This window comes from Euphorbia lathyris, chromosome 5, assembly GCF_963576675.1.
Source record: "Euphorbia lathyris chromosome 5, ddEupLath1.1, whole genome shotgun sequence".
In the NCBI taxonomy this organism is placed as follows: domain Eukaryota; kingdom Viridiplantae; phylum Streptophyta; class Magnoliopsida; order Malpighiales; family Euphorbiaceae; genus Euphorbia; species Euphorbia lathyris.
The window spans coordinates 6,205,555-6,277,643 of record NC_088914.1 but is presented as its reverse complement, the minus strand read 5'-3'; the positions used below and the strand labels follow the sequence as shown (position 1 = coordinate 6,277,643).

Sequence of the window (72,089 nt, the reverse complement as noted above, 5' to 3'; positions counted from 1 at the left end):
TGCAAGTATCTAAGGATTCTTTTTACAGCAATGTAATAAGATTCCTTAGGGTTAGATTGATATCTAGCACAGTAGCATACTGAGAACTGAATGTCCGGTCTACTGGTTGTTAAGTAAAGTAGAGAGCCTATCATACCTCGATATAATTTGCTGTCTACTGACTTACCATTCTCGTCAGCGCAGAGGACAGTGTCAATGCCCATAGGAGTGGATATTGGCTTGCAATTCTCCAAGTCATATTTCTTTAATATCTCCTTGGCATATTTGGCTTGACTGATGAAGATGCCATTCTTTCCTTATTTAATTTGAAGACCGATGAAGAAGTTGAGTTCTCCCATCATGGACATTTCAAACTCAGTCTGCATTTGTTTGCTAAACTCCTTGCACATTGATTCGTTAGTTGCACCAAATATTATATCATCAACATAAATTTGGGCCAGCAGGGTATCTTTACCCTTTCTCTTAATGAATAAGGTTGTATCAGCTTTGCCCCTGACGTAATTTCTAGTCAGCAAGAAACTGGTCAGCCTCTCATACCAAGCACGTGGTGCTTGCTTGAGGCCGTACAGAGCCTTTTTGAGTTTGTAAACATGGTTTGGGAACTTAGGGTCCTCAAAACCTGGAGGTTGATTTACATAAACCTCCTCGTTTATAACTCCATTAAGAAATGCACTTTTGACATCCATTTGGAATAATTTAAAGTTCATGTAAGATGCATATGCACATAGAATTCTAATTGCCTCTAGCCTTGCCACTGGGGCAAAGGTCTCACCGTAGTCAATACCTTCTTGCTGACTGTAGCCCTGAGCTACAAGCCTTGCTTTGTTCCTGACTACGTTTCCTTGTTCATCCATCTTGTTCCTGAAGACCCATCTTGTTCCGATGGTCTTTTGACTCTTTGGATGAGGTACTAGCTCCCATACATCGTTTCTTCTGAATTGATCGAGCTCCTCTTGCATTGCGTTCATCCAGAATTCATCGTACTCAGCTTCAGCGAAATTCTTCGGTTCTTGTACTGAGACGAAGGCAACATTGCTGAGGTACTTCCTGAGTTGATTCCTCGTCATCAGGGTATTCCCAGCAGAATCAAGGATCGCACTCTCTGAGTGCCCTCTTGGGATCCTTATCTCTTTAGGTAGATTTATGTCTTGTGCTGTTTCTGTTTCAACAATCTCTGCAAAAGTAGATGGGTCAGTAAAAGTAATCTTAGGTTCACTCTTACTCTTGGTCAGCCTTTTCGTGAATGACTCAGTAGCTGGTTCTTGGTCAGCGGTGGTTACTGAGTGTGGATCATCTTCGGTCAGCGGCTGGTATCTACCTGCAGGGTCAGTTTCGTCGAACTCTACATGTACTGACTCTTCTAAAATTTGAGTTCGCTTATTAAAAACTCTGTATGCTTTGCTGTTTGTTGAGTAGCCCAAAAAGATAGCCTCATCAGCTTTTGAATCAAACTTTGCTAAGCTATCTTTGGTATTTAAAATAAAACATCTACAGCCAAAGGCACGAAAGTATCCAATATTGGGCTTTCGTCCTTTCCAAAGTTCATAGGGGGTTTTCTTTAATATAGGTCTAACTAGAGCCCTATTAAGAATATAGCATGTTGTGTTAACAGCCTCTCCCCAAAAATACTTTGGAAGCCTATGCTCATCCAGCATTGTCCTGGCTATTTCAACCAGAGTTCTGTTCTTCCTTTCTACAACCCCATTTTGCTGAGGTGTTCTAGGAGCAGAAAAATTGTGGTCAATACCGCTAGCTTCACAGAATTCAACAAACTTTTGGTTTTTGAATTCTCCACCGTTATCACTACGGATGTGAGCTAATTTTAGGTCTTTTTCATTTTCAATTTTTCTAACCAAATTTGAAAATGTCTCAAAGGTCTCATCCTTGCTGGTCAGCAGGATAACCCACGTATACCGAGAGAAGTCATCTACAATGACCAAGGAAAATCTTCTTCCACCCAGACTCAGCGGCTGGACTGGACCGAAGAGATCCAAGTGTAGTAACTCTAACGGACGTTTAGTTGAGACGATATTTTTGCTATGAAAAGATTGTTTGGTTTGTTTTCCAGCTTGGCAAGCGTGGCATAATTGATCTTTTTGAAATTTAAGTTCAGGCAGTCCCTCAACCAATTGCTTTCTTGCTAGTTTGGCCAGGAGGTCCATGCTTACATGACCAAGTCTCATGTGCCATAGCCAGGAATTTTCTTCCTTTGATACTAAGCACACAGTTTTTGAAAACTTTTTCTCTAAGTCTAGCATAAAGACATTATCTATCCGAGGGGCAGTTAAAATTAACTCATTTGTTTTACCCTCGTATATTTTACATCCAGTAGCATCAAATATAACTTTTCTCCCATTATCACATAGCTGAGCTACGCTGAGTAAGTTATATTTGAGTCCGCTGACTAGGGAGACAGATTCAATAGTAGGATTACCTCCGATGGTTCCTGACCCTACTATCTTACCCTTCTTGTTGTCTCCAAAACTTACGCTTCCTCCTCGTTTATGCTCAAACGTGATGAACTGAGTTTCATCACCCGTCATATGCCTTGAGCATGCGCTGTCAATATACCACATCTTTGACTTCTCGGCACATCTCAGGCTTACCTGCATTGTAACTAGTTACTTTTAGGTACCCAATTCTTTTTGGGTCCTGGCTTGTTAGGTGCAACAGGTATAGCATCATATTTTATTTTATGGCGACATACATGGACAGTATGGCCATTCTTTCCACAGAAGTCACAGCTGACCTTCTATTTAGGATTTTTTACTGACTTGTCAGCACCCTAGTGCTGAGCGTGCTAGCACACCTTAGTGGTGTGTCCTAACTTCCCACAAAAGTCACACTGGACTTTTTGCTGGGGTTTCCATCTCTGCTGAGTACCTTGGTACTGAGTTCTCAGAGGAATGTTATTTTTATTAGGAACCTTTAGTTGGTTCTGGATGGTTGTGACGTCCTTCCTCAGTTTCTTTGAAACTGACTGGACTTCAGAGACAGACTCATGTATGATTTTCATATTATCATGCAGAGTTGAATTGTCCTGAAGAAGGAATCTGAGGTCACTCAGTTTGACCTCTTCCACTTCGTCACAGCGCCTGCTGAGTGCTCTAATTTTCTTATTACACTTCTTGACAAGTGTATAGAGATCACTCAGGGCATTAACCATATCATTTCTGAGCTAGGGAAGAGAAATTACCTCATCTTCGTTTCTGATAGATCAGCATGCTCAGAGACGCATGGCTCAGCAAGTTCGTCAGCCATGAAGCATATCTTCGCTGACTCGGTGGCCTCAGTTTCTGTAGATGAAGACTCATCGTTGTCACTCCAAGTAGCCACCATTGCTTTCTTCCCAATTTTCTTGTCTTTCCTCAGCGTGGGGCAGTTTGACTTAATATGGCCAGTCTGATGGCACTCAAAGCATGTAATGGGCTTTGAGCTGTCCTTTCTGTATTTGCTGTCACTTGAGTCAGCCTTATACTTATGAAACTTTCTGTAAGGCTTTTTAGAGTATTTGTCACTTTTCCTGAATAGCCTTTTCATCTTCCTTGTGAACATAGCCATCTCCTCATCGTCAGTTGAACTCCCGTCAGTGGAGTCAGCTTTCATGACAAGTGACTTCTGCTTCTTGTCTTCAGATTTTTCCTTCACCTCAAAGTTTTTCATGGATATCTCATGGGCCAGCAATGAACCGATGAGTTCGTCATATTTGTAGGTGGTTAAATCCTGAGCTTCCTCAACTGCTGTCTTCTTTGCTTGCCAGTCTTTAGGAAGACTCCTGAGAATCTTTTTGACTTGTTCTTCCTCAGTGAAGATTTTCCCAAGTCTCTTGAGCTCATTAATGATGTTGGTAAACCTTGCATTCATGTCTGAAATGCCCTCATCATTGTTCATCTCGAACAGCTCGTACAGTCTCATCTGCTGATTCACCTTGGACTCTTTTACTTTATTTGTTCCCTCGTAGGTGACTTCCAGCTTTCTCCAGATCTCTTATGCCGACTCACAACCTGAGATTTTATTATATTCTGCAGTATCGAGCGCACAGTGAAGCATATTGATAGCCGAAGCATGGTTTTGGAGCTTCTTAAGATCATCCTCTGTCCATTTGTCCTCAGCTTTTACAACTGTTTGGCCAGCCACAACCTCGACAGGTACAAATGGGCCTTGGACTATAGATAGCCAGGCACTCATGTTTGTAGCCTGAATGAAGTTTTTCATCTTATTCTTCCAGAAGGTATAGTTTGACCCGAAGAATAGGGGAGGCCTAGTAATGGACAGCCCCTCAGGTAGTATTTGAGTTGTTTGGTTTCCAGGGAGAAACCGAGTGTTGTTTTCGCCCATGGTAGGGATCAGCTCAAGGTTGTTAGACCTTTTAGAGTGAGCTTTTAAGCTCTGATACCACTTGTTGGTCCCTTGTAAGGTTGCAAGTATAGTTCCAAGGGGGGGGGGGGGGTTAGGAACTATTTAAACTTTTTTCGCAATTAGGGCAGACTTCTTTTTCTAAAGAAAAAGGTTTGAACAGCGGCGCTGAGTAAACAACAAGATGCTGGCTTAGTCAACATGTGACTAGGTCAGTTTCTTAGCTTGGGTCAGGAGATAGCACTTAGAGTCTATTCCTGAGCTCAGATGTTCAACGCGCACAACTCAACTTGACCTCTTTACTTGGTCAGTTTTTGGTTATTTTAAACAAGCAATATAAATAAGGAGTTAAAGGTAAGAAATACTTCACTCAGCAGATTTATCCAGGTTCGGCTTCTTCTAAGCCTACGTCCTGTCCCCGGAACACGTTCCGAGATTTCAAATCCTCTACTAAGCTCTTTAAAGGTAGAGCCTCAAACCTTTTACAATATCAGCAACTGAGTATGACAAGAGTACCTTCCTCTATACTTCTACTCAATCCTAATCTCTCGCTGAGTACTAAAATCGAGTACTCAGCCTCTCCTTTCTATCTCTAGAAATGATAAGTGTTTTGTCCTATACAAAGATTTGCTAAGACACTTTAGACGATTGAAACAATCACTCTAGACTTTTACACAGATATAAGAAATGTAGTGTAAGAATTTGCTTTGCTTCTTTGCTTGCAGAACTTGTAGAAATTTGGTCAGTGTAACTGCTTGATCAAGTTCTGTGTAGAATGAAGCTTGTGATGGCACTATTTATAGAGACGTCTGGGCATCGGTCATTTCGAATTTCGAAATAACCGTTGGAGGGAAACGGCTATATGTCGTTGTCATCCTGACTTGCTCAGAGCTCTCGGCCAATCAGAATGGTGTATCTTCTGTCCTCGGTCAGCTCAGCAGATGGTCTCTCCTTTTATGGTAAGGTCAACTGGACAGCATACTGTGTCGTCTGAACTTTGCCAAAAGAAGAAAAACTTTGTCTGGAAGTTTTCCTTTGCCAGCTGCTGTCTTGTACATTTATCGAGACCACTCAGCAGCTTCATCTTGAAGTTGTTCCCGAAGGTCTTCTAGATCCTTCTCATGCTGAGTTGCGTTCTGTTTAGAACGGCAACGTTTTGACAAACGCGGGCCGAGTGTACTGAGTTGTTTGACTTGGGCCTTGGCTTCCGTAATGGGCTTGGGCCATTTAATCCTTATGTCTTATAACAGTTTTAACTCAACATTGAACAAACACATTAGTAGCATAAATCAAAGCATTTAAACTTAGTGTGTTTAGAATATGTATTTTAAGTTATACTTAAACAATTTTGTCAAATCAAAATTATGTGGAAAGGTGTTTCAACAAAAGTGAAGTGAAAAGCTAACAATAATATCAAAAGGTAGAAAGCTCGTCTTGTTGTTAAAGGTTATAGGCAATAGGAAAGGATAGAATTGGAGGAGACCTTCTCGCGTGTTGTAAGGAGTTTATGGCCTTAAATAGTCTTCTAGACAATGGTATATTCGATTTCATAATCAAATAATCTCGAATGACTTTGAGTTGCTTGAAGAAGACCATTGCGTCTACATGAAATGCTTCAGTAGATTGTCATTCTGTCATTATATGTTGATGACATCTTGATGGCATGAAATGTAATTGGATTTGTGAACCATATCAAAGCTTGGCTCACTTCAAGTTTTGAGATAAAAGATATGGGCGCAACCACATATATTCTTGGAGTTAAGATTTCAAGAGATCGTTTAAAGAACAGGTTGGCTCTATCTCAAAAGACCTATTTCAACAAGGTCATCGATTGATTCGGTATGCACGCTTTCAAGCCTGATGATTAAGGACATCACCCTCAGTATCGATGTGTCCATAAACACAAGAAAAGAAAGAATGAATGAAAACTGTTCCTTATTATGTTAGTGTGGTTGATAGTCTAATGGATGTTATGTTGTGTACGAGACCTGATATCATTCACGCTGTTGGTATGGTAGGAAGATATCAGTCCAATCAGGGACAATCACATTGGGCAGCTGTCGATTGATTCGGTATGCACGCTTTCAAGCCTGATGATTAAGGACATCACCCTCAGTATCGATGTGTCCATAAACACAAGAAAAGAAAGAAAGAATGAAAACTGTTCCTTATTATGTTAGTGTGGTTGATAGTCTAATGGATGTTATGTTGTGTACGAGACCTGATATCATTCACGTTGTTGGTATGGTAGGAAGATATGAGTCCAATCAGGGACAATCACATTGGGCAGCTGTTAAAATGATATTAAGGTATCTTAAGGCAACTATAAATTATTCTCCATACTATCAAGGAAAAGATCTCAATCTAATAGGATACACAATTGGTGATTGGGTATGAGACTTGGACGAGAGAAATTCCACGTTAGGCTGCATATTCTTGCTTGGGAATGGCGCCATCTTATGGAGTAGCAAGAAAAATACGTGTGTAGCTTTATCCACTATGGAATTCGAGTATGTATCATACTAATTAGCAGTTTTATAGGCAATTTAATTGAATAGGTTCCTAAATCATCTAAATGTTACTACCTCTAATACTCCAGTCGTAGTTAATAGTGATAGTTAATCTGCTATTACTTTCGCTAAGGATCAGAGATACCATAGCAAGACAACACATATAAAGATTAAGTACAACTTTTTGTCAGGGACTTAATTGCATGCAAAGAAGTTAGTATGAAGTATATGTCGACTGATGACATGGTTGCAGATCCCCTTCCAAACCTGTTAAGAGAAATTTTTATATTAAATATGTTAGATCCTAATGATTGCGTAAAATCTATTCATAGTTTTGTTTTTTCATGTATTTTCTGAGTATGATTTATTAATAAAGGTTTCATGAAATTTTTGGGCGCGAATATGTTTTTATTAATTTCCACTGTTATATGTTACAATGCACGTCAGATAGAAAATTAGCTCGCTCACACGAGCATTTACCATTATTTTGTCACATGGTGACAAATAGAAGAATGAGCATGTTTTGAATAATTTGATAGCATGTTTAATAATAGAAGTCGCCTTGCATAAGCTATGAAAGAAATTTCATCATGGTGCAAGATGATGACATATACTGCATGTGTATCAAAAAAATTAAGGGTAAACTGAAAGACAAGTTTGAGACAACTTAAAGCTTTCTGTCTATATAGCTGGAAGTAGTCACTATATATAGTGAACTAAAGTTAAATGTCTTAGTACATCTGAACCTATGTTTATATATGGTGTTAAGATGAGAGACATTCTCTTTTTTCAAAGAAAGAATTGAACATAACACATGTTTCATATCATGTGTGCTTTAGCGAGTATATCTTGAGAGATTGTATATCTTCAATGAGTATACATCGTTAGAGATTGTATCATGAGAGAATATATATCTTCAACGAGTATACATCATTTGAGTTCTCAATTGTATGCCGGATGCACAAACTATTTACGAGTATGAATAAGATAGAGTAATGAACTATATTTCCATTACTTGCGAAGGAAATGTAGGAATAAATGTAGTAAACGGGTCTGGCCCATTTACCAATCCATTTATAGCCCACTTGTAATAACCTGGTCTGTTAGGATTAGGGTTAGACCTTTAGGTTTAGTCTAGCTATAAATAGATAAATATGGAGGTTAAACCTGACACTCTAATACACAAGAGGCTCATAACACAATATACAATGAATACTGCACAAGACAATTCACTCTCCATACACCTATAGCCCCCACCCCTCTCTATTTCTCAGTGTACGTTCTTAATTCGTGAAACAAAGGTGACAACTCTTGTGGTGTAGTAGTCTCCTAGATCGGTGATACGGTATCAATATTATCTTTTTCCGCTGCTATTCAACAAATCTGCGCTATAAGAAGTAAGTCTAAATATGTTATTTGTTTATTGATTGTTCTGGTTCATTACCCCGTCCCTTTAAGATTAGAGATAATACAAACATATTGTATTAAAGCCTTCAAGAATATTCTAAGAGACTACCAAACTAGAAATGTGAGGTTTATTATTAAAGTGAAGTGAAGTCCAATCAATGTGAAGTAAAGTCAATATTTCCCATCACTAGATAAAATTGCTCACGTGCAATGTTCCTACAAGATAAAGACAATTTGGACTAACAGGCAGCATTATACTAACTTATAATTTTCCCCTTTTCAACACCTTTCAATCAATAATAATAAAAAAGAAAAAGTAAAATATTATCAAGAGCTATGGCTGAGTATCGTTTTCGAGATCTTTAAACATACTGAATATCTCAATAAAAACATTTACCATCGTTGATTTTTTTATAGGGCGGAACTGAATTTTACTATACTACAAGAAAATTGGTTTTTAACAACTGAATTTTCAAATTTCTAATATTACTAAAAATCAGATTGAATATCAAAAAAACAAATCAAAACCGAATTAAATCGTTAACTTTTTCTTTTGAACCAAACCCAAATATATAGAACCGTACTCACCCCTGTCAAAAACATACTAAAGAGATTACATGACTTAAAATAGGGTTGTTAATATATAACGCTAAAGATAATATATACATTTGGCATAACTTGTTTAACATTATTATTATTATTATTATTATTATTATTACATTTACAAAAGAATATAAATTATATAATACGATTATGGTCATCAGGGACCACGTGAAGGCAACTGTATGATTCTATTACCATTTTTACTTTTTATAGGAAAAATTATAAAAGTGGGTCAAATGAGATATCCATTTACATATTTAGAGCAATTACCCAATCCCATTACCTATCTAGATTATTTATTTTTGACTTTTCCAAAATATCTTTCATATATATAACACTTAGAAATTTCTTACTCTTTCTTTTTTCTCTCTTCCGTTTTACTTCGCATTTTTCGCAAACCGCGAACCCTGCAAATGTAATACTACTTAAGAACATGAAATTTACTTCGCATTTTTCGCAATCTGTGAAGGTAATACTACTTCGCAGAATGACTTTTTTCGCAGTTTTTGTAAAATGCGAAGTAAAAATCATGTTCTTAAGTAGTATTATCTTCGCAGGCTTCGCAGTTTGCAAAAAATACGAAATGGTATATAACATTAATATCATAACAACAAGAATGCAACATGAAAATCATAACATTATCAAAATTTATAACAAGATTGCAACAATAATTATAACATTAAAATCATAACATTATCAAAATTTATAACAAGATTGCAACAATAATTCAAACTCTAAACCTTAAACCCCATGAATTTGCTTCCAGAACAGAATGAGTAGCAAAATATTCTGGAAGCACACTTTCTCCCAAGTATGCTTTCAGGACATTTGGGAGAGTGTGCTTCCAAAACATTTGTTAAGAAGTTCAGAAGCAAAAGGAAGTTCAGGAGCAGAAGGAACTAGAACATTGTAGTGCTTCCAGGCTTTATAGAAGCAAGAAAAATCGGCAGCTTCATACATAATTAATGGCCTTTGGAATGATAATGGTGATTTGTCTTTTCTTTTCAAAAGTAAGAAAAATCGGCTGGTTCACCATCTTCATCACATCCCAATCACCCCTCATTGTTATTGATGTCTGTATATTCAAGATAAACGGATCACTGTGATTGATGCTTTTGTATTCAACATTCACAAAAAAAATTAAGTAATTTTAGGGAAATAATGAAAAAACACTTCGCAGAGAGAATTTGTGAAGTCTGCGAAGCAAAAGACACTTGAAAATGATGATTTGAACTTTGTAAAATAAGTTTGCGTCACATTTTACGAAGTCTGCGAAGCAAAATTCACCTGGAAAACGATGATTTTGCTTCGCAGAAAGCGATTTTGCGAAGCCTGCGAAGAGAAAAACAAGTTGGAAAAGAATGGTTTTGCTTCGCAAATTCACTTTCTGCGAAGCAAAATCATCATTTTTCAAGTGATTTTATGTTCGCAGACTTCATAAAATGTGACAAAAACTCATTTTGCGAAGTAATTTCTGGAAAAAGATGAAGATGAAACGGTAGATACTTATCTTATTTCCGCATTTTTCCATTGAAATCGACAATAAACATATGATAAACGAAGAAGAACGTCGAATAACGATGCCTTCGATTCGCACAATAAGAAAGAAACCAAGAGAACATGAAACATGAAGATGAAGAACCATGCCTTCACAAAAACAGAGAGACAAAGAGAGGAAGAAGAGATAGGATGATGAAGAAAATGGAGGTGATTCACACAATATAAAGGAAAGGGGCGATGAAAAGATAGACACCAAAGGAAGATGAAACCGATAGAAGGAAGGGAGGAAGATGAAAGATTTGGAGTATTTTGGAAAAATCACAAGTAAATAGTCTAGATAGATAATTGATTGGATAATTGGTCTAAATATGTAAATGAGTCTCCAATTTGATTCAGTTTTGTAATTTCCTCTTATTATAATGAGCTGTAAAGTTGCGGATTATAATTGTTGTTAACTAATTGATAAATAATGTTATGAGTTGTTCTTATTAGGATATAAAAAAATTATTTCTGTTTTTTTTTCAGGTTGTCCGACTATACAATTTATACGAAAAATCTCAAAAATAAAAAGAACCCAATTTCTTACTAGATTTGAAAAAAGAAACTACAATCAATTTTGTGAAATTAGTTTAATTGGAGAAACAAAATGTTCAATTAAGGTTTGTTTGAGTACTTAAAAATTTCAAATTGTTTAAATAATAAATCTCGAATTTGAGTTTTAATATACGCAAAAAAAATTAATTGATAAAAAATCCAATTAATGAGTATTTGAAAATCTCCAAACGAATAATCAAATAACTTATATAAAAAAAACAAAAACAAAATGCTAAAATGCAATAAATCAGAATACTGAAAGGGAATTATCTAAAAATAATGAAATAAATTTGTAAAAAAAATTAAAAAGAAAAACATAATTTTGAGGAGATTAAAACGTATTGAGTCTATTTTTAGGATTGGTACTGGACCTTTTTCTCTTCATGATTTCTACTATTTATAAGTTGGAAGAAAAAACAAAACAAACAAAATGAATATCATAATTAAGTACGAAATTACAACTAAATCATATCACCAAACTTAATTTTTAATATATCATTATTCTTTATATATTATGATTTTACACCATAATTTAAAAAAAATTTAAACTTCAATTCATAAATCATAAACCCTAGAAAATATATTCTAGACTTCTAATTTATAAATTCCAATCTTTATAATATATTAAAAGTACTGATTTTACTAGTTTGACATAATCCAAAATTATGACTTGATATAGCTATAAATAGTTTTTAAAAGATGAATTTCTGTGTAATTTTCTCCAAAATTTTAGGGTTTGTGAAGTTTGCAGTTACAAAATTTGTCTACAAATTCAGAGTTGATATATAAAGTAGTTTATAAAGCCAATCTTTTTAATTCTTTTAAATCGCTCCATTTTAGATTAAATAGTCACTACAACAATTTTTTACGAAATATCTGTATAATTCCTTTATCATGTTTCACATATTGATGTACAACCTTCATTTTTCAAACAAAACTTCACAAATCTTGTGGTGATCTCGCACTAAAGTGTACAATAGATAAAAAATGACTGGTCAATCCTAATTAACTCAACACATCATCAAATTTGAAAGTACGGAATTGTTTGACAAACTACAAAATTTATTTTTATATATTTCCTTTATAAGTTGCGTTCCAAGTGCTTCGAAGATGATGTTGGCTAGTTAAATGGGAATGACAATTCTACCGTTTTTGAGTATTTGCTTTTCATAATTCTATTTTAAGAAATTTACATATAAATTTCTTTTTGAAAAACTATCTACACTTATATCAAATCATAATTTTCAATTATATCAAACTAATAAAATCATTATTTTTAATATATTTTAAAAATTAGAGTTTATAAATTAGAGGTCTAGAATATATTGTCTGGGGTTTAGAATTTATGAATTTGAATTTAGAATTTTTAAATTAGAATGTAAAAATAGAATTTATTTATTATATAAAAAATAATGATATATTCAGAATTAAGTTTGATAATTCTATTTAGTTGTAATTTTATATTTAATTATGATTAAAATCTGTAGGAAGCCCTTCAATTTTTCTCGAATAAGTATAGATACCCGGCCCATTGTGATACAGGCTTAGGCTTAGGTAAACTGAATGGACACCTGGATCCATGAACAAATATACCCATAATTGATATAAAGGAAGGGTCAAATACATGAATATCATAATTAAGTATAAAATTATAACTAAGTCATATCACCAAACTTAATTCTTAATATGTCATTATTTTCTATATATTATGATTTTACACTATAATTTTAAAAATCTAGACTCCAGTTGATAAATCATAAACACTAGAAAATAGATTTTTGACTTTTAATTTATAAATTCTAATTCTTAAAATATATTAAAAGTACTGATTTTATTAGTTTGACATAATAAAAAATTATGATTTGACATAGTTGTAAATAGTTTTCAGAAGATGAATTTCTGTGTAATTTTCCCTATAAAGGAATGACAATATTGCACACAATCCAATTACACTATACCTAATTTAGTGTTTGAATTTAACGTTGTGCTATTTTTGTGTTGGCACGAAATTAAGACAGAATTTTTTTAATACGATTAAGCTTAACTTGTTTACTAAAAATAACACAAAATATACAAGTATTTAAAATTATTATCGCATTCTTTCATGTTTTTCTATGTCACCTTAATTAATAAAAGTAATATAAAATTACAATTATTATCGCAAACACAAACCCAAACTTCTCATATTTGTACATATCATCTTTAGTAAAACATTACTGTCTCAAAACACATACTAGTCTTTAATTCATGGTTGTTCCACAACAATAACAAACTAGGGATATTTAGAATAGTGTCTTCATACACTTGAAGTTTTAATGTTCAAACCACACGGTAGACAAACATGAGCAAATCGAAGACTATTAAATTGATTTACACAACGAAATAAACAAAATAGGTTATTGCCTTTATTTAGTTAATAAAATGTCAAAACACGTTAAACGTCTAGATGTCATTTATAATTTATTGATAACCTTAACATGTTAATTCAAAAGTGACAAACTATTAATGTAGGTACATAGTAAAATTAGAAATAACTCGAAAATATAATACGAAATCAATACTAATCTGATTATAACACAATTTTTTTTTTTTTTTTTTGAGTTGGATTAGAGTTAGACTCATTTGACACTAACTTATAATTAACACAATTTGAACACGACACGAAACCGATAATTGCCACCTAACAATGACTTTCTAACCACATTAACATTTAAATACATTATTTAGATTTAAAATATATATATATATGAACATCGTTCTTCATCTGCTTAGGGTGTAAAGTGCAAATTTACAGGACTATTTGATCAACCCCTGATGTATTAAGCTCAAATGATAAAACCAGAGATCTTTCTTACTCCACCTCGAGTGGGAATCTTGGTCAAGCCTTTTGTGTTTAATTATTATATCAGAAAAATCATATTTCTTGCAGATTTTTTCATGGTATTATCCTCAAAATTTGATCATATTATAAGTTAATTTCCTTGTTCATCCTCTATACACAATTGTTTTTAACAAAACCAGACCTTAACTTTTCAACTTGAGCCAAAAGAATGGAGTCCTGATCACAAGCTTTTTCCAGTAATTCAAACCTTTTCTCGATATCGCTGGTCCGGGAAGACCGAGTTTCTCCGTGTACTGATGCAGATGGCTTATAGTATTGTATGAGTTCCAACATCATTCCCTGTTTAATGGAAAGAATAAAAATATGTAAAATATAAGAAATGATGAATTTTAAAATCAAAATGTACTGAATATATTCTTGATCATAAATTCTAACATGCTATCAAATTCTAACATGCAATAAACTGAAGTGTCCGATTAAATAGTAAAGCTGACTAAAAAAAACCCGATTAAAACGGTAACCGAACTGAAACCATGTCCACCCTTATTGGACTAGTTAACCGAACCGTGCCCACCCCTATGACTAATAGCAACTTCTCATTAAAGTCTCCATATTCTTTCCTGTTATTTGCTTCTTCCTTTTTCCGTCCGTTGTGTATCTATGTATCTACAAAGTCTTTCTACTTTTTTGTTGTTTATTTCTTGGGTAAATTACACCCATGGTTGCTGAATTTTACTCATTTTTACTGTATAACCACTAAACTTCGAAGCGTAACTTAAAAAGTCACCAACTTTAACCAACGCTTCAAAATGACCGTTAACCTCAAAATGGAAATTTTCAAAAAATAAAGTTCTTTAGAGCAACATCTACCATGAACTATACTTTTTATTTTCCAAAAATCACCATTTATGGAGCTTTCATCAATTCTTGGAAGAATTAAAGTTGCTTAGAATATCATCCATTCTTGGAATTCTTTATTTTGAGGTCATCATCGGTCATTTTGAGGTATTGATTGAAGTTTAGAGGTTATACCGTGAAAATAAGTAAAGTTCAGTGGCCATGGATGTAATTTACCCTTTATTTCTTTCTTATATGGTTGTTTATTCTAGACACTAGATGTGTCTACTCTACCGGTGAAGATTAAAAGCAAAAAGCATGATTAGGCCCCTGATCTTTCATTTTTTGGTTCATTAAGTCCTTGATCTTTTATTTAGATACATTAAGCCCCTGATCATTTATTTTTGGTCTCATTAAGCCCTTGATGACCAAATTAGTAAGTTGTGAACATCTAATTCGGTTAAAAATACGTTATTAACTTCATCTGTATTTGAAATTATTAAAAAAAATATATTTTTTACAGTTTTAATTAAGGTTTTTACAGCTTTCCTATAATGACATTACACATCCAAAATTGCTTTCAAACAGTGAAAAAATACAAATTTCAAATGCAGGTGCAATGAATAACAGTCTGTTAACCGAATTAGATGTTCACAACTTACTAATTTGGTTATCAAGGGGCTTAATGAACCAAAAAATGAAAGATCAGGAGCCTAATCATGCTTTTTGCCAAGATTAAATCCATGTGAGATATAGGCGCCATGACACAACTCTCATAACCACGCAGGCACGCCTTAGCGACAATGCCCGCCTTCAAATCAAATGTCCCAAAGTACAAATACTGGCTTAAATTGACAAATTTTGCCAAGTACAGAGGACAAATTTTATCTTTTGCCATGTAGGGTTTTGAGGTTTCTTCTAGTGTAAAGTTGAAATAGAACACAGCAAGGTCGAACCCATAAAAGTCCTATAGAAAAGAAATGAAGTGATTGAATCAAGATCAGACTAATTTGCTTCATTCATTAATATTTCCCTATAGTTTTCACTTCACTTGGGTGGAGAATCAAGTGAAAATGAAAACAATCAATGTTGGTGCTTCCATATGCCATTTTCCCGCCTTCTAATTGAAAAGAACACAGACCACTAGAGTTAAATGTCTTGTGCAGAGTATAGCCGGGGCCGGATTTATAGGGGGTTATGGGGTCCCCCGACTTGGGGAGAAATAAAGAAAAACTGTAATTTTCCTAAATGTAAAATTTCCATTGGTAATTAAAGTTTATTTATAATTTCTAATGGATTAGGGACTGAATCGGCGACGGAAATAGCTCACTCAGGCTCAGGCAGCCCGGAGATTGGCCCCCCTGCTCCGGAGGAACTCTGAGAAGGGTATTGCCTCCGCCGGAAATTACACAAGTCATGATCAAAATAAAATCATTTTGGAGATGGTGGGGATGCTAGGGGGACATGGCGTGTCCGATTAATAGGTTTATAAAGAGTCTAACACATCATCATTTTGGTGAGAATTTTATCGAACTTCTGACGGGCACAGTTTTAGTGAAATCTGATCTGACGGAAACAGTTTTAGTGAAGTCTGATCGAAGTACAGATGTTTTAGTGATCATGGTGAAACAATCCCCTAAATCCGGGAACTGACTGCTTTAAAACCTAGACAGTTTCGCTATCAAACCAATATAAGAAGCCTAGCAGAGAAGTTGTATACCTCATGTTTTTGCTGCTTCTGAGAAAAGTCCCGCAGAAGAGATTTTACAAGCTTATTTCGGACTGATATCTTATCCTGAGGATTGACAAGGAAAATGAATGAAGAAAGGTGGTGTAAAACCAGAGTGTACGCCATTGTTCGTCGAGCTGCAGCTCTGTCAAGTGCGCCAGAAACCCAAGACTTCACATAAGCTTCCAAAATACCTTCATCATCCTGCAGAGGAGAAAATGTTCTATAAATAAAAAGGATCTTTCCATAGTTGAAGAACATTAAAATATGCAGTAGCTGCACCTAAAAACCTTTATAAACAGAAATCAAACAAAAAATGAAGTTGATTACTGTTAGGAATTAGATCGGTTGTTGATTATAATAAGCTTTGATATACGGAACAGGAAATTACACATGCAGTCACAAGAACAAAACATCTACGTGGTTCGGCTATTTTTGCCTACATCCACAGACGAGGAACACAGGCAAGGAGCGTATAGCAAGTTGATACAAAAGTAAGAAAATCGCATCCTTTTATCTAAATCTCATGAGACCCGATTACACCCAAAGCTCTCATATATGTATATCTCAAGAGCACAAGCTTCAAAAACTTTCAGCATAAATAAATAAGCAAACAACTCTTGCTTATACAGACCTAAAAGTATATTCCTTTTCATAGTAGGATTCACTTAAAGATGAAGTTTCCAATTCCTATAATAATTAGGAAAACCAAACCAAATAGAATTCTAGATATACCTTAACAATTATGTAAAGGAACCATTTGAAACTAAAGCTTAAGCCGATAGTTAAAGGCCCAATTCATATTATTAATATTAAACACATCCCTGCACGCAATTGCCCACTGGTCTTGAAGCGTGTACAACACAACCCCATCTTACCATGTGTTGAAATTAAATCAACAAATGGGGTTTCCAAGAATCAAACCCTCACTTGGTCTAAGAGGCTCTTATACCATATCATTAACCGTTTGAACTAAAAGCTTAATAAAGGCCCAATTCGTATTAATATTTACAAATTACAAATAGAAGCATCATAACTATGGAGATTAACTTTATGTCCAAATAGGAGTTGGAAAAAACCCCAGAATGATCACTTTCTCTTCATGTCATTTCTTTTAACAGTTATAACCTTCATCAAATTCCAAAAGAAGAAAGCTAATATTTGATCCCCGTACTTAGCACATTTTGTCATTTTAGTCCCCGTATTTCAATTTTAGCCTGTTGGGCCGCTGTACTTTAGTTTTTCCTAAAATTTGGCCCTTAGACAAACAGTTCCAAGCAATATATTACAGAAATGGAGATAATATTTTGACCATGTGATAAATTATTAACAGAACGGTATATCAAAAGGAAATTATTAGGCTTAATACATCTTTTAGCCCCCTTACTTGTCCAAAAAAGTTGAAAAAGTTCTATTGACCCCTTGAACTTGCTTGAAGTGACTCGTTGACTCTCAGAAAGGTACCTATTAGCCCCTGAACTTTCTTAAAGTGATCTATTGGCCCCTTAATCTTGCTTAAAGCATACACATTTCAATTTTTCCAAAATCTCTTCTTACTCCGCCACATGGATTTTAGGGGGTTAATATGTCACTTAAACAAGTGCAGGGGGTAAATAGGACATTTTTAAAGTATAGGGAAACAGATGACTTTTTTAGACAAGTACAGGGGGCCAGAGATGTATTAGGCCAAATTATTATAGTGGTCAATGGTTAGATATTCTGGCCAAATTAAAGTGCAGGGCCGAAGTGATAAATTGTAGAAGTGTCAAAACGGGTTGTCGTGTCATAATCGTATTATTATGATCTATATACTCCAGAGGATTATATATGTTATAAATGCAGTAAAAATGATAATCATGTCAAACAGGTTGTCTCTTGACAGCCCTATTATATTGTGCCAAGCACGGAGACTAAATTTTATCTTTTGCCAATTCGACAAAGACAAGGACCTGCTTAGAGCAAAGAGCTATCCAAACTATATGCAATGTGCAATCCAAGGAATTACTTCGCACTGCAAATTACGTAAAAATTTATTATAAAGGGATTAAATATGCTGTGAAAGTACCTCAATAGGTTCAAGATACCCTTCTGCCTCAGCAATGCATTTATCTAGTGGTGGCAGAATTTCAAGAACATAAGCATTAGATAGTGCCTTCCAGGCAGAAAGTCTCACAGCTGCTTCAGTGCAACGGTGTAAGTACATCGAAACTTGACGACCGAAAATCATATCACCATAAGATACAGAAGAAAATTCCTCCACAAGTGTCTCAATAAATGTAGAATAACTCTCATGAATCTCTGATTGAAACCTCAAGCACTCCAAACTAGTTTTCTTCTCAACTTCGGATAATAAGTTTACGCTTCCATCCGATGAGTGAGTAGCACTGTTAGTAAATCTTGCTTCATCAAGAAGCTGACCATAGACATCTTGTAAAGCTTCATAAAGATCTCTGCTCTTGCTATCATCAAGCACATCCATTCCAGCAACTAATATCACTGATAAAGAATGCAGTTTCCGAACCACAGGTACATTCTTGATGGGAGAGTGGAAATCAGTAGATAGGAAAATGGACATAGCTTCCATAGCTAGTAAAAGGAAAAGTGCACCTGTAATTTCCACAACTTCATGTTTATCATGAGAGAGAACTGTGATTGGACTCAGAAACCAATGCATGGGAAGTGGCAATCTCTGGTGAGCCCATTCTTGTGTCAAAGACATGAGGTTACGAGCTTGTCTTGTCGTGTTTGAGGCATCGGAGTCCTCGTGTATAGTGTCCAGACCAACACTGCCCTTCTTAAAACTTTTGTTCCCACGAGAACTGTTTTCATCTGTGGGTTTCGATTTCTTCTTGATAGACAACCATCTATGTTTAAAGTGAGAGGCTAATATCTCACCGAAGAACGAATAGTCATCTATTTTATGTTCCCAACTGAAAGGTTTTGCTCTCTTATTAGATTGGAGATATTGTTGAACACATAAGTTAAGACAGTTAAGAACCGGAACTTGAAACAATATATCCAGAGCTTTTTCCATCGTAACCCTATCCCTAGGCCCCATAATTAAGCATGCTTGTAAGACAGAATTAACCCTGTGCAGAGCAGTGACCATCTCCTCATCAGTTGTTATTCCTGTGCCGGATATCACCTGTAATATTTCAAGCAAGTAAACTAATAATGCAGCATCTGCTTGAGCTAGCAAAGCAGTTATCGACCAAAATCCACCACCAGAGGCGCCCCATCCAAGCCCCACGCCTGGAGCAGGTCCTCCTCTACTGAAAGTCTCAATGGTTTGTATAACGGACCACTCTGATCCCATCAACTTCATAAAAACATCAAGCACGCACGTCCATTCAACCCGACATCTTTTAAGTAACCCATCCTCAAGTATATTCCCTTCTCTTGAGACTTCATACTGAGCGGCAGATATGCTATTCTTAGCCATGCTGATCAAGTTATCAGTTGAAGTTATAAGATAAAGAAACCCATGAAGACAAGATACAGAAGCTAATGATGATTCATCTGTACTTTGCTGTCTCAAACAAATCAGTTCCCCGACAAAGGTGCTATCTGCATCGAGATCTTCTTGTTCTTCTGCACTATTTACATTCAGATACTGATTTTCAATAATTGCAAGTCCAATCTTAGGAACAAACTCTGGAAGCCATGGAACAAGCCTGCAACTTCCTTGGGAACTCGAAGTTTCCTCTGGGTTTACTCTTTCAAGCAATGCAGCAAGAAGATGCATGACGGCTGAAAAAACCCACAACAATGCAATACCAGACGAACCATGGAAAACAGCGTCATTTCTCATTCCTCTTTTCCTCGTAAAGTATTTCGAAACATAATGATCCTTTCTTAAAGCTAACCACTTTAAAGATATATCAACTAATGGAGGAACAAAACTCCAAGACCATGTTTCCAGCCCATCACCAGCAGAATCCAAGACTTTATTGTTTGAATTCTTTTGTGAATAGAAAGTCGGGAGTTTTCTAGCCAACGCCTCCAAGACACAATATGCCTCCCGAGAAACCGAAAGGAATTCACTAAGAACGTTGTTCTCCTGGAGTTTCTCAAATGTAGGTGGATTCAACCACAGGCACAAGGCAGGGAAGATGTCTGAAAAGTACGATATACAGAAACCGTAACTGATACAGACCCTCCAGAGACGTAGTTGTTCAACCATCAAAGCAGACAAAAGTTTACAATTTTCTTCCCCTGACTTTACCCAGTGGTCAAGGGAGGAAGTATAACGAAAGAGATCTCGGGTCATAGCCAGAAAGGATCCATTCTGTATGAACTCCTGACAGTTCTTCTTTTCAGATTGAGCCAACACCTGTTTCACACCAAAAAAGAAAAATGATATAATGGCCGGGTAAATTGCACTTACAGTCACTGAAATCTGAGGTCTGTTTCACAAAAGTCACCGAACTTTATGTTCTTTCAAAAAAATCGCTGAACTTTATATCTGATTTCAATAAAGTCATTCCTAGCCAATCTGTGTACAAAAAGTAGTCACGATGTTGAGGTGACACTTACACAGTTGACTATATGCCAACTAAGTGCCACAATGGACATGGATGTGATTTTGTTAAAAACAAAATTGTGGCTAAGGATGTGCCACATGGCTGACATGTTTCTGCCCCATCAACCATAAAGTCAGACATGTCCAACATGACGCTTAGTTGGCATATAGTTAACCGGCTTCTGTGTCATGTCTACGTTCAAATGAGTTTTTGTACACAAATTGGCTGCAATAACTTTATTGAAATCAAATGTGAAATTCAGTGATTTTATTGAAAGAAAATGAAGTTCTGTGACCTTTGTAAAACAGGCCTCAAACTCAAATTATTTTCGGTGTATTTTATCATATAGCGGTCCTTGGAAGAGCTAGAGTGAATAAGCAACTAGGAAAAATAATGGTACACAGCTTTCTAGAAACATATACAAAATGCTAACCTTCAAAAGCGTAACAGATCTTATCTTCGACAAATGAATTCCAGCGGTGTCTCCTGCAGTGAATTTGTGGACAATGATATCTACAAGTCCAGGGAACTTCATGACTGCATTTGCACATGTTGGCGAATGCCTTGCTATAGCAACAAGTATAGAAATTATGCACTCCTCCAAAGCTGCATTAGGGCCACCCTGAAACCATACAGGCAAACACATTGGAAAACTATGAATGTAAACGCCGCAAGCTCAAACTAGGGATTCTTCTTGGAAGTAAGCCAGATGATCATGCCAAGCAATTAAACAAAACCAAGGAAATTGTGTCATTTTATTTCTCAAATAGATGTTTCTTTTCTTTATAAGATCAGCACTACCATTTTCTAAAATGCCCATGCTTCACCCTTCTCCTGCCTTAAACAGAGGAAAGAAGAACATATCCACAGAATAGCTCCTAGAGATGTTTTATGATCCATATCAATAAAAATATGTTGGTAGCATCCAGCCAAAAATAATATTCAAAGATGGAAAACAACGGTGAATTATACATTTAGGCATAGTGATTACACAAAAAATTTGTCTAAGTATTTTACAACTATTTGTGAAACAAGAAATGACAGTGCTATATGTCCACTTGTCCGGGTTAAATCATTTATGAACTCATGTAGTTATCCATGTTTTCGCGCCTAGATATCAGTTTTCTTGCTTAGCACCCAGTGCCCATATGGTGTTTACAACAAGGAATATTTTGATCTTTTTGAACTCACACTTTCCAATCTAGTTGCTACTGTTCTCATGTGAGTAATTCAATCGCACCTAGAGAAACAAAGAGCATGTTTATCCAAAATAAACTATGTATTTCAGTTTCACAAATCTCAAAAGTTATTCAGCAATTACAAGAAATTCCCCTAGGCTCAGAGCTCATGTAAACTAATCTAAATATCATGTCAAGTCAATATATTCATGCTTACCTCCAACAGATAATGCATCCTATAAAGGATTCCCATCCTAACTAAACCAGCAGCAAAATCTTGACCCGCAAGAACAATGTCATCCTGAATGGTATTTGTTCCTTCAGTCTCATCATCAATGACATCCCCAGCAAAAGTTAAAATATTAGAAGGTTTAGCATTGTACTTCCAAAAGCCACCATGAAGGAAACCATCATCCATCTCTGGCTTGCTCCGGAATACAGGACCAGTGAAGATATCCATCTCATATAATGATATTTTCTAGAAGCACCACATATCAGACAAAAGTCAACTACTGCAGAGGTACAAGGAAAATGAATTCTTAAAAACAAAATTTACCTCTGAGATATCAAAGAAATTATCATTCAACTCACAACTTAGTGTGCTCTGTATCACTTTTGCACAAGCTAAAATAACTGAACTATGGTTATCATCAAGACACATCCTACAAATCAACAATATAGATATTTAATTGCATCATCGCGTTGCAAATAGAGAATTCAAGGAAAAAACGGAAAGGTCCAGATGATGCAGTCATGACCAAAAGGCCATGGCAATCAGCAAACAGATGCATTTGGATGAAGCTTCACCTCAATGATAGAACAAGCTCGGGTTCTGGCCCAAGAGCATAAGCCCAAATCGCCTCCCAATCATTGAACTTGTTAGGTAGATTAGAACTTTTCACACAACATCCAACTTGGTTTTGTTGAATGTTCCACATAGCTTTATCTAGCACAGATGCCAGCAGATGCAATGCAAGAACTCTTTGCCCTGGAATCTGCAACAAATAAAACTAATACATAAGGCTACGCGACAAGCATATAACTGAAGTAAATGTATTAACAAGAGAAAGCATCAATCTTCAAACACAATTAGTAGGCATACAAAAAGTGGTAACCATGTCATTACAACTCTTGTTTACTTAATTAAACGTCACAAAAATTTAATGAATATACCTTTCAATGAACAGAAAGAAACCAATAAAAATTTACTTTCACGTCAACTAATTGAGTAACAAGGTTTGATCTTAACTAACCACACTTCTAGTGAGTTGTACAGCTTCTTTGATTGTGTAACCAACTGAAGCAGGGTCCCCGTCTGTTCGTAAAAAGTCGCGCTCAGAAACATGTATACCACCTGGCAAGCAGAAAAGGTTACTCAAATTGATAGCAAGGTGTTTCTTCACCTCTAGGGTAACAAGACAGCATCCAAAGGCATATTTTATTAAGATTCACAGCTTTCACTCAAAAATTCAAAATGCAATAAGAAATTTGACAATGCTGCATTTGTTTTGAGACTAATGTTACAAATTAGAAAAAAAAAAATATCATGAAATCAGAATCTCACTTTGAAGCAAACACAAACTAAATTCTTCTTTCTTACAAAACATATCAAAATCTAAACAAAACACAGTTATAGTAACATTGTGTCCTGAAAGCCAACATATAGCAGGATTGTTCCCCTGCATACAGAAATGTGGAAATGAAAAAAAATCTTACTTCTAAACTGCTTATCAAGCAGTGTTCATTCAATAGATATGAGCCTAATTAAGCTCCAAATTTTCAGCAATCTCAATAGATCATTTAAGCTCCAAATTTTCAGCAGTGTTCATTCATAATGTACAAGACTATTTTTCTCATTAAGTTCTCCGACATCACCTAGAGTTTTAGCATCTATAAATATAAAAACTTAATCTAGTATATAAAATTGCATGATGATTTATGAATCCCATTCACTTCAAACAACTAGCTGCAGTGGTTAACAAGTAAGTTCCTGTTACACCTAGATACAAATATACACAAATAATTGGCCAGCAAAGATTAAATCACCAAAATGCTAAATGTTAGAATTACGTTTGTCCATATGAGATATATATGCACACACACACAAAGAAGGCCAGAAGCTATTACAGAACAGAGAGAAATTCTAAGAATTACCAATCTCTGCATCATCAGTGATAATATTCCCCTCCAAAGAAAATCTCAATCTCCTAACAGCCTCTACCCTTGCACTCCAACTATTCCACAAATTTCCACCACCTGGGCAGAAATACTGCCCAGAATCTTCATTCGGTCCACTCTTTGAATCTGTGGCAGTCTTTGCTATCATGTCGCAGTCTTCACTGCCTAAATGTGATGAAACATTTGACTTCTTGACTGATTGATTCTCACTAGTGGGACTGGCATATAGTTCACCATTGGTAACTGTTCCTGAACTTGAGAAATTTTGCTGCTTTGGTTTTTTCTGGCCGCGTAATTTTAGTAAATTTAGCAATGCAGGATTCATCTTCTCCATTATTTCAGACTGTGCTTCTGCTATCTCTTCAGATGACATACTATTTAGCCGTGCACGATTTTCAGCATCAATCTCACTCTCCAGAGACATGGAAGCTTGTCTATTGTCAAAGTTGTTTAAGTTTGAACTAGAAACCTTAGTTGAAAACTCCTGCTCTCTCTTACTCATCAGCTCTGTTAATGCAGGATCCATCTTGTCAACTTTCTCAAGGTTTACTTTTGCAACACCATTATGATCCTGAACATAGACTTGATGAGAGTCGTGCATTTCAATATCATCAGCTGAAGTAAAAGAAAGAGAATCCTTATCGCTTGGTACGCTATTCCTCACTTTAGTTATTGGCATAACAGAACTTAAACTTCGTTTGTCCAATTCCATTGAAGTCTTATCATCTTCATCTAAATTGTCAGCAGCTACTTCACCTTTCTGTTGTTTTCCTGTCTTCTTCAATCTCTGCCTATTTCTTTCCATCTTATCAGTCTCCAACAGATTATCACTAGGGATGAACTCTCTCCACTGTCTCAGATTCATGTCCCTTTTCTGCTTCCTCTGCACTGGATTTGCAAAAGCTGATATTGGGTTAAAATCAGTTGGATCAGTATCTTCATGATCCCCGTCATCAGAAGCATTTTTTACGCTCACTGGACTCCAGTGCTGCAAAACACAATCAGGAACCAATTCAGCAAATTAAGTCATCAAGAGTCTATCAATCAGGCACAATTATGAAGTGAAGCTTGCTGTTACTCTTAGCAACTTAACATATCAACAACAACAAAAACATGAAGCATTTGCTTTAGTGAAAGCCATTGAAGAACATACCAACACGAAATCAATTAAAGGTATCAAAACAGGTCATCACGTCATAATAGTGTTATTTGACATGATTTTATATGATATAAAGGCAACAAAGATGATAATCGTGTTAAAGCCAGTTATGTAAATAGTGTTAGAAATTGACAGTACTAAAATCAATGACTCCACAAACTACTATTTTCCTGAACAACCAAACAACTGAAACAATGGAGGCTCCAATACACATAAAACATAGTGCTAAAAGTTAGAACTTGACCTTGTTATCAAAATTCATGACAGTAAATAGAGAACATAGAGTAGCTTACAGGGCCATGGGAACGATGACGAGCCACAGGGAAAGGTAAAACGGTGACTTTGGGCGGAAGAAGCTTGCTATTTGGATTTCCCGAATTTCCTATTTCGACAATGCTACCAATTAAGCGGGAAGAATCCTCTCCAGTAATTTGCAGGGAATTGGCTCCAAAGACCTTTTGGACTGAAGCGGAACTAGTATTTTCCTTATTCTTCTTCTCCATTTGATGGTCAGTTTATAAGAGAAGAAGCTCCAAGTTTGCTGAAGTCGGAGAATGGAAGAGAAAGGAAAACAGAAAGAGAAGATTCTTGTATGAACAAACGATGCAGCCCAAAAGGTCCTACGAGGCTTGGGAATGAAGGGGAGCTACATGAATAGAAGAGGACGGCAACTGCGAGTGGCGGCCGGATAGAAGGAGTCGACGGACGGTGACCGGAGGAGGGCTGCTGCTGCAAGTGGTGGGGAGAAAGGAAGCCAAAGAGGAAAGAAATAGAGCGGAGCAGGAGGAAAAGAGCGGGTGCTGTTTCAATAACCCCAAATGTGTGTTTTAATTTGGGGGGACTCCATAGGTATACTTTGGTTAAGTTATATACTATCACACCAAAAACGTATAATCTTTTGGTAACCTATACAATTAATTATTATGTCACGCGAATAATTTCATCTTCATAAAAAACCAATGTGCTACCGAAATGTGAAATACGATAAAAGTTGTACACTATATTTTTATATATTATTATTATTATGGGAAATTCAACTTGAATTTAAATTGAAATAGGGTTTACATGGTTATGAATACAAAAGTAAAAAACAAAAACATAGGGAATTCTTGTTTGAAGCTTTCCATTTAACGGAGCGAGTTCAGACAAATGGCTAATTGATGAGCCCGGTTATTTGTGTTACGTCTATCGAGTGTGTATTTGAATCTATCTAAACAATGGTGGATCCAGAAAAGAGGGACAGTCGCCCTTTTATCGTCTAATTCTCGTAGGTCCGATATTGTTAAAACAACATTTGCCCTTTTATTGTGTGTTTTTTTTAGCTCTTGGACTTGCTTAAAGTAATATATCAGTCACCTGATTTTGTTCAAAGTGACCTCTTGATCCTTTAAATTTGTCAATAATAATCTATTGTCACTTGAACGTGGTTAAAATGACATAGTTTTTTAGATACTTTGTAAAAAATATCAGTAAGAGTCTCATCCCTTCTCGGACATTTCTGAATCCGTCTCTATAAACCTTCGGTCTTTTAGGTAATGTCCTTGACCATTGACCCTAGCCAATTAGGATGATCGTCTTTGTTGTTGACAAGTGAGATGGCTTCTTGTGAGTTTGAGGCTACCATTAGCAAGAAGTACGCTTCCTTTCGACCAAATTAACACTGAGGATGATGTCATGAAGCTTTGCATATGTGGCCGAAAGAAAGACCTGATGATCTTTGGCAATGAAACCGAAGGAGCTGATATTTTCTGTTGGCTGGAAAAAGGGGTCACAATTTATCTTGACTAACTCTAGTGGTGGTGGGTGCCAACGTCCTATTGAAGTTGTTGTTATTGTCCTCTGCTCCGATGTTTCACTCAAGAGTCCTCTGGAAATTGTATTAGATGTTTCTTTGTATATTTTTAAAAGTCTTATGATTGCTAAGGAGGCTCTCATCGGTTACTTTCCATGGGCCAGTTTATTTATTTCCATCCATAAAACTCAGATTATACCCATGAATTTCTTTATTTCTTGCTTGGATAAGAGGACATCCACTTGCTCGGTCCAGTCCCTTATTGAGGCCACACTAACCTTGTAAACTTTTGTGTTAAGCTCCAACTGCTTCCAATATTTATTCGGCATTTGACATTCCCTAAACATGTGGAGCATGATTTCTTATTGCTGACCACACATCCAGAGCCATGTCTTACTTCTATGTCCATGCATGGTAACACATTATTACATGCACACCAAGATAAATGGGGTTGTTACATGCCCCTTCACCTCTGTTGAGCATATTAGGGAGTAGAACATCGGTGTGGCCTAAGATTTCCTTGGGATGGTTTTAATTAAGGAGTAGACCATTGACCAATTCCTAGTATATTATGTAAGCAAGGTCCTACTTGATGTCGAAACACGATACTCGAAGTTGGAGAAAATGGCTTACGAAGTTATGGTCGCTGCTCAAAAGTTGCAAAATCACTTTCAAGGACACTCTATCGTTGTGAGAACAAACACCCCACTAGAAAAAACTTGCAAAGATCAAAGCAATCTCGAAAAATGTCTGAATGGGCGCTCAAGTTAACAAAGTCACTTCATCTACACGAGCATCTTTTTGCAAAGCAGTATTTTCATTTTTCCTAGCTTCAACCTCTATCTTCTTCGCTCCCTCGGTAACTTTATTGGCAACAACTAAGTCTTTCTCCAAGACTTCTACTTGGGCAAAGGTCTCTTTAGTAGCCTCAATCTATATGATGCTCCAGCTCAGCTTCATTCTTTAAATAAACATCGACCATATTTTTGAGCTATTAATAGACTTCAGATGTGGCAGATAAGTTCTATATTTACAAAAATTACAAGAAGAGAGCGGATATAAAGAACAAAAAAACAAAACGTAAAGTTCGAAAAATCACCTTCATAGAACGAGACACGGTTAGATCGAGCAAAACCCCGAAGAGATTTACTCTAAAAAAATCTCCTAAAGGAATAAAACCATACAGGTCAATCCTCATTTATAATGAGATTGTTAAGGGCGACACGTGCTCAATATATATGCTCCCACAAATGAAATTTAAAAGATATAAAAAAATGGGAATCAACAATCATAGAAAGCAAATCATACTCAAAATATTGATAGAGGTAGAAGAAATGTTTTTATAACGATACGATCTTAATTATTAACATTGTTTCATCCGCTTCGGTCAAATATACAGGAACAAACTTCTTATTTTCTTTCTCTTTAGCAAGCTTGGTCTTCTTGAGCATCGACTCAAAAGAATATGAATCCTCTACCATTTCCTTCTTCCCTTTCTTTTTGCATACAAGATCAACAAAAGGAGTAGTAAAAATCTTTATGCCCTTTACAATCTTTTGCTTCTTGAGGCGACATCCTCAGCTACAGAAGCAGTATCAGTCTCAAGGACTAAACTTTGCACTATAGGATCACCCCCATCAATTCCCGAAGACTTTAGGGAAGCAGTTGGCCTAAATAAGTTACATAAGCATTTTAATTGGAAAAGTAATGAAAAATGATTTAAATTAAGCCAAAAGACTCTAAAAAACGTATATAAAGATAGAGATGAAACGTCCACATAAGTATCCCACGTTTGCACCTACTTCTGTCCTAAGATAAGAAACATGTGAAGACACGTCAACACGAAATCTACCAAAACGGATAGGAATTCACAACAATTCAATTGAATGATAACTTCAGCTCAATATAAGACAAAGTCCTTAAGGGATTCAACCTTTGGTCATCCAGTACACAGAAGCTCTAAAGCACTTCGATCTGAATATTTTAGTGGGGGCACATATTAGATCACGTAATTAACCATATTACATGTGAACCAATGAGACTCTCATTTCATTTACCATCAACGCTATGTGGACTAGTCTCAAGGTCATGCATATTCATATCGACATCAGATGCCGCGATTCCCAGAATCATAGTTGCGGTTGTCACAACCATTTCTGATTGACAGTATGCTCTCACCACTCATCGACTGCCACATGAACTTCATCTCTCATTTAGGGACACACTTCATTATTTTATAAATAGAAGATACACACGAAAGGTACTCAATTCATTGTCTTTGCTCTCACTCGTTATCTTTTCCTTTACCAACTTAAAAAAAAAAAGAGTGTGTAACCGATCTGCAGATCCCTACTTGATTAATTTTCTGTCTTAACCAAAAGTGAGGGTTCAAACTATGGTTTTTAAAACCAACCGGACCAGACTAACCAGTTGAACCGGTTCAACTGGAAACCGACCAGGCTTCTAGTTCGATTATGGCACTATGGAGTCACTGCTAATGACCCAATGCGAACCACGGAAAATTAACGGATCGAGATCAATCCGATGAACCGATCTCACCCAGATTTAATAAAATAACAATAAAAAAAAGCTGAATTCTAACCCCAATTTGTTGAATATTTAATAAAAAAAGTCAAAAAATCTCAAAAGAAACTATGAAACAGTACATCTTAAAGCTACTTGGTGATTTCTTCATCCATTTGTCTATTTATAAGTCTATTTTTTTAAAAAGATTTATAAGTCCACTTTATGCTTTATTTTATTCGAATTTTCCAATGTAAGATTGATTCTTCCTTATTCTTCTTTTTTCCACTTTGAAAGTGTTTCCTTATTCATCCCGTCTACATAAGCATCTCATATGGAAAACTTAGAAGTAGATAAAATGAGAGTAATTATAAATAAACTCTCGTTAAACTATTAGTGTGTTATTAATTTATTTTTGTTTTCATTATTTATCTTATTGCATTTAATATCATAATTCAATTATTTTAATAAATTGAATTTGGCTTTTTGGTTTTGCCATTAGATTTACTAATGACATATTTACTACTATAAATATAAAAGAAAAAAAATTAGTGAGATTGTTTTATTTTATTATATATATATATATAATTAGGTATATTTATATATAATTTATTTATTTATGATGTTGTCCGGTTCAACCAATCCGAGTTAACCAGTTGAATCTATTAATCCCTGATCCTTACCTTTTCTTTATCAATCTGGTTTGATATCCGGTCTAATTTTTAAAACATTAGTTCAAAGTAAATATGTAGTAATCTTAAATTCTTGGTCAATTGTCCACCCAATTAAGATATCTACTAACTAGCAAATGTAAATTACACTGAATATAGACATGGCTTAAAAATACCATCATGTTGGTGTGAACCCTCCAATAATTAAATAATTTTAATATTATCCCGTATAAAAAAATTATATTTTTTTATCATTAATTTTGATACACTTACTCATCGTTTAATCAAAGTCTACCTCTTACACATATTTATACGCATTTATAATCGATAATACAATTTATTTTACACTTGATAATGCATAAAAATTATCCAATAATTAAATAATTTTAATATTATTCCACGTGAGTCTTTAAAAAAATAGAGATAAAGTATTAAAATAGTGTTATGGTTTTTGAAAAAGTGTCAATTTAGACTTTACATATAAAATAGCACAGATATAAGTTCAACGTAAAAAGTATCAATTTAGGGCTTGATAATAGATTGGACACGTCACTTTTATTACTCCGTTAAATTCCGATTTCTCTTTCCACATACAATTGATATAACTTAGTAGAGTAATATCAATAACGTGTCTCGTTCCGTTATCAAGATCTAAATTGATACCATTTTTTAAACGTTAAATCTATATTGGTACTATTTTATCCAAAAACCATTGGTACCTTATTCTTAAAAAAAAAAAAATATATTATTCCACGTGGTTAATCAGTTATTATTTAATTAGGTAATTAATTTTTTAGTCCCTATATTTTGACAAAACACACTGTTTAGTCCCTGTATTTTCAAAAACACATGGTAAGGTCCCTAACCTTTCTCTCAATGAACTGTTTAGTCCTTCCGTCTGTTTGTTTGATTTTTTACTGTTTATGACTTCAGAAATGACTAAATTACCCTTTACTATTTACCTTCAAACTTTAAAAAGGAAATCCAATTTAAAAGAAGAAGCTATTTGTATGGAAAACAAGAAAAAGAAAAGACCCAACACTTACGAATTTGAACGATCAAGAAGAAAATCAAGAAGAAGAACACTCAAAGTTGATTTCAAATGCATTAGAGTTTAACGGAAAGGAAAAGAAGAACGCAAATTCAAATTGACTAACAAAATCTTCATGAGAGTCTAACGGCAGGGACTAAACAGTTCATTGAGAAAAACGTTAGGGACTAAACAGTTCATCGAGAAAAAAGTTAAGGACATTATCATGTGTTTTTTAAAATACAGGGACTAAACAGTGTGTTTTGTCAAAATATAGGGACTAATAAATTAATTACCCTATTTAATTTAACTTTCTTAACCGCTTGCACTTGTTTTTCATCGGTGGAATTTGTTTTTTTCTCTTTTTCTCTTTTTCTCACCTATTGCACCCCCAAAGGTAACGAAAAGAAGGCTCCACTCTGTTACTTCGCCGGAGCAGGGCGGCGATAAAGGAAGATGAAACGGTCAGTCATTATTTTATTTATACAAAACACATCTCCATCTCTGAATAACCATCCCAATCATACATATAATTTTTTTTGAAAGCATACATATAAATTATAAGAAATTAGAGAAATTTTATGATTCTAATTTTCTTTATTTCCATATAATTTTTCAACTTCAGTTCTTGGTTATAAATTTTCGTCTAGCTGCATGTCTACCAATCTTTATTAACAAATAAATTATAATTATTGTGGAATTAAAGGGTAAAACTGTATATAAAGTTGACATAGCGATCAATTTAGCTTAAATGGAATTAGATTTCATTTTTTTTTTTTGTTTATAAAGGGTATTTGATTACTCATTTTTTCTCTGGCGACTTTCTTCTCAACTGCAACAACAATTCTAGATAAATCAAACTGTTCTAAGTGGATTCATAATATACATGTGAATTGGTTTCCTCCATGGATCAAATGCTGAATATAAGAACTCCTCAAATTTGATCATATTTGATAAATTATTTCAAGTACAATCAATTACTCACCAAACCCTAAATTGTTGAAAAAAATCCTCAAAGGATCGTGATGAGTGTAAGGGAGACTATTCTTGTAATCATAATATGTAATGAGAGATAGTGACTCTTGTGTAGCAATAAAACATTGTAATAGTCGTTGCCTATAAACCTCGACTTGATATAAGAAACACTATAGGGGGAGTGACCTGTCATGTTGGACTTGTCATTAGGTACCGTCGTTCTACCATCTCTAGTAGTTGTCCCCTATTGTTACCTCTTAGATGTAACATCCTTTTTATGTGTCGTATATGTTATCCATGTGCGTGTATGTGATGGTTGTCTATATGATGACATTGTATGTATGTTACTATATATCTAATCCCTATATGTGGTGGTTATTGCGGATAGAGTGATCTAACCCTCTTGACTTGCTTACTTCTAAGATCCACACAGATATCTACGACTGGCCCGTGAGTTTTGTTTCTAATATTATAAAATTGGCTTATTACATCATTTGTCTCTAAACTTTCAAAAAAAATTGATTGAACCTATCAACCTATTGAGGGTGCTATTGGACCATTTTAAGCAAGTTGTGGAGTTATCAGAATATTTTGAAAGTTGAGAGGCAAAACAATCTTTTTGCACAGGTTTAGGCACAAATGAAACCTAAAACTCTTTTTGCACAAGTTTAGGGATATTAATTGATAAATATATTGAAATTTAGAACAGAATTGATACTTAAAATTCAAATTTGAACTAAATTTGATTTGAGTTTTTCCCTCAACAACTGCTAACTGCTCTATAGATTATGTATTATAAAATTATAATTATACTATTTTATTATGTTACCTATTTATATATATGTTTTACATCATTATATAATAGGGATGGAAAAAGAAACTCTGGTCAAACCAGTAATGAAGCAGTTTTGGTTTTAGTTTATGCAAGTTGATTTTTTGGTTTTTGGTTTTTGGTTTTAGTTCTAGTTTTAGTTTTAAATATAAAAAACCGAAGATTAAATGCACCATTTATATTATTATTTATAAATTTTATTTATATCATATTGTTTAATATAACTTGTATATACTAATGATGAATTGTTGTTAGGTTCTAATACTAGGTTGTATTAGAACAAATTTTGTTTGGATATTTAAAATAATGTGTATTTTAAAAGTGAAGTTATATAATTTCATTGAATAGTTATTCCTACAGTGCTGGATAAATATTATGATTAACTATTGTTTTTTTTATCGACCATTAACTTTTTTTTTTGTCTAAAACCGTTAACCCATATTTTTCTCTAAAAACCGTTAACCAAAAACATGGGTTAATTATTGATGCGGTTCGATTAAAAAAAATACAGGTCAGTTAACCAAGCGTGTCTACCTCTATTATGTAGGCATATATATCAAACACGCATTAAAAATTATTGTTGAGTTATATCTATAAATTGTGTTATCTTAATATAAATTGGCATCCTTACCGAATACAATCATGTAACTAATTAAGTTGTTATTTATTTTATTTTTCAGAGATACATGAGATGATGAATCCAAGGAACAAATCCTCCATGAAAGAATTTTGGTAAGCTTACGTCAACAAGATGTTTCCTTTTTTGGGCATTTTTACAAAAAATTGGAAGTCTTTAAAAGTATCTAATTCATTAGGTGAGAAGTGGGGTCAAGAAAGATACACATGAAAGAGTGGCAGGCAAATTAGAAAAAGATATAGTTGTCTACTAAAAAAAGGGAAGGCTACTATCGGGTCATAATCTATCTAAAATGTTGATTTTTTAATTTCTATCTAGTTTATAAAAATCATTAAAAAAAAGGAAAATGATCAAGAAAACGGATCCTAAATAGTATTACTATTATTATTTTTTTGAAATCTTGCGAATTTGGAGTTACGAGAAATATATGATTTATCTGTTGTCGTTTATGTTAATCGTACATTTAATGGTTTTTTCTGCTTTTTGTAGTCGTTTTATTGTCTTAGTGGATCATGTATTAGGCATGCCATAATACTTATGTGAGGTATAAAACCTTATTACTTTCATGTTGTACTCTTATTTAATGAAATATTAACATCATTATATAAAAAAAAGATTCATAGTCATTGAAGTTGAGTTTATGTTTCATAAATCTCACTAAATTTCATTTTCCTTCAATGTAAATCGCAAAACTCCTCCACATTTGAAATGAAGTCACTATGACAATTTGTATACAAAACTCAATCGAATGTTTGCGTGTCACAACAAATAATACTTCACTACTTGCCAACTAGGCGCAATGACATATGTGATTTTTATGGTTAAAGTGGCAGCCACGTGTGCCACACGGTATATCCTAAGCCACAAACATTCCAATGAGTTTTCATGCACGAATTCACTAAAGTGACTTTATTGAAATCAAACGTGAAGTTCAATCATTTATTGAAAGAATTTGTGAAGCGACTTTAAACTTCAGTGATCGCCGGTGCAATTTATCCCGAGATCAACTCATACTTATAATATTTTATTCATTCATAACTAGTAAACTGCCATTACGCAAGTAGAAGCAGTGGACATGACTCAACACAAGTAGCAATAGCCAAAGAGTAAGGCTACCTGTTGACCAAAGATAACATATGTTTTGAAGTGTTTTTCTTGCTCTATATTATAGGCCAATATTCGGAAGCAGCTCAACATTTTAGGCTAACTTTCTACTTAGAATTACATATAAACTTGAATGGCTTTCTAGCACAAATGCTGCTTATTGAAATTCCCTTCATTCCACTTCTACACACGCATTCATACGTTAGACACGAGCGATATCCTCTCGCTACACATACACACACAAGCATACTATACAAGCCAAATCCTCTTGCTATACGTACACATACACACAAACAGACTAGACGTAAACGCCACACGGACGCGGACATGAACGCAGACAAACATGCCCACACAGACACACAAGGAGAGACGCATATAGGTTGGTAGGCATGTAGCTATATAGATGATATCAGATTAATAGGGTAACTAGCAGAGTTTCAAACTATGACTGGAACTCGCACACAGCTAATTTCTTGCGAATTACTTAAGTAGGTCTCGAGTTGGTTGCTGCGTAGAATGCAAATGGAGATCTGGCTGGAGGCCAAGGCTTTTCCCAGTAACAACATTGCTTTCCATTGCTTCAATCTGTGAATAACATTCAACATTAACTTTCACTGTTTGATCACGGGTCAAATACACTCACAGTCACTAAAGTTTTAGATTTGTGCGCCAACCGTCGTTAAAATTTGTTTTGTGTCAATACAATCACCGAAGTTTGCTTTATGTCAATAAAGCAACTGCTTCCGAATCCGGTGTTATATACCACTAGAAAGATTACAAATTTGTTTTTTGTCAATACAATCACCGAAGTTTGCTTTGTGTCAATAAAGCAACTGCTTCCGGATCCAGTGTTATAGACCACTGGAAAGATGATGTGGCAAGTCAAATAGATATCTGACTTGCCCCATCATTGCCATATCAGACCATCTGCATACGTGAAGACATGTGTCATAATTAATTTTACAAGGATGTGTGAAATAATTGGTTTCTTTTTTTTGCCACATGTTATCTGCTTGGCATCACTTATGCAAATAGTCTAGCGTGGCGAGTCAAATAGACACCTCATCTTTCCAGAGGTCTTTAACACAACTTAAAGTTTGATGACTTTATTCACACAAAGCAAAATTTAGTGACGAACCGTCGCCGCGCAAACCTTAACCTTTTGTGATTATGGGACCATTTTACCCTAAAAAAGATGATTGCTTTGTTTTCTTACCTCTCTCAGTAGAAGCTCCTTTTCCTTCTTCAGTTTGATTTCCTGAGAACGAAAACATTACAAAATTAAAATTAGCTTCTTGTAGTCTTAACATTCATAAATGGATGGGAAAGAAAGGTAAAGTTATCGACGGTAATTTAAGTTTCGATAATTTTTTATTAATAAATAATTCATTTTTTGCATTTTGTATCGAGAAAGTCACTTTGAACATTTTCATGTCAAATTCTTGTTGGGAATACTAATTAGGATATTTAGTCAATTCAACTAGGTCATACCAAGCGTTACATGTATTAATTTACTACCACATGGGACCTATTTTTTGGCAACATTCATTTAATCTAACAAACTTAGTAAATGGGTGCCACATGAGGGTAAATCAATACATTTGGTGCTTGCTTGGCCTAGTTGAATTGACGACTAAGCATCCTAGTCATCTTTCTGGTGAGAATTTGTGAAAATTATTGTGGGGTCTTTGACTTCAACCTCACATGGAGGACCCCATACGCACTTTGACATGTGTAGTCGCTCCACCCATGTTATAGGAAACTCCATTATATTTTTCTGTGTGAATCACAATACACATGTCAAAATGTCTATGGGTCCTCCATGTGATACGGAAAACTTGAATCTGATATTAGAACTTGAGAATTTGGCAAAAAAATGTTCAAAATGACACTATTGGTACAAAATACAAGCATGAGTTATTTTATTGAATCTATAAGCTTGAAGTAGCTCAAAAATGTTGAATATGAAAAATAGAGTGGTCTTTCAGATTACTAGCAAGCAGGATAACAAACTTGAAACTCTCCATGGAAGTAATTTCAGAAACAACTTTTCTTGCAGGAAGCATATAGGCGAGGAAACTGTTAATTTGATTGTATTCAAGTGACTTCAATTTGATCAACAACTCAAGTAGAAGTACGTTAACTAAATAATTCTCGCCCAGAAAATTCACTCAGTTTAGGCATTTTATTGTCTAGAGTCTGTTCATGGCATGACCCTTGTGTAAACTTGCCAGTTGAGAAGGGGATACTTATTACTCTGTAGTTTGCTAGTGGATTTGCAAGTTCTTACATTTTGCTTGAGCGCTTTAACAGAATCCAGGAACAGTTTCATCTGCAAAAACATCTCTTGGCAGTGAGAATAGCAGTAAATTATACACATGATTAAGAACAGGAAAAAAAGCTTCAACCAAACTAGGTTTGATCCTCTAAAACTATATAGGGGTTGGCAATCAGATGTTCTTCCTCCATTCAACCTGGTTTAGAGCAACTATATCTTCTTAGAGTGTTCTACATTGTTAGCTAAAACAGAAAGCTAAGACAGTATCTTAGGGAAGAAACTGCTGTCCCATTTCAGTGTCCCCTTCCATGTCTTTCTCATAAAAAGTAATCCCTTTTTATTGTGTGGGTCCCTTGACTATTAAAATATATTATTTTAATTAAATAGGGACCTACTTTTTGTGAGAGGGACATGAAAGGAGACACTGAAATGGAGACAACGGATTTTCTTCCGTATATTAGGATTGAAAAAGACTCTGGAGCAGTAGTCTATGTAATAAAGACTCAATACATCTCAAAAGGTAATTTAAAGGAGAAAAATTACTTCATATAAAATAGATACAGAGGGGGGAGTATATAGTTTCCTAATTGAGATATCTAATATACTCCTATCATGCCCAAAACCATTAGGATCAACATTGAATTTGAAGTTGAGATTCTTTTATTATTATATCCGACACATTCTGTCAAGTACGCCAATGCACGTTGGGCGTTTTCGGCTTGAAAACATGCTGAAATTTATTAGCAAATGAAGTTGTTATAACTCACCCAAAAGATGTCTAAGTAGGAGAATTGTTGCATATTCACAAGGAGTTTGTAGTTTAGCTCTTTAATTGAGTAATTTGGAATATTTAACAGTCAAAGATATGGATCTGTATGAAGTCGGCAACCTAAAGTCCACCAATGTGCTTTGGCTTACTGGTTCTAGAATTTTCTCTAGTGCTTTATGGTTACACCTTTTAACCCCTGCCTACAGCCTTCAGAACAAAAAAAAAAAACTGTTTCAGTTGTAAATAAAACTCAATTTTCTCAATTATGAGATGAGTGACTCCCTCTGCTTTGTCTGAAAGCGATCACCTGGGATACGGTTCGCTTTTCATCCAGAGAGTGGATTGGAACTCATGGTCAGCTTTCTTTCATTGAGGAAAGGCAATCTATGTGTAAGTATGTTTGGAGTTTTTGGGAAATTTACTCCAAAATATAACCTACTAGAGTAAAAGAGCAAGTCCGTCTGACATAGGCTGAGGGGCCTAGATATATCAGTAGTCTTTAAAATTTACTATTAACTTCCTATTGAATTTCATTCATGGTCGTCTTAGTACCAGAATACCAGAGAATGGTTCTCTTAGTATTTAGAAATGGAATGTCAACAACAACAAAGCCTTAGTCCCGAAATGATTCGGGGTCGGATAGTAAAAAATTATATTTATAAACACCAAAACCATCCAACTTTGCATTTCATTTTTCCTGTAGGCGTTTTGATCGGATTTCGATAATAACAGCCAGCAAAATGGACGTGTGGACAACAACAAAAATGATATGTCATCAAACCTAACATTCCCCAACACGTTTATGTCGAAAAAAATAGATACAAACTTGTTCCCTTTTCAACCCGAAATACATCAGTTTAACTGGGTTGGATTTGGTAACATTTGATGTTTTATTTCTGATATTTGGTGATATTGGTTAAAATGACCCATTCTTCAAGTTGCCCACTATTCTGTGTAGTAATCATGTCACACGAAGCAAATTCAAATTCAGAAAAGTAGACATCCTTAAAATTTAGAGGTCACTAAGCAAATTGAAAAAAGTTAGTAGACATACTTAAGGTTTAGAGGGACATATGCCCATTTTGGGCAAAGTTTAGGCCCCAGATGTATTCAGCCTATGTATAGTTGATGTCCAAGATGGACAACGTGTAGCAATTTTTTTTGTTCTAAACGTCATGGCACCAAGTCATGCACCAAGATTGCATATTATTTGTGGAACAATCTGCTCAGGATTCAATCTACAAATATAAGTATTTCAAAACTGAATACAAGAAAGCAGAAGCTGGAGTATTTGCAGCAGCAATTGTGTTAGCCCCACAGTCTATCAACTCATTTGCTCAAAACAAGTTACTATTTGCTCATCCCTTGTGGTGGGACCCCTCCCCAGACCCTCGCTTAGTGGGGACGCGTAATGCACCGGGCCGCCTTTTTTTTTTCCTATAAATCTAATTCTGACACCGTTTGTAAAGTTAAAACTAGCTTTATGGCTCCTCTATTGACAGAGAGAGATCTGATACAGCTACCAAGTAGATTTTAGGGGGCAGTAGCAATTTTAAGCTGTTTAAAAAAAACAAAAAACAGAGCCATGTTTTGGTATTTTCATCTTTCTGTCAAGAGGGTTGGTTTTTGAAGGATTGGGTTTGGGACTCAAAATATTTCACATGAAGTTGAGCTATGATAAAAAACAAACTATTTTGGTGTATAAAGTGGTATCATGTATCACCAACCTTTCTATCTTTGATTTGAGCCAGTGCTTCAGCCAGTTGTTTCTCCAATTTGTCCAAGTCATCTGTTGAAAGCTTCTTAGCATTCTGATCTTCAAGTTGCCTGTGACAGTCTAAATTATAGTAAATTAACCATCTATAATATCCCTATTCCTGAAAAAAGAATAACAAAATCCAACAACTAAATTTATCATATCATACCATATCATAGTACTAACAATCCATATCCACAACAAAATAACTCAATATGCCCATTAAATTAAACTCAAAAGTTCAATTTCAAACCATAAGTTTATCAGGAGTTTTTTAGAATTTGACCCAAACGAACAGATTAGACCTGAGCCATTTAAACTTGGTTCAAAAAACCCATTCGTAGGTGGCAGAACAAGATTCAATTTGTTTTTGAACAAATTGAAATGTATATTTATTATTTGTATATTACTTTAAGGGTTCAGGGACAAATTGTATATTACATAAGAGTTTAAGAGGTCAATAGATCACTGTAAGCAAGTTCAGAAGGTCAATAAGCCACTTTAAGCAAGTTCAGAGGATGCATGAGACACTTTGTAAGTTTAGGGGGCTAATTGTTTACGGAGGCTAATTAATTTTTTTAGATCAAAGTCGTGACACCTATAATGTATTAAGCTGGAAGCCGTTAATTCAACATTATGGAGAACTACAACATATTGCCAAAAACTAAAAAAATCAACTCTTACTTTTAGTACGTTCTAAAATTGACTTATAAGAAGCTAAAGATGTATTATTCCAAAGAAATTGTGTCAATTAAACCATCTATAATTGTGTCAATTAAACCATCTATGATATGCTTTACTGAGCCCACAGAGTGGATTTTTTCAGTTAGAAATTATAAAAAGGTCTCAGTAAGAGCTGCTCTGTTCCGCTCAACAATCTTTTTGATTCTTCCATCGACAGATATTGTGGTTATTAAGACTAGTTAGAGAACTTGCATGTCAATAGTTTGTAGTAGGTCTGTATATGCTCCGCAGCTTGCGTGCTTCAGTCGATTGCTCTGTAAAAGTATTCAGCAATTAGATACAAAAGTACAATGCAACACAAGAACAAGAACAGATTTTGTATCTTTTAATTTGCAGAAAATTGCCAATGCATGTCTGTGTAGATAAAATAGCCTATCTTTACATTTTGTACTAATAAAGTCGATATTCGAATCATTTGGGACTAAGACTTTGTTGTTGTAAAAGTCGATATTTACATGTTAAATTCTTGCCGAAAATGCTAACAAGAAGCTTAGTCAATTCAATCAAACTATATAAACGCCATGTGTATTAATTCAATGCCATGTAGCACCCATTTTCTGTTACTTCCTAATCTTCATTTAGCCTCAATTAATGTAAATAACATAGTATTTAGGTGTCATCATCTGACAGTAAATTAATACACGTGGTGCTAGTGAGTGCTATAGTCAGCACTTCCTTCGAAAATTTGACCTGTGACTTTATTAGTACAAAATACAAAGATGAGTTAGTTTATCAATATGAGAACTTCTGTGATTTTATCACGGCATTTTCTAAATTTAAATGAACGAATCGGTGCAATAATGGGCATTTCCTAAATTTAAATGAAGGAATTGGTGCAATTTAAGCCATTATGGAAAAAAAAATTAGCTTTAAAAGCCGAGTTGCAATATTATGCTGAAAACATTACCTCTGAATTCCTTTCAATATGCAGCTTGTACTTGTTGAGGATATCAGCCAAACTAAGCAAGAAAAAAATAGCAGAAACATTAAGTCTTTAACATGGATATGCTTATTTGTGTACCTAGGCTATAGAACTTCATTACTACTGAAAACACACAGAAGAGGTAAAACAAAGTCATCATAGAAATTCTCTATATGTAAGAGTTATGTCATATGCTATGCATGTATTATGCACCAATCTCATCTTATGGGGGAAAAATAGGATTTTGTTCCTGCCGTTCGCCTTGAACCAGGTTCTATTAAGAAAGAGATTTCCCGGTGTGAGCTTCTAGTTCTGACTCTATTCCCGAGTGATTCAATCAGCTCGATTCTATATACATTTACCAAACACTCACATTTTCTTTTGAATATAAAAAATATAAGCAATATTTCTAAAATACTATTTCCTAAATTATCAGCAGTTTATATAATATTAAAGAAGCAAATTATAAATAAAGGTCTAACCGGCTTCAAAAGGTATTTTAAAGTAGGAGGATTGATTCACATATTTAAGGAGCGATGTAGTTTTCTAATTAACGGAGGATTCTACATTGAACGATTCTGATACCATGTAAACCAATTCTATCCCATAAGGTACTTTTAAAGAAGACGATTGTTTACATATTTAAAGAGTCATATAATTTCCTAATTAAGCATTGTTAGAATATTTAACACATCAATTACTTAGTAATGTTAGAATATTTAACACATCAATTTCAAAATACCGTTTCTTGAGATTCCTATATTATCAATAGTATACGTAGTATTAAAGAAACAAATAAATTTTAATCTTGTAAAATACAATAGAGAAATACATGTAATATGAAAGACTACATGAATATACACATACATATAAGGTTCTACCTAAATTACTCCAACAATTAGGTAAAAATAGAGGGGAGTTAGTTGTAACTTTTTGAAGTTCATGGATCAGTTGTAGTTTTTGGCAACTTGGGGGACTGAGGATGTATTAGATCTAGTTTTTATATTAATCTCTAACATACATAATTATCGACCACTTGGTCTAAGAGGTTCTTAGCTATATTATATAATCAATTGAATAAAAGGTTAAGTTGATAGTTAAGGTCTAATAATAGTTTTTATATTAATCTCTGATACAAAAACCAGTGGGGGAGGAGGTGAGACCAGCTAAGGTGAAAAAATATTTCACCCAAGGACTATTTCGTGGAAGAAAGCAAAAACTCAACCCAGAAAAAAAGAAAAGAAAAAAGAAGTTAAACTAGACTATAATACCATGTAACAAACTATGTGAATAGAAAGAAATACGTGGGATACCATGTAATCTGAAAAACTATTTGAATATATTATACTTTAAAGGTTTAATATACAAATAACCCCTGAACTTGTCCAAATGTTGCAACTGCCCCCTCCAACTTTCAATTGTAACAACTTACCCCTCGAACTTGTCTAATTGTAATAATTTACCCCTTAAACTTGTCCAATTGTAAAATATAACCTCAAATTGCTGACATGGACTGCAATTGAAGAAACACGTGAAATGCAAAATCTGCAGCGCTCATGGAGTGTGATAATCAGATCTTTGGCGTTATACGAATCTGGCGAAACGTTTTTACGATTGCTTCAAGTACGGGGTAAAAAAATTCCCAATTTGGGGTTATGTTTTACAATTGAACAAGTTTAAGGGGTAAGTTGTTACAATTGAAAGTTGAGGGAGGCAGTTGCAATATTTGGACAAGTTCAGGGGGTTATTTGTGTATTAGACCTACTTTAAATAAATACACATATATTTACAAGGTTTCCTCTAAGGTACTCCTACAGTTAAGCAAACATAACAGGCCTACTAAAAGTCATCTAGTTGTCACAACAACCTATATATGCTTACATTTATTATACCCCTTAAGTTGGGCCATGAATTGTAATCACACACATCTCCCTACACATATACAACTTGTAGGTCTCCTCCCAAGGTGGTTAACGATTGATTGTTTCTCAAAACTGAACGTAATAGAAACTGAAAATGTAGCATCTATCCTCAAACGTCACACAAAAAAATATCACTCAAAGAAACTCAAATTTCTTTAGGATGTAAAATGTAAGATGAAAAACGCAATCCAAAAGAACATATCAAAATGCAGATAAAGGGTAAAGAGACGACATCAGAATACCAAAGATTAATATAAGATTTATGATTGGGTTAGCTATCAGTTTAAACTTTTAGTTCAATTGGTTCATAACATGGCATCATACCCTTTTAGACCAAACCGTCGAAGGTTCAAGTCCTGACAACCTCATTAATAAAAGTTACCCAATTATGAAAATTATGTTGGCTAAGCTGATAGCTCCATACAAGAGCAGGGTTGAATCGCCGACTTCTCTTAAAGAGAGGGAATGTCTCAACTTCTAGTACACCAATTTGGTTAGATTTTACATGAATTTCATGTAAATTTGACACGAGTTCAATAATAATCATATCAAATACATCGAGATCAACAAATTTTGTTTTGTATATAATCTAATAAAAATAATAATCGTATCAAATATCGAGTTAACAAATTTTGTTTTTATAAATCATATCGATCTTATTATAAATTGAAAACCGCTTTTAACTATTGCAAAAATGATACTAGTACTTAAGAGCTTCTTCCATATTTAGTTTATAGGGAATTTATTTCCTTTGGTTCTCTTATCATTTGAATGGTCAAATACTAGGAATCAGATGGTCAAATCTAAAAATGCCAAGAAAGATATTGGATTTGAACATCAATCGGTCCACTAGAATCCACTAACATACATCTATATAACTTAATATACTTTATGGTCATGAAAAGTTGGATTCGGTGTCAAATTTAATATAAGATTAAATTGCACCATGAAACCTGTAGTAAGTTCAGTATTCTAAAAAATACAGCTATAAATTAGATGGTCTAGTAGTGACTGCTACGTTGCAAGAAAAATAGGATTAATTATAAGTACATGTCCAGGATAGTATTTTTTTTGTTGTATTTTTCTTTATAAATGCAACCATATGGTTATAAAATTTTGTATTTTTTTCCTTTGCTAAATTTAGCAGGTATTTTTAATTTTTTTAAAATCATCATTTTTTTTAGTTTTCTCTCTCTAAACATTAACTTTTTCTCCCATAAAAAACAACACCTAAATGACTTCAAACCTAAATGCAAAATTTTCATTTCGAGATTGTTATCAGCCAAATTCTGACAAAGTGAATTAAAATGCAAAATTTTGCAAACCACAGGATTACTTTTGCAAAAAAAAGAAAAACCACAAGTACCTATCTGCAAATCGACGAAACCACATAACATCTATATATAATTAACCCTAAAAAGAATGTAAAAAAACAAAATTTCCTACTTTTGATGTTTTTTTTTTTTTGTCCCATGTTATCTCAAAACCTTAAAAAAAAAAACAAAAAAACCTGAAGTAAGAGCTTCCTTCTATTGAAGGAAAGCTTAAATAGCATAATCAGGAATTAGCTCTTTGCCACCTAATTGCGTTGATCTAGTCGTCAAAAGCTTCAATGTTCTAGTTAAGTTACATATAAACAAAAACCAAAGCTTCTACATTAGCAATTAATCACACACACTCTATAATGCTACTTTTTTTTTTTTTTTTTTTTTCTCAAGGTTAAAAACCAAATCATACGTTCTTTAACTCTAAAAATCTTCCTCTCTCCTTGTTTTTCTTTTTATCGGTCCAAGTTATGTGATATATATAAAAATCTTCCTCTATTCTTGTTTTTCTTTTTATCGGTCCAAGTTATGTGATATATTTGAAACTCTTTAGAGATAGAGTAATCCTAATTCGATCTGGACCACCGGGACTACAACGGTGACAAAACTCTCCAATTTCATAATAAGGGTCTAGTTTTTTAACTTATTATGAAGCACTATTATATATTCATATGTTTGTGGAATTTTAAGAAGATAGGTGAATTATTATTAATTTCATTAGGTTCCGAAAGCTTGTATTAGGCATAAGAACTAAGTAAGGAAATATATTCATGAGTTTTACATAAACTTCAATAGCTTAACAAATCCTTTCTAATTATATTATTTTACTATTTTTATACATTTTCGATGTGGGATTCCAACCTCATGCTTAAGCTTCCAATTGAAAAATAATCTCCGACAACCAATAGAGAGAAGGCCAAGTGCCCCTTGGATTTCTTAGTTGGTATCCTACACTTTAGGTGCTTTGTTTCACTGGTTTTTTCATCGGGTTTTATTTTCTTCGATTAATCTTTTCTTTCTTTTCATGTTCGTCTTCTCATATCCATTTCTCCCTCCATATAAAAATTCAACGGTGAAAAAAAATTTGGCGATTTCAATAAGAGGATAGATCTAGCATTTTCAAGCACTAGAGGAACAACTACGTCTCGGGCCAGTTTGATAGAATCCTAGAAGGTTGTAGATCGTGGAAGGACATAGGCGAAGTAGATCGTGGAAGGACAGAGACGAAGATGATTTCTCCACTCTTTTCAAAAGTAGATGTGTTTTTATTTTTCCGGCTCCAGTAGTTCCGCTCTACCATTGATTACTTCCATCCAATCTTTAGCTGAAATATAACTTTGTTACTTTTTTTGTAGATCATTTCAGTTTTCGAATAGGATGTGTCTCTAGGGATGACTATGGTTGTTCAGAGCGTGCTATTTAAAAGTGTGAATCTCTCCCACATTTTGGACTAGGTCTTGAACCCCCCTCAAATGAAGATTTCTCTAAATAGTGCAACATCACTAAGAGTTCACCATTAATTCCACGTCCTCAAATTCGAACACTCAACTTAAGTTTATCGCGAGTTATCACTTTCTTTTCACATAACACTAATGACAAGTGACAAAACCATAAAATGGGTCTTGGAGGTATAATTGCAGACGGTCTCCTCGTGGGAACGGCCACTTGGAATCACCACTTTTATGTTGGATTCCAATGGCCGAGAGTGTAGTGGATCCGTAATCCAACATCGAACATCAACATTGATACCACTTGTTAGGTGGAGAGAGTCTTTATCATTGGCGAAAAGAGTATTCCCAATGGAATTATCATTGGTGGAAAGAGTAAGAGGGAAAATACTCTCATGGGCTTGATATCACATAACTTTAAGGAGATAGGTTAATAGGTAACACACTTGATTTCAACGAAATTTGGGTAGGAAAAGATACTAAAAAAGTTGGAGTTCTCTTAGACTTTAATTGAATGAAGTTAATTGGGATTATTATCGGAAGGGAAAGATTTTAGCTCTAAAGCAAGGACCTCACCCTTAAAATAGTTCGAAGTTTATTAACTAAAACATTTAGGAGAAAGCATAAAACATAAATTCATTTATAATTACCATGATCTATCTCTTAATAACTTTCAAAAGCAACTAATAAAAAAACGATGAACAGTTTTAGAAAGAAAGAAAAAAAAACGCACTCCAAACAGATTGTTCAAAAGCCAACAGATTGTTTAGCAAACCACACACAAAATGCCCTGTAAACAATAACATTGCTAAGAGAGAATATTGAGATTTCAGAAAATAAAAGAACATATTTTTTTTGTCTAATTAATTTGTGCTTGTCAATTTGAAGAAAAGAATTTGAAAATTTAAGCTTATTTGTTTTTAAGTGAAGACTTCTAATAACATTTGAGATTCTTTTCTACAATTTGAAGCCAACAAGATTAGCACTCCAGAAATCTCCTAAATTCAAGTCAAATGGTTTTATTAATGAGGTTTTTGTTTATAATGTAACTTAACCGAGGGGGCAGTGGGTAATTGGTTTTGCGTGCAATCTAAGTGTGTGTTCTTCAGTCTTAGTCGAGCTTTGGGGTCTATACTTGAGGTTGGAGGAGAGGTTATAGGGAGGTTGATTCGATGGTTATCATCAGACTCGTCAAGGAGCACACAGGGGATCGGCACCACCTATATTGGCTAGTTGCTAAGTGTCGTGAGCTTCTTGATCTTGATTGGGAGGTCCAACTTGTGCATAGTATACGTACCGCGAGAGGAATCGAACAACTGATTGGATGACAAGCTTCGGGGGACAGATGTCCCTGCGTCTTCACGAGTGTGAGGCGCGTTCTCCAGAATATCCTATTTTCAGATTTGTGTGGTACTAGTCTCCCTAGGTTGATTAGAGTTTAGTTTCTTTGTTGTCTAATCCTCTCTTCGGCAACCAAATAAAAATTAATGAGGCTTTTGTTATCTAAATACCATCAATACAAAAATTATATCTAAAATACGTGAACTTTACATTATTTTGAAAAGTCTTTTCGTTATTTTAAAACCTTTTTATGTTTATGGTTTTCTAGAAAGCGGGATTAAATGTATCATAAGTCATTGAATTTACATAGTTATTTTTTTTAAAATGGTCACTCAGTTTCAATTTGTCTCAATAAAATCATTCAACTTTGAGTTTTGTCTCAATTATGCCACTCTACCGATTTCAGTAGTTAAAAGACATCGAAATAATAACGTGAATGACATGTCAATATGAAACAACTCAGATCTCTGGTCGAAACGAAACGTGACAGTCACGTGTCGGTTATTTTTATGAAAAAACTAAATTTCAATTTTTTTTTCATAAAAATAACCGACACGTGATAGCCAGATGGCACGATGTTATGTGTCATTTCGATCAGAGATCTAAGTTGTCTTATACTGTTGTGTCACATATGACATCACTGAAAGTCGAAGTAACTTAATTAAAACAAAACTCAATATTTACATTTGTATTATAATGTTTTATGTCATTTTACATATATCTGATTATTTTTGTTGGAGAATTTTTTTCAAACTTTTCCAAATTCAGTGTATACTATATTAGAATCTCATGCTTAGTTTAAACTCTTCAAATTTATTGATTATTATTCTGAATTTGAAAAGCCCAGCAATTTTCATATTTTTGAAAGAGAAAAGATGCATCATTTAAGTGGATTGCACAGCAAAGCTCTTTAGATTGCTATTAAATTCATGTAGCATAAGATGTACGAACTAAATAGATACATGTCTTTTTAGGTGTCCTAATATATCTTTAGCCAATGTAATTGTCTAGAAACATAGCGGAGCAAGAGAAGATTTTGAATGAGTTGATATGTGACACATTAAACAAGTTCAGGGGACAATACCTTATTGTAAGTAAGTTTAGAGAGTGTCGGAGATTAATATAAGATCTATGATTGGAACTTAATTATAGTTGTTGGTTAAATCGGTTCCATGACATGGTATCAGAACTTTGTTGGTTAAATCGGTTCCATGACATGATATCAGAACTTCTTGGACCAAACGGTCGAAGGTTCGAGTACCGACAACCTGATAAAATGGTGGAATTAAAAGCACATGGTGGTATGGACCAGTGTTGTGCACGCTGCAAGCCCAAGAGTCATTTGTATGTAAGGATGCGTATCATTCAAGTGAAAAGATTTAATAGAGAATTTAAGCAAGTTCAAGAAGTAAAGAAGATTTTTTTAAAATATAGAGTGACAGTTTATTTTTTAGACAGATTAAAGATGCATTAAAGCATTTTTATATATTACCGACTATATTATATAGTATGTATAATCATAAGCATAACGCCATAATTAAACGTTAATTAACTAGCCATTGGCTGTAGAATATCATGTCGACTAATTATATAAGCTTGTTGGGGAGTCCCCTTGAAGCTTTAGAAATTTTGACTGAACATCTAAGCTGAGATATAAAAGTTACGTATACCATTAATTTTAGAAAGTTACAAGCGTCAAAACAAATTAGAATACAAATCAAGGTAACTCAAACGTATACATCAATTTTGTAAGTCTTTTTGTTGGAAGTAAAAATATTTTACCTGCAGAGTTCAACTTTATAACTCCTTTAACTTTCTCCTTTAAGAAATTGGTTTCGTTTTCTACCTTTAGCTAGAAATTCCTTTGATCTCTTTCTTCCTCGAAGTCTCAACTTGCAAAACAAGTGGCCCAACTCAAACGCGGTATAGGTGGATATCCATCATTCTATGTTTTGTTATCATCAAACCGTAGCTCGGCTGATGATAGCTTCTATGAAGATGATCAAGCTAAATTTAGCCATTATCAACAAGAAGAGAATACCAACCTGTCTTAATGATTGAATGGGTTGAAGGAAATAAAATAAAATGATAACACCAAATTCTGATTCAATGGCATAATTAGTAAATTTGTAACAAACAAAAAAAAAAACAAACAAACAAAAGCAAGAAAACAACAAACAAACAAAAAAAACTAACATAAATCTCAGTACGAGTATTTGGTATTCATGCAACAGCAATTAAGAAGTATATTTTAGCCACAAAACCTATACACAAGAGGCCTAAATATGTTTTGACTAAAATATGGTATCAAACAGGCAAAAGTAATTAATTACTGTTAGGAACTAACATATCAAACCATAGTCTGTGTCATTGTTAAAGGCAAACCTGAGGCTCCAAACGGGCAAGGGCAATAGGCTGAAGGTGTTAGCACCGCAAAGGCGGATGTTGTCACTTAAGCAACTGGCAAGACACACCTTCGTGCGCCTAGCCGTGGTTATAAGAGGCGCGCCATGGTGAGCCGACTTGACACATAGGTCTTTTAGAGTTTTAAAAGAGTTGGATACATGTTTAATTCCCGTCATTGGATTAGACACATTTAGTGTCCACGAATTGGATTTGAACCAATATCGATTAACAACAAAACAAAGAAGACAAACTTTGAAAATGAGTATGATGAGGATGAAAGAAGATCATAAAAGACTAAAGAACCATTTTCTATCGTTCGAGGTCTAGCAGTTCTTCAAGTTGAGAATGAAGAAGAAATTGACTTTGTAGAGCATGATGAGGATGAAGAGGAAGGCATACTAGAAGAAGAATTTGATGATGTTGGAGATGAGGTGATTGATGAATTTGAAAACTTTTGATGAGAAGTAACTGTTAGATAAGTAATATCATTTATATATATTTTTATTCTTTTACTGCACCTGGTGTCGTTTAGGGTGTAGCTCCGCTTGTGGGTGTCATTTGGTGGCATTTACAGCCGGTCCTAAGCCGGACCAAGGAGGAGGATTGCAGTAGGTTTGTGGCGGCCAACGTAAAACTTAGCCACATCTTATGGACATGAACCAAAATATGAAAATCGTGGGGCGTTCCCTACTCAGCGACACACTGCACTTCATAGACCCAGGTGTAGTGAAAAATATGCAAGGGTTGCTAGGTCGTCGCGGTGATACCGCGCCACCCCGGCGCCCACATGATGGACGAGTGCGGGTAAAGATGCTAGTCCATGGTAACGGTAGGGGTAGTAGGTTATGCTTTGGGACATGGAACATAGACACTTTGACAGGAAGATTAGTTGAAATTGTAGATGTTACGAAGAGCAGAAGAATAAATATAATGTGCCTATAAGAAACCAAGTGGGCTGGACCCAAAGCCAAAGAGATAAGCTCCTTGGGGTTATAAGCTTTGGTACTCCAGGAAAGGATAAGGGTAGAAATGGAATAAATATTCTCATTGATCCGGAGTATATTGATGATATAGTAGTGGTGTCTAGAAAGAGTGATTGGCGCAACGGTAAAACGTTGTTGTCGTGTAACCAGAGGTCACGGGTTCGAGTCTTAGGAGCGGCCTCTTGCCAATTAAATTGGCAAGGGAAGGCTTGCCCCCAATACACCCTTGTGGTGGGATCCCTCCTCGGACCCTCGCTCAGCGGGGACGCGTAATGCGACCGGGCCGCCTTTTTTTTTTTTTTTAAGCTTGTTACAGGGATGAGCAATGAGGTTGTGAATATCAAGTGCATATATACTTGCATGTTTTACAAAAATTTAGCATTACTCACTCAATCATTCACACTTTTTGACTAATGATATATAAACAAATATGTTTGTATCTATATTCATGTTTTACAATACAATTAGGTTATAGCCTTATTCTTAATTTGTAATTACTATAGCCATAATCTTCACTACTATACGCATAATCATTCCTCGTTGCACTGAAGCAATTGCTCAAATTTGCTAATGACACGTGCAATTTTGCATGTATCATATATCATAAATATTCTTGTTAGTGACTTTGTTCAACTAATTAGTTGAACTGAAACAGCTCACTAATCACAAGTAAATTAGTAGTTCTTTTATGAAAAATACAAATAAAAATCTATTGTAAAAGCTTGATATATTATATATGACAGGAAGAATCAAAATTGGAAGACCTTTCTAGATAGGCAATCGAGTGAATGGATAAGTCTCTTCAAACGGCAGCGTGCAGGAAGCACGAAGAAACATATCTAGGGAGAGAGAGAAATATTCGAGAACAAAGAGGTGATCCAGTATTCCTACAAAACTGACGGACTCAAAAAGTAGGGAACCGCTTGCTAATTAATTCGTGAGAACGCGGTGATCTTTCTTCCATGTATGGTTATCTATATAAATCCCCAAATCAGGAATTCTTTCCAGATTCAAAGTTGAAAATATAGTCGGTTTGAGAGTTTGAATGAAGAATAACATGAATCAGAGCATTTCAAAAAACAAAAGAAAACATGAATCAGAGGAGAAATCACTGATACATTCGATTTTATAAAAAGAATAAAAATGAAAAAAAAAAGTAAAATAAGCGGCAAGAACAGAAACGTGCAACAGTGATGTTATCTCTTTCTATAAAAAAAAGCATGAACATGGAAAAAGGGAGAGATGCAAAAATCTAGTGATGGAGCAAAAAAATTGCGATAAAAGCAAGAGTTCTGCCAATGAAAAACTAACAATGGCGCCGAATCCCTAGAATTACACGAGAAATCGAACATTTAACGGTGTAATACGAAGCTGCAAAATAAGCTAAATGTAATGTAAAAGAGAATTAGTAATGCAATTTTTGTCCGATTAGTGCAACATGTGACCACAATTCCACATGGCAACAGAAATAGCTACAGAAAGAGCCAAAAAGAAAAAGTACGTGTCCACATATTAGATGAGGTGGCAAAAAACGAAAGCGAGTCCATGAAATTAGCGTACGCACGAGAGTACCAAACCCACAACTAGAATCGGTTTCAATGCAAGTGTGGTGCCATTCGCTGTCTTCTTGGTAAAAACCGTAATCTCGTTTTCTTAATTTTCTGCCTCTATCTCTCTCTCTGCCTTTGCTCTCCCAAGAAGAAATATCGATCCTCTCTATCTCCTAAATCTCCATTTCCTTTCAATTCTATTTCCTTCTTCTCGTCTCTGGTTATTTATATTGTTCAAAGCGGCTGATACTTTTCAACGTGAATCTGCTGTTTTTTCTTCGGGGATTTTTCATAGGTATGCAATTCTGTGTTCTCTTTCATTTTACGTCTTCCTATTGAGGATTTAAGGGAACAATTTTGATTACTATATGTTCATAACATCTTCGTTGTTGTTTTTTTCGTTGTTATTCTGTTATTTTTATTTTAATGTGTTTCCTTTTTATTGCTTCTTGACTTTTGATTGATTCTTGGTGTTATTAATGAGAACTAGCTATTAAAGGATGAATTTTGGTAACAGTTTTTCGGTTTTTTTATTTCCATTATGGGCCTTAATTTTTTACCAATGATTTAATTTTCAGGGGATAGAGAGCCCAGTTTTTGGCAATCCACGGAAGCTGAAGCAACTGCAAGGGTAATCTGATTGTGGATTTGATGTTAATTGTACATAAATAGGATCTGACATTTGAATCTTTGATTCTGGCACTCGTTTTATAGTGTAGAACTTGCATCATATAATATCTAGAGATAGGGGAGAGAAGGAAAGGAAAGAGAGAGAAGAATAACTTGAAAAAGTTAAAAAGAACGAATATATGTGGGCGAGAACCCAACAAAATGACCAAGATATTTTTATAGATATATAGAGTAAAAAGTTGCAACATGACTAATTTTAGATATTTTTTTTTTTAAAAAAAAAACTAATTTTTTAGCAAAAGATATTTTTTTATAGATAAGTACCAGCAATAGCAACTTTATCTTCACTGTCCCTACTGAAAATAAACCTTTTTTTAGTGGCTAAATACCACCGTTTCGCTCTTTGCATAATTTTGAACAAAAATTGAAAATTCTTTCTTATAAAAAAAGATCCGAAAACTTTGAAAAAAGACAATCTCAAACACGAGGTAACAAATCGACCCGCGAACTATTAGAATTAATAAAAAATTTAATTTTTTTATTTTGAATTTTCATTGGGCAGGAGAAAATCCCACCTGCCCTTAGGGCAGGCGGGTGGATGATCTGCCCCCCTTTACGGGGGGCCGAAACCTACTTTTTTTTTTTATACATTACACTTTTTAACACGTTTAAAGTATATTTTTAATAAATTTTATGAATTTCATTTATTTTCAAGAGCCATTAGAAGATTGGATTACTGACAGGATCAATTACAGTAGCTGTTTCATTACGGACACCTTTACGAGACAAGTTCCAAAGCTATTACATGGGCTAAAAACGTTGCAATTTAAAATGGTTTCGAGCTTATAACTGCTTCACACAAACACGGAGGAAAGCACAAGCTTTTGAAATGTTCAGGTGGTGAACGATATAGAGGAGTTATGAAAAGTGTTGAAGAGGCTTTAAGAAGGAAAAGTAAGACTAAAGCGTGTGACTGTAAATTCTAGCTTAAAGTCGTCCAATTGCACGACTTTTCCGGTTGGGGGATCCTATGTTGAATCATATCTCGATGTGTTAGGCGATGACAATTGTGGGTTCCGTGTTGTTGCGGACTTTATTTTTTGCAGTCAACATAGTTGGCACTTAGTTAGATAGTGCATAACAAATGAAATTATTTCTAACCGTGCATTGTACGAGCCAATCTACTAAGACGGGATTGATCCAACAGTCAATCGGATTAGATGGGACGGTTCAGCATGTACCCCTGCACATTGGATGCTTGTTTGAGATGACTTGTATCTGATTGCTACGTTGTATAATGTTGTTGTGTTCTTTTTCGGGTACGGGAGTGTGCGTAGCTTGATGGCATGTGGTACTGTGCTACCGTTGTATGCACCCTCATCTGTCCTCCGACCAGAACGGGAGATAGTTATAGCTCATTTAGGGGATTCGTACCAACACTTTGTTCGTTTAGATTTTTCTAGTGATTTTTCGGTACCCCTTATATTGGCTTACTGGTCGAGATTTTGTCATCGTAGCATTGCAGGATGAGATCGCATGTATGCTGCTCGGAGAGCATAGTGGGATAGATTGACTAACATTGGGAGTTATTAGTTTTTTTGTTATTGTGTTTGTATTAATATATGGAATTTAATTGTATTTATTAATATTTGTATTGTTATTGTATTTGAATTTATTTCAATTTACTAATGTTTCAGTTTAATGATATTTCAGTTTAGTAATATTTCAGTTTATTGATGTTTCAGTTTATAATATTTCAGTTTATTGATGTTTCAGTTTATAATATTTCAGTTTAGTGATATTTCAGTTTACTAATATTTGAATTTAGTGATATTTCAGTTTAGTGATGTTTCAGTTTAGTAATATTTGAATTTAGTGATATTTCAGTTTAATCATATTTCAGTTTAGTCATATTTCAGTTTAATGATATTTCAGTTTTGTGATATTTCAGTTTAGTACTATTTCAGTTTAATGATATTTCAGTTTAGTCATGTTTCAGTTTGGTAGTGTTTCAGTTTAATGCTATTTCAGTTTAGGAATATTTCAGTTTAGTGATGTTTCAGTTTAGTGATGTTTTAGTTTAATTATATTTCGGTTTAGTGATATTTCAGTTTAGTAATATTTGAACTTAGTAATATTTTAGTTTAGTGATATTTCAGTTTAGTGATGTTTCAGTTTAGTAATATTTCAGTTTAGTGATGTTTCAGTTTACTAATATTCGAATTTAGTGATATTTCAGTTTAGTAATATTTCAGTTTAGTGATATTTCAGTTAAGTAATATTTCAGTGTAGTGATATTTCAATTTCGTAATATTTCAGTTTAGTGATGTTTCAGTTTTTGATATTTCAGTTTAGTAATATTTTAGTTTAGTGATGTTTCAGTTTAGTAATATTTCAGTTTAGTGATATTTCAGTTTAGTAATATTTGAATTTAGTGATGTTTCAGTTTAGTAATATTTGAATTTAGTGATGTTTCAATTTAGTAAAATTTCAGTTTAATCCAGACAAATATAAAAAAAACTCATATATAAAAATGGAAATGTACAATATAATCCGTATATATATATATATAAAACTCAAAATACAGTCTCGAATAATTTGGCCAAACGCCAATCACTCATAACTTTTTCCAATTGCTCCGCCCACTCCACCCACTGATCCTTATCTAACTGTTTCATCGCGTCTGCCATGCCATAACACAAGTTAGCCATACGATTAACCCACTACAAAAACAAAAAAATAAAACAGTTAAGTTCAATATGTGATTGTTATTAATTAACATTTAATATTTGTGAACTCGTATAGTTAAAATCAAAATCACATTCAATCTTATTGTTGGAACGAGTAAGAACATCCGGTGTGGGTGTATAAATCTCGTTCATGACATGTGGATGTGAATAGCGGGTGTACCACGGCATGTACGAATCCTGGCATGTTGACGGAGTCCGAGCGGCAGTGTACCGAAATGTGATGACTCGGGAAATAATTGCCAACAATCGACTGCAATCACGTCTGGAACCTCAACCCGATACCAAGAACTACTCTAGGGACGTACGGCCTTTGAGGGACTGATAATTGGCATCGGAACTGTCTAGACATACCCCAACTAGCGGAGGTATCGACTAGGCATGTAAGGCTCCATCACATCCCGGTACTGTATCCATTCGGTGTACGTAGTCCTCGGAGTGCGGGATACGACATCCACATCACCTGCGCACATATACAAGTAAATTAATATAAAAGTAAATAATTGATAACTGGCGATGAATTCTGGATCGGTATCCTTCCCTGTGGGGGACGCCATTAGGATCGGCGGGGGGAAGCTCCGATGCCAAAGTTAGTATAAAGTAATAGAATAAACTGTAAGCACAAAGTAGGGTTAAGGAGAGCGTGAAAGTGTACCTCAAGAGCTTGGGGTGCAAGCTATTTATAGTCATATAGTTGTAACCATTGGTAACTAGAAAGTCTCCATTAATGCTCCATTAATGGCGGTTACTGATCTCATTCAAGTATGACCGTTAGCTCATTAATGGGTTATTAGTTGCCTTCATCGGGAATTGGCTCAGCGGTTCTGGAAGCGGATCGAGATGTGATGGCGGGTCTCCCGTAGGTTTGTCTACGGATAGCGTGTGGAGGAATCTATGTGATTCGCCACTTTGGTAGCTTGCTTGATACTCCATAGCTTTCCCGATTGCCTTGATACGCGGTCGTTTGGTCAAATTCCCTTTTAGTCCCATAAATAATATTAGGATGTTATCAGAAGCCTCCCCTAAGTGACGCTAAAGTCCTTTAGGACTTTTGATCTTCCTGGCGTGCTGTCAATTGGCATCGCATTGATGGCGGCTCTGTCCTAGGCCATCCACCGAGTGACAGGTGTCAAAGACACTCCATTCGAGGTAAGTAATGTCTATCCTCTAACACTCTTCTTTCTCTCTCTTCCATTTTACTTCGTCATTGCAGCTTTTGATTTCTCCCTACATTTTTCAAGAGCTCTCCCTGTGTCAAGAACTTCTGAAGCTTTCGATTTTTCATGTAAGTTGATCTTTTCATTCTATTCGCTTTGGCTGTCATCTTGATTTTATGAGTTCTTCTTCCGGCTCTACTATCGAGCTCTTCAATTTAACTACTTCCTCTGAGTATTCGCTCAGTTTAACTTCTTCTGAAAGCACAAATTCTTCCGAGAGTACTCCGAGTTGCGATTTATCAAAATTGCATAATACTGTGAGGGAGCGTAGGAATCGTTGTTTTGAATTTATAGAAACCCAAAACTCTTCCGTCACGATTGCCCCTGTTGCTCCGGTGATAAACTTTAGGACTGCTTCTGGGATGGAGGCTTCTTCTTTAACCCCAACTAGGAAAAAGAGGCCTCGTGTAGAGATCATTTCATCTCGCATGAGTCCCACGGATCTTGCCAATTTGGCGGATCGTTATTCGTGGATGAAAAACTACGAGATCGCATTGGCGGATGCTCATCAGCGACCAGCCTGTCCCCCTAGGGGATTTCTTTCTGTATATAGGAGCCATGTCGAAAGGGGCTTCCGCCTTCCTCTTCCTCAAGTGATAGGAGATATCCTCGATTTCTTTGGGATCACGGTCAGCCAGCTGCATCCGAACGGCTGGTTGGATGTAGCCTTAGATTGTTTTTTAGCTTCCAACCTTGGGGTAACCCTTGCTCCCCGGGTCTTTCGATCTCTTCATAAGCCCTCAAAGCATAAAACCGAATCTTTCATAACCTTCGTTAAGTTTAGAAGTTATTCACCTTTTAGCGATAAGATGTCGAATGTCCATCTCTAGGATGAAAAGTTCTTTTTCATCAAAGTGAAGGAGGGTGAATCTCTGGGATTCCCCTTGAACTGGAACTATAAGCCTCAACATATGGCTGGAGATTCGCTTCTGCTGACCGATATGGAGGAAAAAGTGGCGAATCTCATGAAGAGCGTCAAAACTGATTTCTGGACATACGCCGACGCTCTGGAATTTATGATGAGCGGTATTCCCTTGGTCCATCGAGTGGGGGCTGAGATCACTTACGTGAAGTTTAGCCAACTTGATGAAGGTACCTTTATTCTTTCCTTGAACCTTGATTATTTTATTATCCCCTTATCAGGGAATTATCTAAGGCAAGTCGCGCCCTTGTAGAGAGGCGTAAGAAGCAGAAGGAGATGGAGGCACAGAAGAATGTGCAAGTGGTGAATCCCAGCAAGCGGGACGAGAAATGCCCCTTAGAAGGTGCTGTGATCCCCCCAAGTAAGAAGACAAGGGCGGATGCTGCAGGTGGAGAGAAATTGCTGGCGAATGCTTCAAGAGCTAGGAAGCCCAGAATGGATTGGTTCGGCCTCAACCAAGAACATGTATGGCTTCTTTACCTTTCTTTGATTTTTGGCTATAAACTTTGACCTTTGCTTCTTCCGTGTAGCTGGTCAAACCTGACTTGGGGAAGTAATGGTTCTCCAAGTATGGTGCTAAGGGGTCTCTGGGGAATGAAGCGGTCGTAAATGACCTGGATGAAGCCATCGGCCAGCTTGGAGAAGTGCAGGAGAGCCAAACCAAGTTCTCTGGATCCGCCCATGCCAAGATGGGAAAAAGGGATCTCCATGAGGGAGACTTTGTTTCTGAATGGTCTTCTTGCTTTGTCAGGCATATGCTCATATGCGCGCAATGGAGGCGGATCTTCTCCAGGGGGTTGCCGATAAAGCCACCATCAAAAGCCCGGAGAATGAAGTGGCTGTTGTTGGTGCAAATGCAGCTGCCGCCATTGCCCTTAATGAAAGCAAGGATGCTGAGATCCGTGAGCTGAAGTAGAAGATGGTGGAAGATGCCAAGAACCATAGAGCTGCTTTGTTGAATATGGAGATTATGGCGGGTAGCCGCGCCTACTACTATGGCGAGCGGATCATGGCCTATGTTAGGCTCGCCTACCCGGAGATTGATTTTATGGATCCAGAGTACGTGGTCCCTGAGGTTGAAGATGCAATCAGATATGATAGAGTGCCGAATGCTCGTGACTTTATCCGTGATCAAGTCCGGAAAGAGCTGAAAGGATCGAACGAGGAAAGCAAGCCTGTTGTCAACCTCGAAGCGGATGACCTTAGCGAGGCGTCCAAAGAGGCGGGTGACAAGGCCAATGCTGCGGAGATTGATAGCTCGGCTCCTCAGGCTGGGATTATTGATACAGAAAGTGAGGCTCCTCCAAAGGATGCGTCTTTAGAGAAGGATGCCAAAGAGGATGTTATTGTAAATGTTTAGTTTATTGTAACTAAGTACAATTATAATTTTTGTTGAATCCTTTTGCCCATTAATTTTACTTTATGCTTTATATCTTTTAGCAAGTAAATTTCTAGGATTCAGGACTTGTTTTGATTGTTCAAGGTAGGTGGCCAGCCATACCTCGAAGTGTGAGCCTTTTTGAAGGCTTGAAGCTTTTATTCCCTTTGAGGAAGTTAAGCTGCCCTAGGCGATCGATTGCTTCCTATCTTCGAGGTAAATCGATCCACCAGCGAGTCTTAATACTCTCCTTTGAGAAGAATATTTGAGGGTGTAAAGATCTCACATTTGAGAAATTTTTAACCCGTCTCTGACGGCGATCAATCGTTTCCTATCTTTGAGGTAGATTGATCTGCCTCTGAGATTATTGTTCTCCTATCTTTCAGGAGAAGGTAGATATGCCATAACGGTATTGTTCTACCATAGGAATGCTTTTGTTGCCTCCCCTTTTTGAATCTGGAATATTTATATTTCTGCAAAAAAAAAAAACTTAAAAAGGAAATTGCAAATAAAAATTTCTCTTTTTTTTTTTGAAAGAATGAATGAATTAATATAATTCGGAAAGAATAACATCGGTAATCATAGGTGGTGGACATCCCACTCACCAAAATCAGAAATTGAACTAACAGCCTTCGCTAAGGAATGAGCTGCTAGGTTCGCTGATCTTCTAATAAAAGAGATCGAAACTCGGTTCAAATCTCGTAACATTAAACAACAATCCATTACAACATCCGAAAGATATGACAGGTTAAAGGTTTGATGTTGAATAGCCTGAACGATTTCGTTGCAATCTGATTGAACTTCAACGTTTGATAAGTTCAGAGATTTGATCCAACTTAATGCCTCCTTTACTGCAACAGCCTCCGCAATCATCGGGTTGATGACGTCCGCAAAACCAAGTTTCCGAGCATATAAACAATTGCCCGTGTGATCTCGAATTAACATGCCCGCAGAACTGAAATTTCCTCCTGTGTTCATCCCTGCATCCACGTTACACATGAGTGTGCCTTGCTGCGGTTTTTTCCATTTTTCATCCTCTGCATTGCGAGTTGTCTGTTTATACAGATCTGCTCTTGTCCCCTCCTTCCAATTCTGTAATTCAGAGCGCGCTGCTGATAGCACGGACTCCGCTAAACTGAATTTCTTTTCCCAAACCGTACGGTTACGATTCTTCCATAGACTCCACAGGACCACACATATGATTTCTAACTCCGGAGAATAAACTTCCAACTGCTGAGTAAACCAACTGAAGAAGTCATATATGCCTTCCATTCTATTATCCAAGAAAAACCTTTCCCATTCTTGTTTCGTGAGAAAGCAAGTTAGGAAAATGTGGCTTTCGTCTTCTCCCGTCCCTTCACAGATCGGGCATCTATCCAATAACGAGCTGTGTCTTCTATTAAGATTGGAAAGAGTCGGCAAGCAATGAGAGCGGACTCTCCAAAGAAAGTTCTTTACCTTGGGTGCCACATCAAGCCTCCACAATTTTTTCCAATTGTTTTCTTCTATCAACACATTACCATCTCCCGCGGGTCTAACAGCCCTCAAATAACCACTACGCACTGAATAATTTCCATTTGGATTAAATTGCCACAACCACGAATCGTTAATCCCCGGTCTGCCTTGTGGGATAGATAGGATTAACCTGCTGTCTCTTATATTGAACACATTCTGGATCTGTTATCTGTCCCATCGCCCTTCACTGTCCATTAACTCCCCTACCAGTTCGACTGCTATTTCATTGGCATGCACGCTACTGACATACGGGTTTACACCATCTGGGAGCCAGGGATCACTCTAGATGCTCGTTAACGATCCATTTCCAATTTTCCTTCGAAGTCCGAGCTGCAGTAAATCACGGCTAGCCAGTATACTTCTCCAGGTGTAGGATGGGTTATGGCCCAAAGAAGCATGAATAAAGTCCGAGTTTGGGAAATACCGTGCTTTCATGACTCTTCCAACTAACGATTCTGGATTCTGCATTAATATCCACCCTTGCTTAGCAAGGAGCGCGATGTTGAACTGGTGTATATCTCGGAACCCCATTCCCCCATTAGCCTTGGGTATACTCATCTTCTCCCATTTTTTCCAGTGAATGCTTGTCGAATTTGTTCCTGCAGTCTTCCACCAGAACTGGTTAAATAACTTATGGATTTCCTCACAGAATTCCTTGGGCAATAAGAATAAACTCATCAGATATGTTGGTATAGCTTGCAGGACTGACTTTATCAACACCTCTTTTCCGGCTCTAGATAGAAACTTCTCTTTCCAATTGTTAATTCTATTCCATATTTTGTCCTTTAATGGTCTGAAAACATTCATCTTACTTCTGCCTATATCAATCGGGGCTCCCAAATATGAATCAAGCGAATCGACTTCAGCCACATGTAAGGCTTCTATGATTTCTGTTCGTGCCACTGGAGTAGTATTTGCGCTGAAAAACAGTGACGATTTTTCAAAGTTGACACGTTGCCCCGATGCCTTTGCATAGTCGACTAAACACTGTTGTATACTTTGGGCTTCCTCTTTGTTTGCTCTGAAGAATAATAGACTATCGTCAGCGAAGAACAAATGTGATATTCGCGGAGCTTATCTGGCAACTTGAATACCATGAATCCTTCCTTCCCCTTCTCTTGCCTTTAAACTTGCTGTCAGCCCCTCTGCACAAATAAGAAATAGGAACGGTGATAGGGGATCCCCCTGCCGGAGACCCCTCTGCGGGATTATAGGGCCCAATTCTCTGCCATCCTGATAAATCTTGTACGATACTGTCGTTACACACATCATTACCCAACGAACCCATCTTGAAGGGAACTCTAATTTCTGCAGCATGTGTTCAATGAATCCCCATTCCACCCGATCGTACGCTTTGCTCATGTCAAGCTTTAATGCCGCTGAACCTTTCTGGCCATGTCTTGAGCCTTTTAACTTGTGGATAATTTCGTAAGCTACAAGGATATTATCAGAAATTAGTCTATCCGAGAGAAACGCACTTTGATTGACTGAGATTACCTCTTTAAGCACTTGTTTGATCCTATTAGCCAGCATCTTTGTTAGAATTTTCATGAGAACGTTACAAAGTGCTATTGGTCTTAAGTCTGAGACCAATTTCACATCCGGCTTCTTCGGGATAAGGATAATAAGGGTATCATTCAAGTGTTGAGGAAGGTTGTACTGACTGAGATATGATAAACATGCTGAGCTAATGTCTGAACCGACTATCCCCCAAAACTTCTGATAAAATGCAGGGTTGAACCCGTCAGGTCCCGGACTCTTGTCCGGATGCATCTCAAAACAGGCTCTCTTCACATCGCTGGCTGAAAAAGGTGTAGTTAGGATTGCTTTGTGCTGTTCTGATAACCTGGCACGGACACAATCCAGGAACGGAGCATCCTCTATACCTGAACTGGAGAAAATGTTACTGTAGTAGTCAGTCAGGAGTTCCTCTAGTCCCGTTCCCTAAGAGCATCTTACCCTCTCCTCATTCTGTAATTCACTGATCGCATTATGGCGTTTTCTCTCCGTGGCGTACGCGTGGAAGTACTTTGTATTAGAGTTGCCATCCCGAAGCCAAAAAAGCTTCGCTCTTTGTTTCCAGAATTCCTCCTGTTGTCTCAGCGTTTTGGAATACGCTTGAGAGGCTCTACTGAACTGTTCTATCCCGAACCTGTCTCTTCTCCCTTTGTAGCGCTGAAGCTGAACCCTTAAGTTGCTTAATGATTTTCTGAAGTTGGTATCTAAATTTGTGCTCCATCCTTCCAGCGCCAACCGACAACTTGTTAGTTTGGTGCTTACAGGTTGAGCTGTATTCGCTTCCCAGACAGCAGCCACAATAGCTTCGCACTTCTCTTCTTGCAGCCATGCGTTTTCGATCGAAACCGCTTTCCTGCTGATCTACGAACCCAGACCTGTACTTCCAACAATAAAGCAGTATGGTCAGAGGCAACAGTGATCAAGTTCTTAAGGTGAGAGTCCGCAAACTGTTCTTTCCATTTTTGATTAACCAGGGCTCGATCGAGCTTCTCCTCTACCCATCTGTCTGTACCGCCCCTTGCCTCCCAGGTGAATTGATGGCCCTCTAACGCTAATTCGTACAATTCACAATCTTCTATAGCCTTTTTGAATCCTTCCATAAGGCTATTCGGGTGTGGACATCCTCCTTTCTTCTCACTAGATCGCATCAAATCATTGAAATCTCCTAAACAGCACCAGGCTAAGCCATCCTGTTCCTTGAGGGATCGCAGCAAGTCCCAGGACGCTCGCCTTCTATTTCTTTCCGGAAAACCATAGAAGTCGGTAATTCGATAAGGCAATACGTTAGGTAGAGAAATAATTGCATTGATAAAGTTTAAGGATGAAGCAATTATTTCCACCTTAATATGATCCTTCCAAAGAAGGGCCAACCCTCCTCCGTGACCACCACTCTCCACCACAAAAGCTTTCCCAAATCCCAGCTTTCTACTAACTTTCCGAACTTTTTCTGCATTAATCATTGTTTCCATTAAGAACACTACCATGGGCTTGTGGACCTGAATTTGGTCCAGTAGAACCTGAACTGTTCGTGCGTTGCCCAACCCACGACAGTTCCAACTGAACAGGCTCATTGATATTGGCGGGCCTGTCCTCCAGGTCCTGCTGAATCTTCGTTTTTTGAGCTGTCTGAACCATCCACCTCCATATCCCTATCCTCCATTCTTGGTCGTTTTGGATCATGCGTGATACCCTGAATAATATTACTGATGTTTGGCTGTATGGGTATCCCCGAGATATGGGATCCGAAGGGTCTTACTATTGACCCAACTTTTCCAGTTGTTGTGCTGGCCTCTCCCCTGGGCTGTTGATTTATCAGACTTTGATTGGTGTTGCCCTCATTGATACTCCACTCCCCAACTGGCTCGCGCAACCACTCCCGCCCTGCCGTATTATTATTTTTAAGAATAGCGGCTCTAAGAAAACTCCCATATGGCCTTTCTGTTGGTGCGGCTGGATTATCGAAGAATTTTACACAAAACTTATCAGAGTGACCTATAATCCCGCACTAGAAGCAAAAGCTGGGAAGCCTCTCATATCTGAAACTGACCCAGAACCATTCGCCCCCGCTCCTTTTCATCTTTTGTCCTATCTTCAAGGGTTCCCGAACATCTATATTAACCTTGATACGCAAGTAACTGCGTCTGAGCCCTGAAAAGTTCCTCTCATCTGTTTCTATAAAGGATCCTAGATAATTCCCTAACACTTTGCAGATCTTCTCAGTCTGAAAGCCCACCGGTAAGTCTGCTATCTGAACCCACATAATCAGTTTATCTAGCTCCACCTGCAAAATCTGCTCCATTAGGTCTAGTCTTTTAATAATTAGCACATTCTGGTTGAATGTCCAGGGTCCATCATTCAGGACTCGAACCACATCCAGCTCGTGGTAGAACTGAAATAAGTATCGTCCTTCCCTATCCGTCTCCGTGATCGTGACACCCTTCACCGGTTTCCAGATTGACGCTAGCGTGCACTTCATACTGTCTAGGTGGATTGTCTTTGCAGTTAGGAACTGTCCGACAATAAATAGTGAAGGTTGAGATCCCGCACCTTGAGTTTCGTCGGTCGGGATGATGATTCCGTCTTCTCCCTCCTCCTCCAATCGTAACTTGGCATAGGCATCGAGAATACCTTTGTTTCTATCCATCGAACTATATGCTGCTGGCTGGATTATCCGAATTTTGGATTGGCGATTCAGGTATGGTATTTTGAATTGACGAGAGATGTAAATTTGCACCGATTAGCCGGCGACAGTGCAGACGGGATAACCCTAGAAAAACCTTTAATAAGAAAAACCACATGGGATAAAACCTTACTAAAGGAAAAAGAGTACTCAAGACCTTGATTACATTTTACTTTATGGTGAAGTACTTGCGGAGGTTCTGGATATTCCACGTCCGTGGTAATGTATTCCCCTCCATGTCTTGGATCTTGAAGGTGGCGGGTCCAATCTTAGTAACTACCTTGTATGGCCCCGTCCATGTGACTCCCAACTTTCCTTTGCCCTCCATGGATTGAATTTTGTCAGCTTTTCGGAGCACCAAATCTCCTTGATTCAAATCCACGAGCTTGGCGTGTTTATCATGGTAGGCTGCAATCCTTTGCTTGTAGGCGGCGATTCGAACATACGCCTTCTCCCTTTTTGCCTCCAGTTGATCGAGACTTTCCCTTAACCTTTTGTCATTCTTGTCCTCGCAATAGAATAGAACTCTGTCACTTGGGATCTGAACTTCTATAGGAATGACAGCTTCTACTCCATAGGTGAGGGCGAATGGTGTTTCACCTATTGCAGTTCGAGGGGTGGTTCTGTATGCCCATAGGACATTCATCAACTGATCCGCCCACTTTTTGTTATGCTCGCGGAATCTCTTTTTTATGCCTTTCATGATCGTTCGGTTGGTGACTTTGGTTATTCCATTGGATTGAGGGTAATATACTGAGGCGAATCTATTCCGGATGCCCTGATTTTTGCAAAAGGACCTGAACTCCCTGCAGTTGAACTGCGTTCCATTATCGGTGATAATTGTGTGGGAAACTCCAAATCTTCCAACAATATTGTCCCTTATGAACTCGACCATTCGTTCTGCACTTATGGAGGAAACAGCTTCGGCTTCTACCCACTTTGTAAAGTGATCAACGGCTACCACCACATATTTCCTATGTCGCTTGGTGGGGGGAAAAGGACCGATAATGTCGATACCCCATATGGCGAAAGGTCATCCCTCAATGATGGGCTTTTGTAGATGCTTAGTCGTGTGAGATTAATTTGCATGGATCTGGTGTTGAAACACCTTTCCACGAGGTTTTGATTTGACAAAATAATCCATGATTAAGAGACAATTAAATTTAAATGCTTTGATTTAATTGTACTAATATGTTTGTTCAATGATAAGTATATATGTATATATCAAAAAGTAAAGACAGGATGAAGTCAGCATGATATCACGGCACAAGCTGAGTAGAGTGGAACTCAGCGTAAGAGAAGTTAAGTCATCTTCAGAACAGAAGCTTAAAGATCAAGTCAATCAATGAAGCTGAGTGGAACGGAACTCAGTATCAAAAGTAGAAAAGACTTCTTAAGAACTATGTCTTGCAGAACGAAGCTGACCATGAAAGCTGAGTACAAGAGAACTCGGTATCTTAATTGGCAACAATCAAAAGACAACGAATAACAAAGTCATGTCGAGTGATCTTCAGGACAGCACCAATGATCCGTTAGCTAAAAGACAAGTCCGACAACTGTCTGAACCAATAATAGGAACCTCGGAATTACGCACAGAAATGATTTCGAGATGCATGGGTCAAACGTCCGTTAGCTAAAAGACGAAACCTGTACAAGAAGACAAAACTGCAAGAAAATGACAAGCTTGGTACCTGAGGAAATCAGACGACATGATTGGCCTGCAAGCCTGAAGCTGACCAGAGGCTTGTCTCCCAAAAGAGCCGTTTTGGATTCAACGGACAAATCAAATTCAAATGATTTGATCCTCAGATTGCAACTATAAAGGGACAAGCATACCTCTTGGATCACAGCCAACTTACAGAAAATACAAGAGAGAAAAATACAAGCAAAAAGCACATCAAAACAAAAAGAGATCTTACACCAACTTTCTATTCTTGTGTAAAAGCTAGAGTGATTTTTGTAATCATCTAAAGTGTTCTTCATTCGAAAAGAACAATTTGTATCAATTGTAAATTGAGATTGTTGTGCTGAGTGTTTGGTTGTAAATACTCAGTGGTAGAGAAACCTAAGTGTTCGGTTATAGCACTTAGTAGGAGTTGAGTAGACGAATAGAGGAAGGTACTCTTGCATATTCAACTGCCTTGTAAACGGTTTGTGCTCTACCTTTAAAGAGCTCGGTATTGGATTTCAAAAGCCCGGAGGGACTCTGGGACTGGACGTAGGCGGAGAGGCCGAACCAGGATAAGTCGTGCTGAGTAATCTCTAACTCTCTCAATATATATATATCTGTATGTGTTGCTTGTTATATTTACTCAGCATATAAATTGTCTAAATTGATATTGAGTAAATAAGAGTGCTGAGTTGGAAGCTGACCACAAAAGTGTCAATTCCCAACTCATATGTAAAATAGTTCTAGTCAATATCTGACTAAAGCTATCTTACGTTACAATCGGCCGTGCTGACCAAAGCTGAGTTGACAAACTTTACAAAATTAATTAAGTCAGCTTAATTAAATTCTGAAAAAGTTATATTAGTTCCTAACCCCCTCTTGGAACTAATCACACGGGACCAACAAGTGGTATCAGAGCTAAATAGCTCACTATTCAAATATTTAACAATCTTGAGCTGATCCCGATAAATGGCTGAGAACAGCACTCGTTTCCTTCCCGGGAACCAAACAACACAGATACTCCCATAGGGATTATCAATTAGTCGGCCTCCCCTATTCTTTGGATCCAATTATACATTCTTGAAGAATAGGATGAAGAACTTTATTCAAGCCACAAACATGAATGCCTGGCTTGCAATAGTTCAAGGCCCATATGTGCCATATAAAACTGTTGACAATGAAAAAGTTGTTAAGAGTGAAACTGAGTGGTCAGAAGATGACCTTAAAAAATTACAAAACAATGCTTCGGCTATCAATATGCTTCACTGTGCATTAGATGCTGCAGAATACAATAAGATTTCAGGTTGCGAGTCAGCACAGGAGATTTGGAAAAAGCTTGAAGTAACCTACGAAGGTACAAGCAAGGTCAAGGAGTCAAAGGTGAACCAACATATGAGATTATACGAGCTGTTCAAGATGAACGACGATGAGGACATCTCCGGAATGAACGCTAGATTCACCAATATCATAAATGAGCTAAAGAGGCTCGGTAAGAACTTCACTGAAGAAGAGCAGGTGAAGAAAATCCTGAGAAGCTTACCAAAGAGTTTGCAAGCTAAGAAAACTGCCGTGGAGGAAGCTCAAGACTTGACCACATATAAATATGACGAGCTGATCGGATCTCTGCTGACTCATGAGATCTCTATGAAAAAATTTGAAGCAAAAGAAAAGTCAGAAGACAAGAAACAAAAATCAATTGTCATGAAAGCTGACTCAACCGAAGCTGACTCATCGGACGATGAGGAAATGGCCATGTTCACAAGGAAGATGAAGAAGCTGTTCAGAAAGAATGAAAAGAACAGCAAGAGGCCATTCAGAAGAGGCGACAGGTACAAAGCTGAGTCCAGTGACAAATACAAGAAGGACAGCTCCAAATCTGTCACATGCTTTGAGTGCCATCAAACTGGGCACATTAAGTTAAGCTACCCTAATCTAAAGAAAGACAAGAAGGGAAGCAAAAAGGCAATGGTGGCCACATGGAGTGACAGCGACGACTTAACATCGTCAGAAGCTGAAGCCACTGAGTCGGCAAACATATGCTTCATGGCCGATGATGCTGCTGACCACACTCAATCTGAGCATGCTGACCTCTCTGAAGAATCTGAACAGGAGGAATACTCAAATGAGGTAACATCTATACACTTGCTTAGAAATGAAATGATTAACGCCCTGAGTGACTTATATACACTGACTAAAAAGTGTAATAAGAAAATAAAAGCACTCAGTAGGGGGTGTGACGAGATTGAAGAGGTCAAACTTAGTGACCTTCGATATCTTCTCCAAGATAACTCAGTTTTGCATAGTAACATGGAAATTATGCACAAGTTCGTCTCGGAGGTCTAATCAGATTCAAAGAAACTGAAAAATGATGTCACATACCTACAGAGCCAATCTAAAGGCTCAAACAAAAATAAATCCCATGTTGAGTACTCAGGTACTAGTCAGCATAGACAGTTCACTGATAGGGATGTTTCGTCCCTATCTTTTAGCGTGATTTACGGTTTAATTTGAGATGAAATAAATAAGTTTAATTGCAAAAATAGAATGTTTTAATAAAATAACGAAATAAAAATAAATTCCGCACTTTCGATTAATTTTCCTTATTTTTGATTAAATTAGAAAATAAAACGTCAAGCTAACTCGGCTCTCGAGAATTGTATTTCAGGTACGAGTAAGGAGCAAAAATCCACCGACATACGCGGGGCGTGGAACACAGTGTCAGAAATAATTGCTCAATCCGCAGGCACCACGTGGAATTTGTCCACTGCCACGCAGGGCGTCCTACCTTCCACGCGGAGCGTATGAGCAATGATAAGCAATAATGTCTCAATCATGAATGTCAGACTGCAAGATCTTCTAAGTCAACTGAAAATACGCGGGGCGTACAACCATACACACGGGGCGTGTATGGGAAGTTCTTCAGTCCAAAAAACCAGAGACTCATTTACGCGAGGCGTGCTTCAGCTACGCGTGGCGTAAAAGACCCAATTCAAGCAATAAAATCTCAGAAACTCAACTACGCAAGGCGCACCCCAGTCCACGCGGGGCGTGGTTGAGACAACAAGATCTGGATTTGGTCCACATGCAGGAGATTTCTGATGGAATGGGCAAATACGCGGGGCGTACTCCACCATACGCGAGGCGTGTCATGGGAAATCTGCAGAAAATCATGTTCCTCCATGCTTGTATCTTGTGAAATTACAATTCTACCCCTAGCTTGATGTGTATAAATAGGAGTGACTAACACTCATTTAGTAAGTTTTTGATATATATTTCTTGCTATAGATTAAGTTCTTGTTTCTTAGTTTTAGATTTTATTTTGCATAGCAAAACTCTATCATCTTGAGAGCTTGTTCGTTGATTCCGGCATTCCGTCAAAGTTCCGTCCCATCTCCGTTCACCAAGCTCGAAAGCTCCACCTCCAAGTCCTAAGAGACGGCCTTGAGTCCGGTTAGCTAGTTCCGAGGGTGGATTCTTCCCTTTTCACTTGCTAATTAGCTTGTACTCTTCCTATGTACTAGGCTTGGTTGTATTCCATATTTACATTCTCCATATTTATAATTTATGATTCATAATCTCTTTTTCTATATATGTGTTGATGTTTGTTACTTGTTTTGATACTCGTAATTGATTATTGTGTAGGAGAACGCGATTTTCGACGCCATTCGGGCTATCTTTAGGGATTCATATAGGTGTTGCTTTACCGGAAGTGACGCTCCGAAAACCGTAGGAATTGACAAACCACGGAATTACGGGCCCTAATTTCTGATCCCGAGCATTAGACACGCCTTGACTAGGAACTACGTAGTCTAAGTACTTCACGGGTCGGTCACACTACACGTAGTCGTCATTGCAAGAGTAAATCATTAACCGTATATATATTGGAGTCATTGTTTGTCATATTTATAACTTATCGTCATCCATATCACTCCGTAGAGTTTTTGTTATGTAAATTTGTCTCACCCGTAGTTAGGAGTAGTTTGTAGTTATTCCCCGAATCAACGCAAAGTATTCACCGCTTAGATAACGTATAAAACCGAGTCGTTTAATACTTGTAGTTATAAATCCCGTGGATTTGATACCCGGTCTTCACCGGATTATTACTTGATACGAAGGGGTACACTTGCCCCTAAGTAGTAGCGTCTAGTAGAGATAGAGCATTTAGGAAGATCACATCCATAGTCGTAACGCACTTATCATAATATATATTTCGTTTTAGGGCTCTACCGGACACTCATCAAGTTTTTGGCGCCGTTGCCGGGGATTTATAATTTCTTGCAATATTAGACAAAACGTTTTATTGTTAGTCTAAGCATTATTTTTGTATAAATTGTTTATATATACTTTTTACTAACAACATTCTTTCTTGTTTATAATTTATTTCATTTATTTATTTTATGCACACCCGATCCCGGGGTGATACTCTCGTTCCTATTGATCTTGAAATTGAACGTACTCTTTGTAGGATTCGGAGAGAGAAAATGGCAAACCTCAACAATGAAGCTAACCAGCCCGAGGTCAACCAAAGGCCGCCGGCGCAACCCGTGAATAACAACCGCAACGGTGGAGGCAATGACATGCGCTCGATGATGGAGATTCTTGCTCCGCATCGCCCTCAAAACCGCAACGGAATCGTTGCCCCCACCATTCCGGCCAACACATATGAAATCAAGACTAGCATAATCCAACTCATCCAACAACTTGGCCAGTTCGGAGGGGAATCCCATGAAAACCCTAACGAACATCTCGATAAATTTCTTATGTGTGCCGAAACTTCTCGGCAAAACGGTGTTCCGGTTGAGGCCATCCAACTAAAGTTGTTTCCTTTCTCTTTAACAGGACAAGCGTTGGAGTGGTTGCACTCGTTAGAGGCGGGATCGATCACGTCATGGGAGGAGCTTGAGAAGGAGTTCCTTTCTGATAACATCGAGATATTATCACGAGGACCAAAAGAGATATTTGCCTTTAAGTATGCCACGTAGCAAAGGAAGTCAGCTGGCGTATCTCCCTGGACTAGCTCTAAAAGATCCACTGGCGGATCTATAAGGCGAATCTCTCCATTCACCTTGGTAACGGCTGGCCGCCGGTTCGGTCATAAAGGATCATTAAATGGATCATTAACTGTCTTACCCGCCAGGTTAAGAGTAACTTGTAACCGCCATTAAATGAGCATTAATGGGGACTTTCTAGTTACCTAGAGGTTACGAACTTCTCAACTATATATAACCTACCATTCTAGGCTATCAAGGTACTCAGACTTTTCTATATTCTCTAAGCTTTGTCAATACAGTTTATTCTTCATATTCTCTACTGACTTTGGCATCGGAGTTTCCCCCGTCGAACCCAACGACGCCCCCCACAGGGACGAGCTCCGATCAGAAGTTTCTCC

General features: G+C 36.4%; 1 protein-coding gene and 1 long non-coding RNA gene across 2 annotated transcripts; one reads left to right on the top strand and one right to left on the bottom strand.

Moving 5' to 3' along the window:
- Window positions 1–13,584: 13,584 nt before the first annotated feature.
- Window positions 13,585–26,241, bottom strand: LOC136228974 (transcriptional elongation regulator MINIYO). The gene is made up of 10 exons (XM_066017481.1): window positions 25,710–26,241; window positions 24,234–25,245; window positions 23,333–23,433; window positions 22,887–23,074; window positions 22,636–22,741; window positions 22,297–22,557; window positions 21,335–21,523; window positions 18,444–20,711; window positions 16,370–16,582; window positions 13,585–14,151 (listed from the first exon to the last, which is right to left on the bottom strand). The coding sequence occupies exons 1-10, from the start codon at window positions 25,917–25,919 to the stop codon at window positions 13,963–13,965; spliced, it is 4,737 nt and encodes a 1,578-aa protein (XP_065873553.1). The 5' UTR covers window positions 25,920–26,241; the 3' UTR covers window positions 13,585–13,962.
- Window positions 26,242–31,785: 5,544 nt separating this feature from the next.
- Window positions 31,786–34,502, top strand: LOC136230118 (uncharacterized). The gene is made up of 2 exons (XR_010689275.1): window positions 31,786–31,896; window positions 33,920–34,502. It is a non-coding gene; the product is annotated as an uncharacterized lncRNA (long non-coding RNA).
- The last annotated feature ends 37,587 nt before the right edge of the window (window positions 34,503–72,089 follow it).

Coding starts and splice junctions, on each gene's coding strand:
- LOC136228974 (XM_066017481.1), bottom strand. CDS start 25,919: ATGGAGAAGAAGAATAAGGAAAATACTAGTTCCGCTTCAGTCCAAAAG. Junction 23,434..24,233: donor CACTGATGATGCAGAGATTG/GTAATTCTTAGA, acceptor TCTGCTTGCCAG/GTGGTATACATGTTTCTGAG. Junction 22,742..22,886: donor GAGCTTGTTCTATCATTGAG/GTGAAGCTTCAT, acceptor GTTGATTTGTAG/GATGTGTCTTGATGATAACC.